Below are 51,593 nucleotides of genomic sequence, written 5' to 3'. Positions count from 1 at the left end.
TGATTTTCATTTTATAAAACAAACAATTAATCAATTAATCCTAAAAAATGTAAAAACAAAACCTTATATAAGTGTGTGCGCGCGTGCACGACATATTATACTCCAAGCCTCCAACTACTCTCGTACATTATCATTTATTAATATGCATAGTCTTGTAGGACACCTCCAAGTAAATAATCATGCAAATTTGAATTATCAATGAAAATTAGGTGTGGGTATAATTAGGACAAACTCAAAATCTAAACTAATATTCGAATTTTTTGGATTTTTGATGTGGATTTTCGGATTACGAATTAGATTTCGATTTAATTTTCAAACTTTTAGATTTCAGATTGGATGTTGGATTTCGTACTTTGGGTTTTTGGATATTCAAAAATCCGAAACTTTTATACTTTATATTTAGTGCTACCCATAAGACATTAGTTCATTATCCATATGCCAATAGTAAGAAGTCTAGTATCGTACCCATTAGATATTAACTCATATATTTAATGCTAATTACTGAGTCACTGTCTAAATACTTTTTATTTGGACATGGTTTTACAATAGCTAATTTTACTGGGCTTATAAATGTCTTTGTTGCACTTCTTGATAATGATTCATTACTTGAATACTTTATTTGGATGATTGCGGTGAAAATAAAATTTTTTAGGCAATTTAACATGAATACTTTATTTGCATGTTAATTTTTGTAATAAGAAGAAACAACTCAACTTATAGGCTCAAAGTCAAAATATCGAAACTGATTAATCCGAAATCGAACTTCAAAAATTCGATCAAACCGAAAATCAAAATTCAAACCGAGATTTTCATATCCAATTCAAATTATCCCGAACGCTCACCCTAATTTGAAAATTTGATACAACTTAAATGTCCTTATAACAAAGTCAGATAGTGTCAAATATCTCAAGACATTAAATATCATACAAAAAAGAGGTCTAAACTAAATGCTGATAGAAGAAGAACTATTTGCACTAGGATTTTGATTGAATTAGAAGAGAAAAAGGATTTTCTTGGTGGTTGAAAAATTCATACAATAATATATTATAAAAACAAAGTGCTAGAGTAAACAACAAGCGCCCATGGCCTAATGGATAAGGCGCTTGACTTCTAATCAAGCGATTGTGGGTTCGAGTCCCACTGGGCGTGTTTCTTCTTTTCACTTTTATTTTTTTAAACAAAAAAGGTTTAGAAAAAGGTCGCTAGACTATTCAGAGAAATCGTAATTATTCATTTAATCAATGTTCTACTTTTCTAATTAATTCCCTACTTCTTTCGTTTCGAAAAGAGCAAGAACTGTGACTTGGGAATATGAAGATCAAACCTTCTATTTGTTTTGTCTCAATTTGAGCATTATGTTCTTAATCTTCTGTCACGACCCAAAACTGTCATATTGTGATGTGCCTAACGTGGAATTAGGCAAGCCGACTCTTTTACCAAAATAATCCGTTATTTCAATTTAAAGATTACTTCAAGCTATTTAATTAATAAAACTAATCCGAATAACAAAGTGCGAAAAGAAAAGTCCGACATCAGGATGTCACTAATCATGAGCATCTACTAAAAACTGTCAATTAATACTAAGACTAAGACAATCTGAAAAACAACTAATAACATCTATAGGAAGATAGGAGGGAGAAGAGTAGAGCTGCGATCGCTATGCAGCTACCTTACTAACTCCAACAGAATCCGCGACAGATGAAATCAACACTCGCTAGCACGTCCAGCAACCCAATTCATAGAAATTTGATAACAACACGATAGGGATTCAAGAATTACTAAAGAAAAAGAAAAATAGAGAAACAAAAAAAAGGACAGAAAATTAAAGATAGATTGAATTCAAGAAAGAGTTATTGAATTCAAGAAGTTTATTCTTGAAGTTTAATCCTAACAACACAATTAGCTAACAAAGAACTAATCGCCTTTGGTAGAGAATTAAAAACAAGAGATAGATTGTGAAACCTGATGATGATAGGCTATAATTACGTATTTTAGTCGCTTATTACACTCAAATTTACTGCATTTTAATTGAGTTTGAGCTTTAATCGCTAGTGTCTTGCACTAATTGTGTGTTTTATGCCTTGTAGGAGTTATTCCGAGCTATGTAGATGCTATGGAATGAATTCAAGTGATTTGGAGCTTTGAAGTCTGAGTAAAAGCCCAAGGAATTAAGCCAGGATCGTATTCGGGGATCAACAGATGATAGAGCAACAAAACGAAGAATCGAGTAGGCATATTGCGCACTGTCTAGTAAAATACAGATAACATTTTTCTCAGAAGTCCATTTGGGCTCCACAATATATGGCTGGAAAGCTAACTCAAAGGGCTACAACTTTCATGTTTTACGTTTTTTCAAATTCCAAACGGACATGGTGAAAAACGCGGTTGAAACCGAGACCGCGGACCTGAGGCGGGCTGAGGCAGTACACTTGCCAAATACCGCATCTGTACCGCGACCACGGCCGTGCAGACCTGAAAAAATTGTCCTTTTTCGCGTAGGAGAAGGCATAATTGTTTGGGCCCGACCCTACTTGGTATATATACATGGAAAAATGATATTTTGAGGGAGGGGACACACTTTTGACATAATTTAGACCTAAGGAGGCTAAGGAGACCGGAGATTCGACCTAAGGAGTCAAGAACACACTGGGAGCAAGGCGGAGAATTCTTCAACAAGTTTTTCCTTCCTCTTCCTATTTTTCATTGTTGGTTATGATTTTTAGTATTGTAGTTTTACATACTATTATGAATAGCTAATTTTTTATCTAGGGTTTTGATGGAACCTTTTGTAGGATAAACTCTTGTTATGTTTTTATATAATTGAGCCATTGGATTTCTCTACTTGTTCAACTACGTGTTTATTGTTGTTGATTGAATCGCCATCGATTGACTGTGTCTATTTATTATGTGTTGCTTGAGAAAGGATACATATTTAGGTAGTTGTTGAACAACATCACTCCTAACTTATGTGAGAGATCAATACGGAGGGTTTAAAGGCGGGATTAGAGATAACGAAACCTTGGTGCGATCGTAGTGAGCAGTGAATTAATGTCAGCTAGTGTAGTTCGAGAGAATACATCTAGTAAATTATGGTAGTTGCTCGAGAAAGAATTACGACAACCAAAGTACTCACAATCGGTAGAGAAAACATTGGCGAAGTTATAGGGAACATAGATAGAAGGATTCCGACAATTGGGAAAATCATAACTCTAGACCTCCTTAATATTTTCTCCAACCTGTAGTATCTTTAGTGTTAATTATTATTTTAATTTGTTAGTTAGTTAGTTAAACACAAGAATCTTAATATCTATAAGTTAGGAATTGTTCAAGTTTGTATTCTTGGTGATAGTGAACAGCTATAGCTAAGCCTTAGTTCTCTGTGGGATTCGACTCCAGACCTTTAGACCGGATTATATTTGCAGTGACCGCTTATCCTTTTTAGGACTAGAGTTGGGCGTGATCACCCGACCCTTTAGAATAACAAGAACAACAATAAGCCTAAACTTATCACCTTTCTTGAATACCTAGAAGTGATCTAAGATTTCGAAAGAGTTTAATCTTACCACCTTAAGTTGAGTCTTGAAGGTTGAAGAATAAATCCAAGAGTAGCCACACACAAGAGTGCAAGAAAAACTTAGTCGAACCTTCGGAACACTCAAAACAATATCAAAACACCAAATCACCCTTGGATTCAAGCCTAAGAACTTCTAAACTTCCAAATTTCGCAAACGACGCCAAAACCTACTAAATCACCTCCGAATGACCTGAAATTCTGCACACACGTCATAAATGATGCCACAGACCTATTCCAACTTCCGAAATTCCATTCTGACCCCGATATCAAAATTTCCACTGCCGACTGAGAATCGCCAAATTTTTAATTTCGTCAATTCAAGCCTAATTCTACCACAGACCTCCAAATTACATTCCGGACGCACTCCCAAGTCAAAAATCACCTAACGGAGCTAACCGAACCATCAAAATTCACATCCGAGATTGTTTACACATAAGTCAACATCCAATTGACTTTTCCAACTTAAACTTCTAAATAGGAGACTAAGTATCTCATTCCACTCCGGATCCGAACCAACCAACACGATACGATGAAACACAGCTGCGGAACACATAAGGAAGCATAAATGGGGAAAAAAGGAGCTATAACTCATGAAACGACCTGTCGAGTCGTTACATATCTCACATGGAATCAAATAATCAGAAAATATATATAATCTATAGCTCTTATACAATAACTTTTAATACTTGAAAATATTAAAAGAATAAAAACAATTGTAGTTAAAGAATGTGTTATTTGACTCATCAAATAAATAATATCATATAAAATAAAACTGAATGAGTAGTATTTATCAATTCTAAGTAGGGGTGTTCACGGTTCTGTTTGGTCGGTTTTTGATTGAAACCAAAATCAAACCAATTTAATCGGTTTTTAAAATTTTAAACCAAAACCAAACCAAATTAAATACAAACTATCGGTTTGGTTGTTGTTGGTTTGGTTCGGTTTTTCGGTTCTTAGCAAGCTAATGATAAGTAGATAATTAAAACGACATTAGACAATAATCAAAAAATAATTTAACTAATTACCATCCTTTTATAATTAAAATTAAGATAACAGGGGATGTCAGGGCCTGCGGACGCCTGCAGGACTACCTTGGGTCTCCTGTATGCAGTAACAACAACCAACCTCTCGATTAGCCACTAGCTCCGAAATCTGCAAAGAAAGTGCAGAGTGCAGTATCAGTACAACCGACCCCATATACTGGTAAGTGCCGAGCCTAACCTTTATCCTTTTATAATTAAAATTAAACAAAACATTATCCTTTATCAACCGACCCCATGTACTGGTAAGTGCCAAGCCTAATCTTTTTTCTTTATCCTTGTATAATTAATATTAAACAACCGACCCCATGTACTGGTAAGTGCCGAGCCTAATCTTTTTCCTTTATCCTTTTATAATTAAAATTAAACAAAACTAAATCAGCGAAAATAAAAGCGGAAGTACATAATTTAACTAATTACCATTACTATTAACCAAAAGCCGAAATAGATACCACCAGAAACCGGTGTCACAACTCACGAACATTCTACGAATACTACAAGTAATGGTTTGCAGGAAAATACATTTGTCTCGAAGAAAGTAAAACAGAAAGGAAGTAAAGATAGCAGGGGACGCCAGAGCCTGCAGACGCCTGCAGGACTACCTTAGGTCTCCTGAATGCAGTAACAACAACCAACCTCTCGATCGGCCACTAGCTCCAAAATCTGCACAGAAAGTGCAGAGTGCAGTATCAGTACAACCGACCCCATCTACTGGTAAGTGCCGAGCCTAACCTCGACAAAGTAGTGACGAGGATACGCCGGGGCATATCTATATAGAACCTGCAACAGTTTATTCTAAGACAGAAAGGGAATGCGGAATGATATATAACAGTAACTTGCATTACATAAACACGGAACCTAGTCGTTCTACCAATACTTAGCTATAACCAATCCTCAAGGGAGTTTCACCATCACAATAATGAACCTCACCAGGAGAAGAATACATAAACAACAAATGATGCGGCGCGCATCCCGATCCCGCCATATAATCAATAACAGTATAAATACTCACCCTTATTACTCCTTGTTGCGGCGTGCAACCCGATCCCTCCAGTCCATCCTTATTACTCCTCAATAATCACCCTTATTCCTCCTGTTGCAGTGTGCAACTCGATCCCACATGTCCACCCTTGTTACTCCTTGTTGCGGCGTGCAACCCGATCCCAAGATCAAAATACGGGCTCGACACTAACAAGATCAAATCTTTTAAATTATTACATTTTTAGTCTTATCAATTTTCTTCAAAATTCATTTCTCGGGCTAGGGACCTCGCAATTCGATTCCGAGCATACACCCAGGTCCCATATTTTATTATGGACCCTCCGGGATCGTCGGAACACGGATCAGCGTCCGTTTACCCAAAATGTTGACCAAAGTCAACAAAAATCATCTTTTTAAGCCAAAAATCATCTTTTCTTAAATTTTTCACGTAAGGGCTTTCCAGATACACGCCCGAACTGTGCACGCAAATCGAGGAGAGATAAAAAGAAGTTTTCAAGGCCCCAAAACACGTGATCGGATTCTAAAACAATTTTACTTTGCTCTAGTTATCACAAAATTCACATTTTTACTTGAAAAGTCTATTATGCCCTTGGTATTGTATAAACCTTAATATTTATGTAATACCTTCTATATTATATACTAATATAATATATTTTTAACTATGTATTTTATTTATAAATAAAATAACTTAATATTATTTTATAATATATTCGTATATTTAACTTTTTTCTTAACATTAATTTTTAAATATATTAGTAGCGTTATTAAATTTGTCACTAACGTTAATATATATTAGTAGAAAAATAAATCAGCAAGTACATTTCCGTGAGAAAATTCGCAGGTAAACAAACAAAAAAAATGATGAAAAATCATATGTTAATCTGAAGGAAGGTAACTCTACATGTGAATTTAGCTGGAAATATTTTCTTGGGGATTTACCCGGGTAATTGATTATTTGGAAAATTATACTACCAGAAGTTCGGGAAATCGTCCAAAAAAACCGACCAAAGTTGGTCGGTAAGAGCCAATAACCGTCCAAAAAACCAACCAAAGTTGGTCGGTAAGGGCCAATAACCGTCCAAACGCGACCATTAACGTATGGTCGGTATTTTGAAGGTCGGAAGGGCATACCGACCAAAGTTGGTCGGAAATTACCGACCAACTCTGGTCGGTCAAATAAATTCAAAAAAGAATTGCTGAAAAAAGTTATTTTATAACGCTACTAATATATCTTGAAATAAAATTTAGAAAAAAATTAAATATACGAATATATTATAAAAATAATAAATAAAATAATATTAAGTAATTTTATTTATAAATAAAATACATAGGTAAAAATATATTATGTAGTATATAATATAGAAGGTATTACATAAATATGAGGGTTTATATAATATCAAGGGCATAATAGATTTTTCAAGTAAAAAAGTGACTGTTGTGATAACTAGAGCAAAGTAAAATGATTTTTGTGTAACAAAAGAAAGAGAAATGACTTTTGTGTAATGAACACAAAGTTGAATGTTTTTTACGTAACAAAAAAAGTGATCTTTGGACAACAAATACAAAAGTTCAATGACCATGAATAAAATTATCTCTAAGTTAGAGTTACGGTGATCAAGTTCAATCCATCATGTGATCCAAGCTCATAATAATTGAAACCATTTATGATCATTTGATGAAAATGAAGCTCCTGACTGCCACAACTTTGTCCTTTTACTTGTGTTGCAATATTCTTTTGAATAATGTGCAGTAATGAGTGATATTTATAAATTTATGAAAGCTGGTAACTGAATTCTACTTAAAAAAGCAAAGCTGGTAACTGAATTCTACTTTAAAAAGATGCATTTTTCCACAAAAAGAAACATTTCTGTTTCAGTAGAATCCAAACTCAAGGCCGCGTGGATCCCACAAAATGAAAAAAAAAAAATTAAGATAGAAAATTCTTTAATTGGATAATAGTAATATATATACAAGAAAAAAGAATCATTGCCACGTCGTCAGCTTCCTTCATCCTTCAGTCTCTTTCGTCACAACCATTTTATTACCTTTCTCTCTCTCTGAGATCTTTTTTAAGGGCCGACCTAACTCCTACACTTTTTATTTATCAATCTAACTGTAACTACTTCATATTTTTGCTGTATCAAATGTGTGTATAAAGTGTGCGAATTCAAGAGACTTAGACTAGAAATAGAAAAAGTAAAAAAAGGAAATGGAGAATGGAGAAGTAGAGAACAAAGGAGTTTCCTCGTTGGAAACCGTCAACGGCGGCGAAGATGTATTTAGTTCTAAAGAATCCGATGCTTCCACCGCCGACCATCTTGTTATGATGGTTCACGGTATTCTCGGAAGGTAATTAGCACAATTGTGGTTTTATATATATAATGCGTTAGTATCATCTTTTTTTCGCTTTTGATTCTCGAAATATAGTGAAATTAGAAGAAAATCGGAGAATTTTAATTCAGCTTTTTGAGAAATTAACTTCTTACGCCTTAGCTCCTGTTCGATGATGATTTCATGATTTTTAAACATTTGTTGTACTGTTTGTTTAATTTGCAGTATTCATGTACTTTTTTCTTCAAGACATCACGTAAAGCTGCAGTTTTTCTTCTTCTTTTTAATCTAATGTATCAGCATTTTAAGCCCCTTAATTTGGAGCTATTTCAGTTGCTTCATTCTTTCGGGAAATTTTTGGACCTATTTTATTCTCGTATCGTTGATATAGTCTCCTTCATAGATAGTATTGCGCTTTAGCCAGATCGCAAGAATTCCCCTTGCTTGGAGATGAGAAAATGTGAATTATAAATCTGATGTTACTAACACATAGAGAAAGCTGCTTCTGATCTACTCTCACTCGATTCTTCCATCCGTAATAAAATTAAGATCTTTGGTATGAAGGAAAATGTTATTGCCCAGAATATTTTCTTGGGAAATGTTTTCCGGTGTTTGATTGGTTAGTGAAAAATATTTCTTACAGATTAATCTATTGTCAACAACTTGGATAGTGTTCTGCATTGAAATTTTTGAGTGTTAAAGATTGAAGATATTTGCCACTTTTGATGGAAAACACCACAAAATCACTTCCTATATTTCCCGTCATACCAAACACACTCTGAATTGCTTAATTACTTACCAACTCTGACTGGGGCTATCAATTCAGTTTGACGTCAAACTTCCATCATGGGACAATTTTTTGTGGAGTAGTGATAAATTCTTATCAAATAAATTAGTGCTTTTGTGGTATTGGTTTAAATAAAATCTACTTATTGCTGGATTTATTGTTTTTTTGTAAATTGCTTATTAAATTATTATTTTGTATTACGGCAGTGCCTCGGACTGGAAGTTTGGTGCTGAGCAGTTTGTTCGGAATCTTCCTGACAAAGTTTTTGTTCATTGTAAGTACATACATTGAGTGGCACTGATACTTGTTTGTGTTTCAGCAGTTAGTTCTGCATGTTGTGTTTTTTCCACCCTCTAATCCTCCTCTCTTAGGATTAGGTTGCTATTGCTGTAAATAAAATATACTTCTATTCTTGCTTGCTATGTTGATAGACAAGGTAAGTAGGTTTGACTTACTTTATCTTCATTTTCTCTAGAGAGGCGCTTAATCTGTTTTTTTTCCTTCCACACTCAGCCTCTTATGCTATGTAATTTCCCTTTCCACAGCATTGTTTATGAATGACATAACAAGGATTAGACTAAAGGACTAAATTTCTAATTTATTCCAATATGTTCTGTTCCAGCAATTTTCGACCATGAGATTGTTGTTTTAGGAGACCAAGTGAATTTAATTGGCTGTTGCTTGAGCTCTTATCTAATAACATTCACTTCGCTTTGTTATTTGTCACAGTTAAAGATGTATATTGGTCTACTTGGTGTCACTTTTTGGTAATCATTTGTCCATCTACATTGGTGGAGTATTGTTGCTCAACTTAACTATTAGTTATGATCTGAATCTCCGAAAAAAGAAAAAGAGAACCTATGAGTTATGATCTGAAGTTGTTAATGGCTACATGTCTTGTTCAAGTCTAATTTTTACATTTTGTATCTTGTAACAATTGTTTGTTCATATATGTTTCTCATCTAGAAGCTCTCATTCTAGTTGAAATTAAGATAGTATACCAGTGAATCTTGCATATTAATATTATATCAAGAGACCTTAATATGTAGTAGCTGGTGAAGGAAAAGTTGGGTTCCGTTACTCTAGGGAAAAGCCCTTTTACTTCTTATATAGAAAAGAAATACATTTTCATAAGTGGTGAAACTTGTTTCTTATGTGAATGTTGAACTTTAAATTTCTTTTAGTTTACAACTCCCTCATCTCATCCTTTCTTCCAATGGGACCGTGAACTTTGAGTTTTTCTAGCAAAAATTCAAGCTTTTTCTCATTGATAAACTGCCAACTAAAGGTGCAAATCTGCTCTGATTGTGGTTCCCAACTTCATTGGTCCCTTTCTAATTTGCGCATACTTGTGTTAAATCGATAGCACAATTATTCAGTAACAAGAGATTTCCTTTTCGTGCTCATGTGGACCCTATTATATCTATGTCTCTGTTTTACCTTCTTCATAATGGCTGAGCACTTGGAAGTCTGCAGTGTCTTAATGAACATTATTTTGCATTTTCATGAATGATGAACATGATTTTCTTGGCAGGCAGTGAACGTAATATGGCTAAACTAACATTGGATGGTGTGGATGTAATGGGCGAGCGGTTGGCTGAGGAGGTTGTTTTTTTTAATAATGTGATTTGATTTTCTTTTGTTCCGCCCCGTTCCTTTTTCTAATATTTTCTTTAAAGCATGCTGTATGTACCCCATCTGATGGTAATGATATGGAAATGGATGTTAGGTTCTTGAAGTGATCAAAAGAAAGCCAGGTTTGAAGAAAATTTCTTTTGTTGCACATTCTGTTGGAGGAGTAGTGGCAAGATATGCAATTGGGAAATTATATAGACCTCCAAGAATGGAGAATGTGGAGAAGTTCTCAGCCGATGCCAGTGAAGAAGGGTCAAAGGGCACAATAGCTGGCCTGGAACCAATAAATTTTGTCACTGTTGCATCACCTCATCTGGGTTCAAGGGGTAACAAGCAGGTATAAATTTATTTTTTGAATAATAATCTTACAAATAATTTAAGGTTTGATAGAAAGTGGCTTCATCATGTGTCACTGATGAACAAAGATCAATCATTGCTTCGATGATGCCTTATGTCTCTTCTGGTGAAGCTTTCTCTTGGATGGGAGGGGTTCCATTTCTTGGTGTTTTGAGACTGTTGGCTGTGAAGTTTAGTTAGTGCTTAATGTGTCACTTAGCGAACCACTATCATGGCTTTAGAATCACTTTGTGATGGATTTTAACCTGGGGATTATGGGTGGTGATGTCCATGATTTCACGCTTAATGTTTTTGATTACCGGGGGTCTAGTGCTGGTGTAAAGATATAATAGTTTAATCATAAAGCACCCATTATACAAGTTTTTAGTTTATGTATTAATATCAGAACTATCAGGGGGAAAAACCCATCAAAACTCCTTAAATGACAGATTCCTCATCTAAGAGTATCATCTCCATCCTTTATTGATGTAGTAGCAAGTGCTGAGACAAATATCAGCAAAAAACCTGAAAAAATATTTAATAAATTCACATGTTTGACAAAGGAAAAAAACAGCACTACTACTATTAACATAAGATGGTAAAGTAAGATGGAGAAGCAAGGAATGCACTCCACCAAGGGAAAAAAAGAAGAAGGAAAGATACATCTTATTTGTCAGAAAAAATAATCCACATCAGGAAGGACCTGGAAAGACTTACTTCAAGATGCGAAGTTCTACAGCTGCATGAACCGAAATAATAACAGTAAGTATTCCTCCTTTGCAGACAGTGTTGTCTCCCTCCAACTTGATAAGTTATCCAAGGAATGCAACCACCGGGAGATGTTTTTTTTAACTTATGTTAACAAGCCTTATCTTTAGTAACCTCGAAGTTGCATCAGGGTCTTCCTGTGTTTGACTATGATTCCTTCTTTTGATATGAGAACCTCAAAGTTCCTGAAAATGGGAAGCAAACTTGCTGATTAACGTAGAAACTACTTGTAAACTACATTCTTCTACATGGCACAGCGGCTTTTAGAATGATGTAGTCAGTTACGGTTTTTAATCATACTTAATTATCTACTGGTCTAGCTTATAATCAGTATTCTGGAGATATCCTCTTGGTAGATATTGGTCCCTGCTTAATCTTTTGGCCTGTGAAAAGGAAAATATTCTGTTATCTGACAGAAGGATCAAGAGGCAAAAAAATTTCTGTGTTTCTTCTGTCATCAGATCTTTAGGTATGAGTAAGTATTCCTCTTTTCCTCAAGTCTGTTTTTGCATTATTAAGATTGTGAGTTTTCTCCCTACCTTACAAGATCTACTATACCACTGTTGGATTTTTTGCAATTTTTATTTTATTTGCTAATTGTCAGGTGCCATTTCTTTTTGGTGTAACTGCCTTTGAGAAAGCTGCCGGTCTTGTTGTTCATTGGATATTCAAGAGAACTGGTCGACACCTTTTTCTTAATGAAGATGAAGGAAAGACTCCATTACTGAGACGGATGGTGGAAGATGATGGTGAATTATACTTTATGTAAGTTCTAAGATTTATTTACTACGTTCATTAGACAGCGTAGTCCTATCATTTATGAGGGTCTGTGGTAAAGACTATAGTATACGATGCTAATTTGTTGCAAAACTCTTACATGCAGGTCTGCTTTGGCTTCATTCAAGCGAAGGGTCGCATATTCAAATGTTGGTTATGATCGTATCCTGTTTGTACTGTTGAACTTGAATCAGGCAACCGGCCTCTGATATCCAAACTTCATTAAAGACTATTTTTTCCTTAACAAACTTTATTATAGATATTGTAGGTTGGAGAACATCATCAATTAGACGTAATACTGAACTACCCAAGGTACAATAGCTAATATCTGATAGTAGTTACCTATTAAATCTCATGTGCTGTCATAACAATATGTGCTTACAGTGGGAGGACTCCTTAAATGAAAAGTATCCTCACATTGTGTATGAAGAACATTGCAAGGCGTGCGATAGTGAGCAGAGTGGATCTGTTGTAAAGGAAGATGATTGTTTTGACAAGCTAGAAGGTTAGTAACTCTCTGCTTATGGCAAGAAGTTGACTTTAGGTAAATTGTCTCCTGTTAGGTTCTTTCCTCTGATTCTTGCTTTCCCCTAGCTTATGGCAAGAAGTTGACTTTAGGTAAATTGTCTCCTTTTAATGCTTCTTCGCTGAGCTTTTGGTGATGCTATATGTTCTAAAATGTATGCATGATTAATTTTCACTCTTTCTGTTATCTAGTGCTTAGCACCAATATAAAGAATGACTCTGTTGATCCTAAAGTACTATGCAATCTTGTTTGTAAATCATTGTAGTCTTTGGCCATCCGATCTTTTTTAGATAGGAAGTCTTTAGTTGAAGTATTTGTTCTTTTCCAATTGTAATTGTTCTTAAATACAACTGAATTTTAGAGTTTCTGATTTGAGTTTAACGCCTTTTGAATTATATGTTGATAATACCATCTTGAAAAAGAAGGGGAGCCTTGGCGTAACTGGTAAAGTTGCTGCCCTGTGACCAAGAGGTCAAGAGTTCAAGTCGTGGAAACAGGCTCTTGTAAAAATGCAGGGTAAGACTGCGTACTATAGACCCTTATGGTCCGGCCCTTCCACGGAGGCATAGCGGGAGCTTAGTGCACCGGGCTGCCCCTTTTAATACAATCTTGAAGAAGGAAAAGGAAATGAAAAGGATGTTCTATATCTTGGCTTCTTAATATTATATTACTAATTCTTGCTTACTAACTTATCAAGAAAATTTTATAGTGCTAATGCTTTGACCAATTTTCCAGAGGAATTGGTGACTGGTTTGTCTCGGGTGTCTTGGGAGAAAGTAGATGTCAGCTTTCACAGCAGCAGGCTCAGATTTGCTGCACACAGTGTTATTCAGGTCTCACTCTTTCTGTACTCCCCATAGTCTATCTCTCTCTCTCTAGACTCTACATATATATAGATCACATATATATAACCTAGACGAAAGCGTTAATGCACAGAGCATTTTCTGATACTCCCTCCATCCCAATTTATGTGACACAGTTCATAATTTGAGAGTCAAATGAGTTTTCTTTGACTGCCGATTTTTCATAAGCTTTTAAATATTTTGAATTGTTAATTATTGTGACTCATAGTACTTTTTACGTAGTTTCCAAATATGTAAATTTTATTTCAAAAAGCTTAAAGATTTCATGTCCAAGCTCACAGTCAAAATTAAAAGGTTTGACTCTCGAAATCCGAATGGTGCCACATAAATTGAGACAATGAGTATTTTTTTGGTTCTCCAACAACCACAGTTAGTTACATTTTATTATATCGATGAATCAGAATTGTGTGTTTATATTGTCACTTACTATCACTTACACCTTTAAGATAAAAAGCTGTCAATAACTCCTGTTTTTGTCCTTGACGTGTTGCCTTTACCTGTTACCTTGAGTATTACTCCCTTCGTCTCACTTTATTTGATGCAGTTTGACTAGACATGGAGTTTAAGAAAGAAAAAAAAACTTTTGAAACTTGTGGGCTAAAACAAGCCGTAGATATTTGTGTGCCTATTAATCATCTCAATAACGGTAAAGTGTGAAGTCTCAAATTTTATCCTTACCAAATATAGAAAGGTATCTTCTATTTGGGAAGGACTATAATAGGAAAGTGCATCACATAAATTGGGCCGAAGGGAGTAATTAGAAAAAGCATTTACTAGTTATCCTACTTAAACGAGGCATATTCTTTAGGTTTATTTTGTGAGAAACTGCATGTTTACCCGCAAATTTACACTTGGAACAGGCATTATTCCTCCCTATTCCTTTTCCATCTTTTATTCTCTGGGATGCATATATAAAAAAAAAAAAAAAAGTAAATGAAAGAAAAAGAAAGAATAAAAGAAAGAAAAAGAATATAGGTTTGAGGAGAGGGCGTGTCTGTGGTGTTCAAAAATGAAAATTACTTGGACTAGATTGTCTATCATGTGCTTGACTAAAGCCTTTTTCTGCACTGTATTTGACATGGATACTGTGCTGTTTTACTTTCTCCCTATATGTGAAAAGCCAAATCAGGTAGATCCTTCCAGTGGTCACATATACTTAACACCCAAGGTGTCCTGCAATATAATGCCTAATTTGCTTAAACAGATTGAAAGCATCAGGTTTTTGCCAAAATGTTGCCACGTTTTTCACCCCATTTAGTAAAAGTTTAATTGTTCTTATCTTGGTAGGAAACACTTTTTGTCCACCATATAATGTCAATGAGAGCTGAGCTTTTGTAAATGTATTATTTGTCTTGTTGTTTACATGTAACATTGATCAGAGTTGAGTTGTAGAACCGGTAAAGGTGTACATCTTCCGAAATTGGCGACTTTTATGTTTAGTTGTGACTATATAGCTTCAAGAGCATTTCTGCGCTAAATTCTGAGTAAATATGTTTGTACTAGGGTATATTTTAGGCTTGGAGACTGATGGTTGTTAGAATAGTCATGTAATTAGGAGTAAATAACCCTAATCCAATATGTATTAGGAGTAGGATATGTTATGTGTGTATATAGGGCTCATTGTATCGTGTTAAACACAAGTCAATATTAATAAATAATATTTTCTCCCGTGCATTCTCACATGGTATCAGAGCTTTAGTGAGAAACATATCGCTGTGCATCATTCCAGCGACTTCCGGGAAGAAAGACCTCGTCGCCGTGCAATTTTCCGGCGACTTAGAAGGCTGCCCGTAATCACATCAATTTCTGTTGGTGTTTTCAGAAAACCAACACCACCACAAGACTCCTCAGGCTCCGGCGACCAAACCCCAGTAAACCCCACCGGAAAAATCAAGTTAACGCGCCCTCACGCGCCAGAAAATCACCGGCGAGATCTGACCCACGCGCCGGCGCGTGAACACTGTTCCGGCCATTTTTTGAGAAACTTCCAGTTGGACAGTCGGATCGCCTAGTGATTCCGAGTCTGTCCATACCTTTTTCGTTTGATTCCGACCACTTTGAGTTTTTCCGGCGACTACACTGACTTTTTCCGGCAGCTACAGTAATTTTCCGGCAAAACAGTGTTTCCTTCATCTGTTTCAGCGAGTTGTCAGTTGATTTTTTTTCTGTTATTTGGTGATAATCCAACGATGTCTTTGGGAGTCGATGCTTTCGGGTCTAAAAACCCGGGTTCTGGCAGTTCCGGTGTTATGATTACCTCATAACCTTTAATGGGAGGTTCAAACTACTTAGCTTGGGCTTCGTCTGTCGAGTTGTGGTGTAAAGGTCAAGGAGTTCAAGATCATTTAACAAAAAAAGCTAGCGAAGGTGATGAAAAGGCCAAAACACTGTGGGAGAAGGTCGATGCTCAGTTATGTAGTATCCTGTGGCGATCTATTGATTCCAAGTTGATGCCCTTGTTCCGTCCATTCCAGACATGTTATTTAGTTTGGGAAAAGGCTCGTAATTTATACACTAATGACATATCTCGTTTCTATGATGTAATATCGCGAATGACAAGCTTGAAGAAACAGGAATTGGATATGTCTACTTACTTGGGACAAGTACAGGCAGTCATGGAAGAATTTGAGACGTTGATGCCAGTTTCTGCTAGTATTGAAAAGCAACAAGAGCAACGACAGAAGATGTTTCTAGTTCTTACACTAGCTGGACTCCCTAATGACCTTGATTCAGTACGTGACCAGATTTTGGCTAGTCCGGCTGTCCCCACAGTTGATGAATTATTCTCTCGATTACTTCGCCTTGCTGCAGCACCAAGTCACCCAGTGAGCTCATCACAGACACTTGACTCATCTGTCCTCGTATCCCAGTCAGTGGACAATCGGGCATCTCATACTATGGAGAATAGACGAGGAGGAGGTCGTTTTGGAAGATCTAGACCCAAGTGCTCTTATTGTCATAAACTTGGACACACTCGTGACGTGTGCTATTCTTTACATGGCCGCCCACCCAAAAATGCTTATGTTGCTCAGACTGAGACTACAGGTAACCAGGGATTTTCTTTATCTGAAGGGGAGTATAATGAGTTCCTTCAGTATCGAGCAAGTAAGCAGACATCTCAACAAGTAGCTTCTGTCGCTCAGACTGATACTTCTGTTGCTGGTAATTCTTTTGCTTGTGTTTCCCAGTCTAGTACTCTTGGACAATGGGTTGTGGACTCGGCCGCTTCTGATCATATCTCTGGCAATAAATCACTTTTGTCAAATATTGCGTATTCACAGTCTCTTCCCACTGTTACTTTAGCCAATGGGTCTCAAACCAAAGCAAAAGGAGTTGGACAAGCGAATCCCCTACCCTCTGTCACTCTAGATTTTTCTTTATGTCCCTGGCTGTCCTTTTAATCTTGCATCTGTTAGTCGTTTGACTCGTGCCCTCCATTGTGGTATATATTTTATTGATGATTCCTTTATTATGCAGGACCGCAGTACGGGGCAGACGATTGGAACAGGACTTGAATCAGAAGGCCTTTACTACCTTAACTCACTAAATTCCTCCAAGGTATGTCTAGTTACAAATCCTCCGGACCTAATTCATAGACGTTTAGGACATCCAAGCTTATCCAAGCTTCAGAAGATGGTGCCTAGTTTGTCTAGTTTATCCACATTAGAGTGTGAGTCATGTCAGCTCGGGAAACATACCCGAGCCTCCTTTCCTCGTAGTATTGAGAGTCATGCAGAGTCTATTTTTTCTTTAGTTCATTCTGATATATGGGGTCCTAGTAGAGTCAGTTCAACCTTGGGATTTCGTTATTTTGTTAGTTTCATTGATGATCATTCAAGATGTACTTGGATTTTCTTAATGAAAGATCGTTCTGAGTTGTTTTCTATATTCCAGAATTTCTGTGCTGAAATTAAAAATCAATTTGGTGTTTCTATTCGCACTTTTCGCAGTGATAATGCCTTAGAATATTTATCCTCTCAATTTCAGCAGTTTATGACTTCTCAAGGAATTATTCATCAGACCTCTTGTCCTTATACCCCTCAGCAAAATGGGGTTGCAGAGAGAAAGAATAGGCACATCATTGAGACTGCTCGCACACTTCTCATTGAATCTCATGTTCCGCTGCGTTTTTGGGGCGATGCAGTTCTCACAGCTTGTTATTTAGTTAATCGGATGCCTTCCTCTCCCATCCAGAATCAGATACCGTATGCAGTATTGTTTCCCCAATCACCCTTATACTCTGTCCCCCCTCGTGTTTTTGGGAGCACTTGTTTCGTTCATAACTTAGCCCCTGGGAAAGATAAGTTAGCTCCTCGTGCTCTCAAGTGTGTCTTCCTTGGTTATTCTCGTGTTCAGAAGGGATATCGTTGTTACTTACCTGATCTTCGTAGGTACTTTATGTCCTCTGACGTCACATTTTTTGAGTCTAAACCTTTCTTTACCTCTTCTGATCATTCTGACCACCTTGATATATCTGAGGTCTTACCTATACCGACCTTTAAGGCGTCTACTATAGCTCCTCTTTCACCTTCCGCCACAGGAGTCTTACCCGAGTCTACTATAGCTCCTCATTCACCTTCCGCTACAGAAGTCTTACCCATTCCAACCGTTGAGGAGTCTAGTGTGGCTCCTCCTAGACTCCCTGCCACAGGAACACCACTTTTGACATACCCAGCATCAGGCCCAGCTGATTCACGTCCTGCACCTGACCCTGCTCCTACTGCGGACTTGTCTCTTCCTAGTACACCGATTGTACTTCGGAAAGGTATAGACCACCCTTAATCCTAATCCCCATTATGTCGGTTTGAGTTATCATCGTTTATCATCACCCTATTATGCTTTTCTATCTTCTTTGTCCTCTGTTTCCATCCCTAAGTCTACAGGTGAAGCATTGTCTCATCCAGGATGGCGACAGGCTATGATTGACGAGATGTCTGCTTTACATACGAGTGGTACTTGGGAGCTCGTCCCTCTTCCTTCAGGTAAATCTACTGTTGGTTGTCGTTGGGTGTATGCAGTCAAGGTTGGTCCGGATGGTAAGGTTGATCGTCTTAAGGCTCGTCTTGTTGCCAAGGGATATACTCAGATATTTGGGCTCGATTACAGTGATACCTTCTCTCCCGTGGCTAAGATAGCATCAGTCCGTCTATTTCTATCCATGGCTGCTGTTCGCCATTGGCCCCTCTATCAGCTGGACATTAAGAATGCTTTTTTACACGGTGACCTTGAGAATGAAGTTTATATGGAGCAACCACCTGGGTTTGTTGCTCAGGGGGAGTCTCGTGGCCTTGTATGTTGCTTGCGCCGGTCACTTTACGGTCTAAAGCAGTCTCCTCGAGCCTGGTTTGGTAAGTTCAGCACAGTTATCCAGGAATTTGGCATGATTCGGAGTGAAGCTGATCACTCTGTATTCTATCGGCATTCTGCTTCGAGTCTCTGTATTTATCTGGTGGTCTATGTTGACGACATTGTTATTACCGGCAATGACCAGGATGGTATTACTAAATTGAAGCAACATCTCTTTCAAAACTTTCAGACTAAGGATCTGGGCAAACTAAAGTATTTTCTGGGTATTGAGGTCGCTCAGTCTAGCTCAGGTATTGTGATCTCACAACGAAAGTATGCCTTAGATATTCTTAAGGAGACAGGAATGACAGGTTGACCTGTTGACACCCCGATGGATCCGAATTCTAAACTTCTGCCAGGACAGGGGGAGCCTCTTAGCGATCCTACACGATATAGACGGTTGGTTGGTAAATTAAATTACCTTACAGTGACAAGACCTGATATTTCCTTTTCTGTGAGTGTTGTGAGTCAGTTTATGGATTCTCCGTGTGATAGTCATTGGGATGCAGTTGTTCGCATTCTTCGGTATATAAAATCAGCTCCAGGCAAAGGTTTATTGTTTGAGGATCGAGGCCATGAGCAGATCGTTGGATACTCGGATGCTGATTGGGCAGGATCACCTTCTGGTAGACGTTCTACGTCTGGATATTGTGTCTTAGTAGGAGGAAATTTGGTGTCCTGGAAGAGCAAGAAACAGAATGTGGTTGCTCGGTCTAGTGCAGAAGCAGAATATCGAGCGATGGCTATGGCGACGTGTGAGCTAATTTGGATCAAACAATTGCTCAAGGAGTTGAAATTTGGTGAGATTAGTCAGATGGGACTTGTGTGTGATAATCAAGCTGCTCTTCATATTGCGTCAAATCCAGTGTTCCATGAGAGAACTAAACACATTGAGATTGACTGTCACTTTGTTAGAGAAAAGATACTCTCGGGAGATATTGCTACAAAGTTTGTGAAGTCGAATGATCAGCTTGCAGATATTTTCACCAAGTCCCTCACTGGTCCTCGTATTAACTACATATGTAACAAGCTCGGTACATATGATTTATATGCACCAGCTTGAGGGGGAGTGTTAGAATAGTCATGTAATTAGGAGTAAATAACCCTAATCCAATATGGATTAGGAGTAGGATATGTTATGTGTGTATATAGGGCTCATTGTATCGTGTTAAACACAAGTCAATATTAATCAATAATATTTTCTCCCGTGCATTCTCACAATGGTGATAGGAAAACTTAGTAATGAATTTTCATGCCCTTTTAAATCTTCAAAGTTGGCTACTTTTATGCCCAGTAGGCTATACAGCGTCAAGGCATTTGTGCACAGATTGCTGAGTTATTAGGTTTTTATGGGTAAATTATTGACGAAGAGTGGTCGTGGCGGGAAAAGCTTCTGTAAAATTTTGACATCCTTGGAGGAGTGTTTCTTCTGCAAGTTACGAGTGGTTCATATCTGCAGAAGTTTAAACCAGCTATGCTAAAGTCACTAACACAGTACTACTTATATATTTTTGGCAGTCTGATGCAGTTTGGGACAAAGAGGTGTTTGATTGATGACTGAATCTGATGTTCATAAGTAAGGCTGATATTAGGTCATCTATGTTGCTTATCATGGGGTTGGACGTGTCATTCACTTCATAAATCCTAACTAAATGGCAATAAAGGTTAAAAAAAGGCATTTGGAGCATGAATATAGGTGTTAGTGAACAAGGATCCTTGGATCAGTTGTATTGCTCAACATTTTAAATTTCCTAATACATTTTGGGAGCTTATATTCCATGCTTCTACTGTTCCAGATAGAGCTTCAGACTTAAAAACGTTTTTATGTCCCTCAGAGTTTATGTGCTGTCTCAAAATTAGGTCCTATTGTTTTGCCACTGAAATCACACACTAAAAGAGTATATTGTACAGTAATTAAGGCTTTTCAGATCTTCATGCTTATGAAGTTAATATATAATGCTCACTGTGTTGCTTGAAGGTGAAAGATCAATATTGTGTAATGCTCGCTGTATTGCTTATAGGTGAAAGATCAATACATGCATGCAGAAGGTGCTGATGTTATACAACATATGATAGATAATTTTCTTCTATAGAAGTCAATCGAAAAAGCATATTGGATTGCCGTGGACAATGCTAAATTTACAAGGTATATTAGCTGCTTCTACAGAGCCTTGTTTCCTTTTCTTTTGCTTTCAGAAGTACTAGATGTTCTTCACAGGGGCCCTGGCATAGTTTGTGTGATTTGTTTTGGTTTTACTTGGTTGCAGTTCGGAATTGTAGTAGTGTCTCACTATTACCGCATTCAGGAACTTTAACTGAGAAGCATAGTCAGAAGTTTTGTTAACTCAACTGTGTCCTAGTGTACCCTAAACCTGTTTCATTCTTAATGAAAAAGCATTAATTTTCCATGTTAAAATATTTTCCTACTTTTTTGCACTGGAGGTTGTAGGATATCAACCTCCAAACCATTTTTCCTCTCTCCCGCTACTTTATTGCACTAGGCAATTGGGAATACAAAGTTGCATTAGGATACAACTTTAGTTTTCTCTTGGATAATGAAGGAATGCTGGGGAATTTATGCATTCTTATCTTCATTTTGACCTTCATGTTACTGCTCGTTAACCTCATTGATAATAGTGTAATCGAGGAGGACAAAGGGAGGCATAGCCTTGGTGGAACTGATCCTTGTCCGTCAACCATGAGGTCAGAGGCCTGGTTGAAGTTGCCGTGGGAAGAGTAGGAGAATTTATAATATTAAAAGGAAGGTGTAATCACGAGAACACCACAACTATGCTTTAGTCGTGAACATGTTGGGCTGACGGCATGAATCTTTACTGCTATGTTCCTATTAAAATCCATTTCCTGCTATCGTGAATTGGCTAGTTTATGTTGGTTGTAAGCGTACTGTAACCTCCTCCTTTATTCTGGTTTAGTACTGGCAATTTGAGCAAGTGCACACTAGTATTATGTGACCACATGAATAATAAATAAAACTGTGTTTGATTTCGCAAAATAGGTACTATATTTGTTAAAAAGAGTACCCTATCCTTCATTTTTTAGTAGGCAATGCTAAGTTTTTCTCCTAATCTCCTAACGACGAGCGCAAAACCAGTGTATAAAACTTAGGCTCGCTAGTCAAAGATAGTATAGTTATTAGATCGTCTCCACATGGATTGGTTTAAATAATGTTCAACTAAGTCTTCAACTTACCACTATTCAAGAAAATAAGCCTTTGATTTTGAATTATCAACGAAATATATGAGTAAAACTAAGGTTATCAATTATGAATGAATATTGGAAATTGGGTAGCTAAGTAGCAACAAGTGAATATCAATGAGAGAAATAAGGGCATGACAAGATTGCGCTCAACTATTATTCGGAATATAACTCTATTCTAAGTTCCTCTTAAGCTCTATTGGCTCTTTCAATTTCGATAGATGATTAGATTATCTTAAGGATTCAAATTCTTCGTCCGAATGAATGAGAGTTCTGTTAAACAACCTAATGATAAGTGTTGTGAACATATGCAAGAATACGATGAATGAATGATCCTACAAAGAACGTCTCTCGACTATTCCTCTAAATTGGGTCAATTGATAACTTTACAAGCCCTTTCGATTACCCATGAGAGTCGTGAAATTAATCCAAACAAGATAACACAATGATAATTGCAACAACGCTTCTCTTCCGATTAAAGTAAAACAACAAATAACCTTGCAAACTTTCGTCTCTGATCGGTGTCTTCTTCAGGACCCGAGGACGGGGGGATCCTAGGGAGTTAATCAATTCGATGTAGCTAGGCATTAGTAGATGGGTACCCATGAATATAGTAGCCCTATACAATATTCAATTAGAAACTCTTCAACAAATTCAAGCAACTAACAGCAATCAAATCCTCGAATAATAATCAAGTCACAACATCTATCAATAACCCTAAGAAAGACTACTCCATGGTGGAGAAATTGTTTATCACACGAGTATTAAGTTGACAAGAAAATATTACAACCCACGAATTCAAACAAACTTTCGTATTGAATGATTCAGATGAAGTATTCAAAGTCTCCGTTGTTTTCTTGCCTTCTTCTCTCCAAAGGTTGCTCCCAAATCCCAAATGCCTAGTTTGGGACGAGCTTAGGCTTCATATAGGTCAAGGGTAATGCTCGAAAATTACAAAAATAGGCCTGACTAAAGTTTCCCGGATACGGACATGCGCTGCTGTGCACCAGGGTACTTAGGCGCGCATGTGGGCGCACATCACCTCTAGGCCGCCTGTGACCTGTGCGCGCTCAGGTGCGCGTTTAGCGCTTCAGGTGCGCGGCCGCACATCTTTTTCTTCCTTTCCTTAGCTTGTTTTTGTCCCACTTTGTGCATTATCTGTCTATTGATCATCTCATCAACACCTGCACCAAAAAGAAACATATTAGACCATAATTCGGGCCAAGTCCCTATCAAAACAACCTGATCAAGGACACAAAAAGGGTCTAAATGTCAAGTAATTTTACGCTCATCAAACACCCCCACACTTAGCTTTTGCTCGCCTCGAGCAAATTCAGGAATAACTGTCTCATACCACACTTAACAAGTGACCGACAAAAATCAACCAGACACTATCCTGTGGTCACGGTCAACCTTAATCTTGGTCAAGACCTCCCATTAGCGCCATAGTCAAACTGGCACCAAATTCCCTATACACCTAACCAGAAAGAAATAATGCCCGCTCACACACCAATTGCAGACAACAACATAGGGCAATAACGCAACAATCACTTACCCTAACAAAGAAGTAAATCATGCCTTCAAGAGTACCATAAGATTGGCAATCGTGTGACTCTCCACTAATGTAGGAACCGTTTCGTCTAGATCATGTAGGGATTTGCATTTGGTTGTAACGTAGGCTATAGGACGGGTGGGATAATGTTTGGATAAGAGTACTTCCACCACCCTAAGAACTTTAATACCTACAACTTCATGTACGTGACCTACTCCTTTTTAGACAATTGTTCAAACTTCCCATTCACAAGGACACCAATTCTCATTTTTTTAAGCACAGCATACAAAGATTTTACATCAGCAGGGGAATGTTCACTTTTGTTCCCTTTTTCTTTTTTTTTCTTTTTTTGTAATTCAGAATTCAATCCCCTGCTCGCGTACCTCACATACATTAATGATGGTGCACCTTTTTCCACTTCTCATTGGTTCCACTCAAAAGCAACCCCCACCCCCACACTTGGCTCTCTTTATCTTTTAGAATCACGCACGAGGAATTCTAGTGCTTAGGGACGGCTGTAGGTTCAGGTTATAATGTGGTTGCCAACGAACGATTAGGCTCAACTGGGCTAACTAGGGATAACTTCGTCAATTCTTTAGAGTGGTCAAAGCAGCAAAAAAGGGCTAAGAAAGAGCGCCTATGATCATCTCCAAACTCAACTATTACCTATGTTTTCGCCTTGAGTCACAACCAAGCCAAATTCTAGACCTTATCGGGCATGACTACTAAGAAAACATTTAGCTCACCCCATACAGTATTTTGGATAGGCACTCAAGTCAGAACACGGTCACTAATAGTCTCTCTGACTTACAAAGACAAGATCATGCATCCCACGAGTCAGGCACAGTCGATCTTGCCAACCACAAGAACTTTTCAAAAACCTATCTAAAAAATAAAAATCTACTCTAGAAAGTGTTTGGTTCAAATTATCACGACCATGGTAATGACCCAAACAAGAAACCCATGGAAGTACAAGTCAAGAAATTATCCTAGAAAGATCGAAAAAAATATTTGTGGTTTTTTTCCCAATTAGAAAGCAATTATACGGTTTCTATTTATACCCCCACCCCCACACTTAACTAGTAGCATGTCCCCATGTCACAAAATTAAATGCAAAGGTGAAGGTAACTCCTCTGACTGGGTCAATCTGTGTTGGAAACGGTACGAGGGTCCATGTGACAAGCCCGGCCGAGTGCACGCAGCCATGCCATGATCTTCTGCTCTGACTTTGCATTTTTCCCAGTAAGGGACTCCACTCGAGTGCCCAGATCATCAACAGAAGTGCGCGTCCCAGCTATCTCCTGTTCCAAAGCAACCATTTATGTTTCCTACAAACTGCTTGATAGTTCTCCGACCACCTATTCACGTGGAGCACTAGCACCAACATCTTCCATGTTCACCACCCTTTCCTCCATGGGTGCATTCGAATCCTCACTCTCACCTTTAGCAGCAACAGTAGGTTCCTTCCTAATGATAAACTTCTCGGCCCAAAATTTCTTCTCCCTCTTCACCTTTCCATCTATGGCCTTGTTTTCTGGTACACTTGCCTCACGGCATAATCGGGTGACTAATGAAAGGAAAAAGAATCCATACCTCTACACTGGACAACGAATAGCCATCTCATCATGAATAGCCTTAGCCACATCAAAGTCGTGTTCATTGACCAAGCACCATATAAGAGCTGCCCGAGGACCATTCACCTCAGTCTTGGCATCAATCGATGTTGATGATATGTAGCCAGCACTTCCCGTTAGTGGTTAGTGAGGCGGGTTGAAATTTGTGGTCCCTGATCAGTCATACCACCACCTTCCGGGCACACAGATAGTTTCAAAGAACATAGCCCACGAGTATGGTTCTCTGTTATGCATTGCCAAGTGGTTTTGTTGAAAAACTTGGTCCACATACTCTGGTAAGTTGTAGGCCTTTGGATAGCTTCCTTCGAAAAGTCAACATTTTTCTTCCTCACTGTAAACACATAATCCTCATGTTCTGGGCAATTCGCATAGAACTCCCTAACAATAACCAAATTGGCTTCATCAGGTTCTTCGAAGAACACTCCCGATCCCAGCCGGACCAATTCATCATATACCTTGGGGCAGTCGTCGAGGATAGCCCCTATGTCTATTCCCCCTTCAGGCATAGGTTTTTTGTTTGCCTTGGTATGAGACTGCTCTTGAGCATCCTAGGAGAAAAATTTGTTCTGATCATAGCGGCGAGAAGATGCGGAAGCACGTGATCTAGAAGTACCTACATCTTTTGATTTGGATGTGCCCGCCTTCTTACCCATAGACGTGCTCAGAGTCTCCTTTTCTTTGAAGTGGTCATTTACACCTACAACAATCCAAACAAACATAAGTGAGTGCACAAATACACGGTAGCAATGGGTTGCTTAGACTTTACCCAAATAGTGTCAACAAGTCCACACTACACATTGCCATGTTAAGGTGTCAATCCCATTGACATTGGAGTTTTCTCCTAGTACCCGTTCACCTTCGGAGTTAAGGTGGAATTTCGTCGGGTGCCTAAAAATTGCTAAAACATACCTCAAAACTCACCTAATCCCCATTGTGGCATTTAACCAAACACTTCACATGCAAAGTTGCTCTTATTCCTCAAACTTATGAAATTAGCCCTAGGTTGACTACACTAACAACCAAATCAAATGCAAAACAACCAAACCTTGCATCATTCTCAATTACAACAATTTACCTTGAACCCTAAAAGGAAAAGAAAACAACGAAAGAGGGAAAATAGTGTACATACTTGAGAATTCAATTGAGGAGAGAACAATATATGGGCTAGGGCGAGGAGAATAGGGGAAGAGAGTGAGCGAGGGAGATGAGGGATAGAGCTGAGGCGAGAAGGAGTGGGGGTGGGGGGAAGAGTTAGGGTTGAATCTCTCTTTCTTTTTCTTGTTTTTCATCGGGGCCGATAGGATTAGAGAGACGGAGAGAAAAGAATAAGAGGTGACCCAAAATTTTGGGTCAATAGAAAAAGAGAAAGAAAACTTACCTAGGTGCATGGTCGGGTGCACGGTCGGGTCAAGTCATGCGCCGCCACACACATGTGGCAGTGAAACTGTATTGTGTGTGCACCCAGATGCGTGCTCAAAGCCCCTCGTGCGTGGCCACACAGGTCTAGTGCACGAAGATGTCGTTTTGTGCCCATTCAAACGCGTATTTTACCCCTCCAGGTGCGCCGGCACATATACAAGCAAAACGTGCCCGTTTAAGACCTCAATTTGACCATTCCATCTGCAACTACAGAACTCACACTATACACTAAACCTACCTAGCCTACGCTACACAAAACTAAAGAAAAACCCAAACTTGTAGAAGGGTTAGAGATAGTTCTAAGTTATAGTTGTCAGCTTGACTTAGTCGGGCACACTCAACTGATTATGATGCTTGAGGATTGCTTAGCAAATCCTCCAACAAATTATGGTTTTAACCTATGCCCGTTCACCTTGAAACTCTCAGTTCCTTCAATGTTTTGGATCTCAATCGCTCCATATGGTGATACATGTTTCACCACATATGGCCCCATCCATCTTGACTTGAATTTTCTGGGAAACAATCTGAATCTACTATTGTATAGCAAGACATTTTCTCCTTCATGAAATACTTTTGGTTTAATCAGACGGTCATGCCATTTCTTCATCTTTTCCTTGAAAATTCACACATTCTCATACGTGTCCAATCTGAATTCCTCCAGCTCATTCATCTGTGAAATTTTGTTTTCACCTGCAAAACTAAGATCAAGATTAAGCAATTTAATTACCTAATAAGCCTTATGCTCTATCTCCACAGGTAAGTAACATGATTTTCCATAAATCAACTTGAAGGGTGAAGTCCCTATGGTTGTCTTGAACGTTGTTCTATACGCCCATAGAGCTTCATCTAACCTTATTGGCCAATCTTTTTGGGAAGCACTAGCCATTTTTTTCCAGAATTTGTTTAAGTTTACGGTTAGCTACTTCTACTTGCCCACTAGTCTAAGCATGGTACGAGGTTCCTATTTTATGAGTCACCCCATATTTAGATAATAGTGCTGCAAAATTTTTATTAACAAAATGTGACACATTGTCACTGATGATGACTCAGGGGGTCCCAAAGCGTGTAAAGATGTTCTTCCGCAGGAATTCACATATCACACGAGCATCATTAGTCTTGGTAAGGATTGCTTCGCCTCATTTAGAGACGTAGATGAATGAGACGGTGGAAGGGACCCATAAAGTCGATGCCCCAAATATCAAAGACTTCGCATACCAGAATGGAATTCAGCAACATCTCGTCCCTTACTAATGTTACCTGTCCGTTGGCACTTGTCACATGTCGCAATGTAAGCTCTTGTGTCCTTGTACAAGAAAGACTAGTAGAAACCGGCTTCCATGACTTTTGCTGCTATCCTATTAGATGCTCCTTCATGACAGTGGGATAGTATGTTTTCTATTTCCTCTTCCGGTACACATCTTCGAATCATGCCATCTGCACACAATTTAAACAAAAGGGGTCATTCCACAAAGTAGCTTTTTACCTCACTTTGCAGCTTCCTATTCTAGTCAGAGGACAAGTCATGCGGGAGCCACCCACTAGCCAAGAAGTTGTCTATATCCACATACCATGGCGATCTGTCGTATGCCGCTGCGATAAAAAAGATTTGCTCATCTGGAAACTCTTTCCTTATCGGTGGTTTCTCCAAATGCTACATGTGGTCAGCCATTTGGTTTTCTGCGCCCTTCCTATCCTTGATCTCAAGATCAAACTCATGTAGCAAAAATACCTACCGCATCAGACGCGGCATTGACTTTTTCTTGCTCAGCAGATACTTCAATGCTGAGTGGTCAGTATGTACTATCACTTTTCTCCCCACTAGGTAAGATCTGAACTTGTCGAAGGCAAAAACCACTGCAAAGAAACCCTTCTCCAAAGTAGCATAGTTCACTTGGGCATTATTCAAAGTCCGGCTTGCATAGTATATGGGTCTGGATATTTTGTTCCCTGCCCCAACACTACCACATCGCTGGCATCGCACATGATTTCAAAGGGTTCGCTCCAATCGGGACACACCATTATAGGGGCACTCACTAGCTTTTCTTGATCAACTCGAATGTCGGAGGCACTCTACATCAAACACAAATTTCACATCCTTGGTAAGTAGTACCGTTAAGGGCTTCGTGATGCTGGAGAAATTCTTGATGAACCTTCTATAAAATCCTGCATACCCCCAAAAAGTTCTAATGCTCTTCACTTAAGTTGGTGGTGGGAGCTTAGCAATCACATCAACTCTAGCTCTATTGACTTTGATGCCTTCAACTGTCACTTTATGGCCTAAAACTATCCCCTCCTTGACCATGAAGTGACACTATTCTAGTTGAGTACTAGGTGAGTGTCTTCATAACGTTTCAGCACAAGCTCCCGATTCCTCAAACAATCCTTGAAGTCATCCCCAAAAAGGGTAAAGTCATCCATGAACACCTCCAAACATTTCCCATTCAAATATGATAAAATTGACACCATGCACCTTTGAAATGTAGGTGGTGCATTGCACAGTCCCAAAGGCATTCTTCAGTATGCAAAAATTTATGAAGGGCGGGAGAACGTGGTTTTCTCGACGTCTTCAGGAGCAATGGGGGTATTTGATTGTACCCCAAATAACCGTCTAAGAAACAGTAGCATCCGCGCCTTGCCACCTTTTCCAGCATATGATCAATGAAAGGCAGAGGAAAGTGAACCTTCCTCGTTGCATCATTCAGCCTTCCATAATATGCACGCATCCTCCAACCAGTGACAATTCTAGTAGGGATTAATTCGCTGTCCTTATTCTTCACCACTGTCATGCCCTCTTTTTTTGGCACGACTTGTACTGGGCTGATCCATGGGCTGTCGGAGATGTAAAATATTATACCAGCATCCAGCAATTTGAAAATCTCTTTCTACACCACTTCTTCCAAATTTTTATTCAGTTTGCGTTGGGGCTGCAGTACATGTTTGCTACCTTCCTCCAACAAGATCTCGTGCATGCAAATTGTAGGGCTAGTTCCCTGAATATCAGCTATGCTCCAGCCGATTGATTTTTTATGCTTCTGCAATAATTTCACCAGCATGTGTTCCTTCACCTGTTAAATCAGCAGATACAATCACAAAAAAATTATTAGTCTCAAGAAAACTATATTTTAAATGGGTCGAGAGTAATTTCATCTCCATCTTTGGCTTAGCCATTTCTTTCTCTAATTCCTCTTCATCTACCACTTCGTCTTCAGTATCCAGGGCCTCAGCCTCTTTGTTGATCTCAGGGTGTTCATCATCTGCTATACTCGATTGAGTAATGCATCTTTCTAAAGAATCACCTACCAGCTTGTGTTTTTTAGCTAACTCCCCTACCGCATCCAGTTTGAAATATGCATAGGCAGAAGCCTCATCACATAGGTACTTCATCATTCTTTTAATTTGAAAGATCACCTTTTTGTTTTCCAATCTTAGCATAAGCTGACCCTCATATATGTCAAGGATTGCTCTGTCGGTGCAAAGGAATGGTCTCCCCAAAATTAGGGGTACCTCCTTATTCTCTTCCATATCTATTATGATGAAGTCCACAGGGAAAATAAATTTATCTATCCTCACCAGAATATTCTCGATTATTCCCTCTGGTATAATAGTGGTCTGATCAGCTAGTTGCAATGATACTAGCATAGATTTTATCACTCCTAGTTCTCCTTCTAATATCCTGAAAACAGACAATGGCATCAAGTTAATGGATGCACCTGAGTCGCACAGGGTATTGTCAAATTTCTCACTCCCCAAAAAGCAGGGTATAGTGAAGCTGCCGGGATCCCCACACTTTTGAGGAATTTTATTCTGTAGGATGGCACTACAATGCGCGTTGAGTTTGACCACTATCATTTCCTCTATCTTCCTTGTACTTAAAAGGATTTTCTTCAGAAATTTGGCATAGGCAGGCATTTGGGTGAGCACCTCTGTGAATGGGATGTTCACATACAACTGTTTTAGCATCTCTAAGAATTTCCCAAAGCATCTATCTAATTTCTCCCGCTTTATCTTTTGAGGAAAAAGGTAACACTATCATATGTTTGCTTTATTCAACTTCACAATTTGGATTTTGCTTATCAACTTCCTTCTCGTTGAAGTTTTCTGTGCCCAAAGATTCACCAATTTTTTGCTCCTCTATTGTTTTAGTTGAGTTATTCACCCTTTCAACTTTTGGTTTAAAAATAGGATCCGCTAACGTCCCACCACTCCTTAAAGACAAATCTTTAATCGTCTCTTTTGGGTTCTTCTTGGTATCTGATGGAAGAGTCCCAGGGGCCCCTTCTGACAACATATTTGCAATCTATCCCATCTGTCTTTCTAAATTTTGGGTGGCAGTGTCCTGTTCCTGAATGGTTGTACCGTGTTCCCTGATGGCAGAACCTTGAGTTTCAAATTTCTTGTCTGATTTGTTGTTGAATGCCTTTATCAGATCCTCTAGACTTGAATGGTTGGGTTGTCTAGGCTGGTATTGTTGCCTTGAAAGCCCGGAGGTCCCTACCCTGGTACTATAGGATTTTGCTGCTGCCACGAGTTTAGACTACCACTTGAAGAGCTCCATGAAAAACCCGGATGTCTCTGTCCCATAGAGTTGAAATTATTGCCTCCATGGTAATTGCCTCTCCTGAAATTCCCCACTACCTTCACTTCCTCCTTTGCAGTAGAGGTTTGACACTCATGAGTTAGGTGTCCTATCCCATAAATGTCACATCCTGACTGTGGTTGACTTTGCACCCGGGCCAGTGTCAATTGCTTGACGTCCTTAGCCATAGGTTCTATATGAGCCTGCATTGCTACAGATGATTCCACTTGGTACACCCATGCTGACTTTCTTCGATCACCTTGGTCAGTAGACCATTGATCTGCGTCTTCAGATAGTTCATCAGAGGGCCTGCCACTGCACTATTCAGTAACCTCCTTGATGAAGGAGTTAACCTATCTCAAAAATCCTGGAGTTGCATCTATTGCTCCATTCCATTATGAGGGTATCTCCGTAGTAGCTCCTTAAACCTTTCCCATGCCTCGAACACCGTCTACCCTTCTCTTTGGCTAAAATTGTGAATCTCCTTCCTCATCCTTCTAGTCTTAGCAGCAGAGAAGTACTTTTCTAGGAACTTGATAGTCATCTCCTCCCACGTACGGATAGACCCTATAGGTAGACTCCGCAGCCACTGCTTCACATCATTCTTTAGTGAGAAAAGGAATGGTTTGAGGTAGATAGCATCATGTGATGCTCCATTATAACGGAATGTGTTCATGATTTCATTGAAGTCCATTGGATGATTGTTAGGATCTTCATTGGGTTTGCCTCTGAAGATGCAATTGTTCTGAATGATCTGGATGACTCCCTACTTGAGTTCAAAATTGTTAGCATCAATGGGTGGAGACCTCATATTGGATTTTCGCTGGTTGTAGATCGGTTTAGCATAATCTCCTAGAGACCTACCAGGCCCGGGGGCCGCATTTTCAAACTTTTCTTCAACCAGGGGTCGGTTGAGATTGAATCTTCGACCCCCCTCCTCTTTGATAGTTTTCTCAACAGCTCTAAAGGCTGCTTCAGCTGCTACTGTGTGCAGCTTGTTCTCTATGTTGTACTGCCTCTCTTGCAGCTATGTCTACCACACCCTTTTCATTATTTACCATTGTATCTTGAGTCGAAGTTTGACCCAAGAACGATTCACTTGATTCTTTGTCCCTTCTCAACTGTCGCAAGTGCTAGTCTAATTGCAGATTGTATGGCACCAATTCCTTGGAGGAGGATCGAGTCATACACCACCAAACTTCACATGTTGCCTGCACACAGATGAGAAGAACATAAAAATATTAAATAAAATCTATTCCTGAATTAGCACAGAAAATAATGATGAACAATATTGATCGCCAATCCCCGGCAACGATGCCAAAATTTGACGAGCGCAAAATCAGTGTATAAAACTTAGGCTCGCTAGTCAAAGATAGTATAGTTATTAGATCGTCTCCACAAGGATTGATTAAATAATGTTCAACTAAATCTTCAGCTTACCACTATTCAAGAAAATAAACCTTTGATTTTGAATTATCAACAAACTAAGAGAAAAACTAAGATTATAAATTATGAACGAATATTGGAAATTGGGTAACTAAGTAGCAACAAGTGAATACCAATGAGAGAAATAAGGGCATTGACATGATATGTGCTAAACTTTATCCGGAATATAACTTTGTTTTAAGTTCAACTCTTAAGTTCTATTGACTTTTTCGACTTTAGTAGAAGATTAGATTATCTTAAGGATTCAAATTATTCTTCCAAATGAATGAGAGTTCTGTTAAACAACCCAATGATAAGTGTTGTGAACATATGCAAGAATACGTAGAATGAATGACCTTGCGAATAATGTCTTTCGGCTATTCTTCTAAATTGGGTCAATTGATAACTCTACAAGCTCTTTCGATTAACTATGAGAGTCGTGAAATTAACCCAAACAAGATAACATAATGATAATTCAAGCATCACTTCTCTTCCGATTAAAGTAAAAGCACAAACAACCTTGCAATTCAATTAGAAACTTGTTCAACAAATTCAAGCAACTAACATAAATCAAACCCTCGAGTAATAATCAAGTAACAACATCTGTCAATAACCCTAAGAAAGACTAATCCATAATGGAGAAATTGTTCATCACAAGAGTATTAAGAGGACAAGAAAATATTACAACCCACGAATTCAAACAAACTTTCATATTGAATGTTTCAGATGAAGTATTCTAAGTCTCTGTTGTTTTTCCTTGCCTTCTTTTCTCCAAAAGTTGCTCCAAAATCCAGATGACTAGTTTGGGACGAGTTTAGGCTTCATATAGGTCAAGGGGAATGCTTGAAAATTACAAAATAGGTCTGACTAAAGTTTCTCGAAGACGGACGTGCGCTGCCGTGCACCTGGGTACTTGGGCGCGTATCACCTCTAGGCCGCCTGTGACTTGTGCACGCTCATGTGGGCGTTTAGGGCTTCAGTTGCGCGGCCGCATCTTTTTTTCCTTTCCTTAGCTCGTTTTTCTCCCACTTTGTGCATTATTTGTCCATTGATCATCTCATAAACACTTGCACCGAAAAGCAACTTATTAGACCATATTTCAGGCCAAGTCCCTATCAAAACAACCCAATCAAGGACACAAAAATGGTCTAAATATCAAATAAATTTTACGCTCATCACCTACCACCCCCTCCCCCACAAAAAGAAAAAAAAAAAGAGGAATACTGCAATAAACAAGAATATTACATCTCTTATGTTGATTGAGAAACAATTAGTGTAACAACAATAATAGGATGAAAGGACTAAGGAGTAAACTTTTATGCTTTTTTAAATGTTAATTGTGAGCACGTGATTTTTGCCCTAAGTGAATTATTCCCAAAAATTCAAACAAAATGATTTCTTTATTATTTTTACAATTTTTGTGAATTTTTGTGTTATTTTCTGATAATTGTTGCATTTTATTTGTGCATTTAATTCATATGGAAATATAAAAATACACTTGACATTAGCATTTAGGATTTAATTTCATGTTTTAGGATTAATTAGTAGTTAAATTGCGTCTAAAACAAAATATAAACAAAATAACAATAGTCCATTTTTTGTTAAATGTTGAATTTGTCATGGGTTTGCTTTTAAATAGGATTTAATAAATTTTTAGGAATTAATTAGTTTAATTTTGGAAATAAATTAGGTCTTTAATTTGGCATTTTACTAAAGTCAGAAAACATAAAAATACAAAATGAAAACAAAATAAATAAAAGAAATAAAAAAGGGAAAAGAAAAGAAAACAATTAAAAAGTAAAAGGAAAATATAGGCTTTGTGATATGCCCACAATTGGGCCAAATTCTAATCTAATTCCCTAGCCCAAGCAATTCCCACCGGAACCCGTTCGCCCAAGCCCAATCTCCCATTACCCGGTCCAGTTCCCCCATGATAAAACGACGTCGTTTGGCGTCACACAATCCAAGCCGTCAATTCTCTCTAATCCAACGGCCACAATTGATTTTTGTATTTACATAAAACTGTCCGAAAAATCATACAAAACCTAAAACACATCCTTTCTTCCTCGTACTGTGTCTCCCTGTAACGCCGGCGTAACGCCACCGTCACCCCACCGTACGCCGCTGGCCAGAAATCGCCTCCGCCGGCGGCGATGCTCCAAAACACCCCAAAATTACACCATTGAATCCTCTCCTCCTCCTCTTTCTATATCTAGCCTTAACTTCCCTCAAATCCTCACCAAAAGCTTCAAATTTCAAATCAAAATCTCGGCCAAAACGCAAGTTTGTCCAAACGACCCCAAATTCACACCCTACATTCCCCTAATTTTCCTCATCTCCAATCCCCAACCAGATTTCTTCGAACATCACCACATCTCCTCGAATTTTAGATCGAAAAATGGCCAGAAACCCTAAAACCCTAATATTGGGGATTTTGTTGATTTTGGGCTATAATAGCCCTCAATCATGTGTTTTCTTATGAAAACACATGATTAAGGGCGGTTGTGATCCAAAATACCAAAGAAAACCATCAAGATCAAAGTCAGTCAGTAGAAGACCACAATCAGTGAGTTCGTTTTCCTTTTCATTTGTTTTTTTCTTCTGTAATAATAAACAATAACAAACATGTTTAATTAAATCCTGTTTGTTAATAAAATTAGGCCCTGTTTGTTATCTTTGATTAATTTTCTTTTTGTTCCTGTTTGTTTTGCTCTGTTTGATTTGTTTTAGCCAGTAGCATGAATTTGTTATTCTCTGATTAGTCAAAATAGTTTAGGCATATTTTTCTTTCGATCAGTAATAAGTTTGGTTGGGTTTGAAATTCTATTTTTAGCTTAGTTTCAGTTTGACGATTTGATTGATGATTCTGTATACTCTTGGATTTTTCTTGTTAGCTTTTGTTTGCTTTTAAGTTTTCTATTAGTTTTGGTGGTACATTTCAAATTAGTGATTGTTTCAGTAATTAGTTTATGCAGCAATTATTTCCAAATTAGTTGATCTAAGTTTCTTTTGATGTATGATTAATAGTTGTTCTTTAATCTAGTGTTTAGTTTCAAAGTTAATTAGGTTTAGGTGATTGGTTATAGCTGAAGGGGTTTGATTAGTGTTAGTAATTTTAGAACTCAAGTAAGGGCAGTATAGGCATTCCATAGGTAGGAAAACAAAGCTAGAATACCCTAGATCCTTCTAGAAGGGGGTCTTAGTGTAAGTTTCTGCATTTTTAATGCAGTAACTTGGGCAAACAAGCCATAAAATTAGGGATTAAGGTGTATATTTCTGAAAATAAAAAGGGGTGAAATCATCGCGAAAATAAAATCTCTTTATCCCAACGATGAATGGGAATTGACAAAAGTCATTCGAGAGAAATTCTTTTGTGGACGGCAAAAAGATCGGGAGTCTTCCTTGGAAGATCTCCAAAGGATGCTTGTTGCTTTAAACGAAAGTGAGTAAAAATTTCCAGAACCTTCTGCCCCCTTTTCTGCCTATAAAAGGCATGTCTAGTGCCTTAGATTACAAGTTTAGACCTCTGAAAATTCCCCAAAAATATTTCAGCCTTTAATTTCCCCTTCAAAAATCTTCTTCTTCCAATCTGAACTTCAGATTTGAATTTCAAAGTAAAAAGAAGTTCAAATCTGAACTCTAGTAGTAAAAACCCTCATTTTAGATCTCAAATCCTGCAGAAAAAAACCAAAAACAACAGAAAACTTTCAAAAATCCCAAAAATACTGTTCTATTAGATACCTTAGGCTAATTTTGATTTTTTTAGTAGTTGATTCACATCATCTAACTCACTACTTAGTTGCTGAAGTGTTCTGGACCTTCCTGGGAGTTTGTTGAATGCATTTGGGGTTATATCAAGTCAAACTTGAGTCATTTAAGCTTATTTTGGGCGCCTACTGTTTTGCCACTAAATATCAATTGCTGGGCTGGTTGACATTAGTTGCTGGATTCAAAATATATCAAATTGCTGCTGTATACTGTTGCTGCCTGGCTGACCTCGATTTCCTTTCATTTTGCCCAATTCCAGGTACACTATTGGCTCTAATGATGTGGAGTGTCATTCGATGTACATGAATAATTGTGAAATCAAATGATGAAGCCTTGCGCACATGAATCTGCCTCTGTTTTCATCGTTAGTCTAAGGAGTAGCTGTAGCTTAGCTTAAACAAATATATACTTGGTGTTAGATAGGATTATTTGTATTAATTAGGACTACCTAGACTTGTTTGTAATTAAACTATAAGGCTTTTGGATTGCTGACTCTAAACCATATTACTTAGGACTGTTGGACTCATTTTGTGAAGGACTACGAATTAACTTGATTTCAGTCATGAATTACCCGAATTCTGCATTTCGTAGTGTTAGGATCCAGTTAATTTTGTGGCTGAGCAATGTTAGGTATACTAGCCCGTTAAAATTGCTGTAGTTAACGTGTAATAGCCTTAAAATGCCCACTTAGGAATTAGTCCATAAGTATTGTTGGATGTTGCCGTATTGAAAGTCTAACTGTTGAATCATGATCAATGTGTGGCCTGGTTGTTAGTTTAATTGCTAATCATCAGCTTTTTGTCATAAGTCTTCTCGTACTCTATTCATACTTAAATCCCTGTTTAAGTGTTAACCAATGTAAATGAGTTTACAGGTCAATCATTATAAATTGTTTATCATATGCTGAGTAAAATTGATCCCCAAGTCTTCTCTCTCCATTTCCTTAATAATAACAGTGGTTTCGATTTTGGGCTTATGACCGCGTGGGCCCCGAATAGGCCCAGCGCCTGCCCAGACCCATTTGAACTGCCCGTATCGTTTGGATTGGGCTCATTTGAGCCCCAATTGGACGATTCCCTGAAATTAACTGCCAGCTTATGTGACTGAACCTTCATGTTTGGGCCAATTTTTAGGCCCAAAAAATCGTTATAAGTCAAAAGCTCTTTAGAAACAATTATATTAGGAATAGGGGATTAATTTGCAAATATGAATTTAGGTTTTGAGTTAGTTAGCGGGTTCAAATTAAGAGGGTCCTCCCTTTTATTTGAATTCGGACTTGAACTCGAGGCCCGAATTTATAAATGTAAATTATAGGCCCTTTTAGAGACAAAAATAAATAGAAAAATTGTAGTTGCTTTAGGTTGGTCTTTAAATAAAATGAGATAAGCCTCGCCAAACAAAACACATAAATTGCGGGGCCCTCATTAAATGCTTAGTTAAACTTAGAATTCGGAGCGGGCCGTTTAGCGAATTTCACGGCCCTCCGCAAAGTTAATAATACGTTAGTCGCTTTAGGCGCGCTTTTAATAATTTTACCTTCCTAAATACGGGTGTGCATTTCATGCGACCCAAATCCAAATCTCAAAACGTTGAATAAGAATGTGTCGAGGATCCGGGTACATTTCATGTGGCGTGATCCAAAAACATATTTTTAATCGACGTTCACCTTCTTAAACATTAATTAAAAAACGGTAAGTAATTATAAAATTGCGCTATATGTTTGAACATGTATTAAAATCAGATTTTAGCCAATTATAATAATTTAAGCGACCGTGCTAGAACCACGGGATCCGGGGGTGCCTAACACCTTCCCTCGGGTCAACAGAATTCCTTATTCAGAATTTCTAGTTCGCAGACTCCAAATGGGAAGTCGACAATTTTCCTCGATTTAGGATTTAAGTTAAACCGGTGACTTGGGACACCAAAAGCCAATCCTATCCCAAGTGGCGACTCTAAAAATAAATAAATAATCCCATTTCAAATAATGTCACTTTAAATGGAAAAATTCCCCTATACATTATCCTCCGGGGTGGTGTGAAAAAAGGAGGTGTGACAGCTCTGGCGACTCTGCTGGGGAAACGAACCCAGAATTTTGATTCAGGGTTCAAGAATTCGAGCTTAGTACAATTGTTATATTTGGCTTTATCTGATTTTTCTACAAGATCCATGCTATATGCGCTAAATATTTTACCGCTTTGATATTTGTTGAAACTGTATATATAAACTGTCGCGAATCCCTTCCTCTTTCTGAGTCTTCTACATCATGGAGAAGGGTGCACTTCGTGTAGCTTCTCTTCTGTTTAGAGTCTTTCCCAATTTAGAACGAGGTTTGGATAAGTTGCTAAGCCGGCGGAGCTTCTGTATCCCCGGTACGCTGCCTCCCCCTCGGCTCGAGTTGTCCGCTCGGGTAAGCCAGGTCTAGACCAATAAACCTAGGGTTTAAACCTAGAAGAACAAAACCTCATGCTGGATCCCTAGTAGGATGTTTGTTTGCATCATGTGCATTTGACTTAGGGGACTCAACACAGGGGTTGGGTCCGTCTAGGACAGGCCACCTGAAATGAATTGACCATCCTGATGCATCTTACGTGCTAATTGCGCATTTATTTGCTCGGTTTTGCATGTTGACCGGCTTGTCTAAATGAGTGAAAATTATGAAAATAAGCAGTGTTAGGACTAAGTAAGGGTGACCATTTGTTTTGAAAAAAACCCCAATGCCCAAATAGTACCGAAATACTGCCGGATTTTTGAAAAATGGAAAAAGGAAAATATTTGGAAAAATAGAAAGAGAATTGTTGTTCAAAATAGTTTTGATTATGGAAAGTCTGCCCGAACTACGCTGGTTTGATTCTCACCGGATGTTAGATATGTAGGCAACCCTCATCGGGTCCAACCACCCTTTTGCAAAAAGAGCCAAAAAATGTCAAACTTTTAATTTTTTGTCATAAATAAGTCGGGTGATGCCATTCTTGTCTAAAATAAGCCGAATGTCCCTAAAAGGACGCCGGAAGGCCGTTTTTGCCAGAACAGCCACCCTGAGTCATTTTTAAATGGTTTGCGGGCACAGCCTTAAAATCTCCCTCCCGGAAGTGCTGAAAGGCCGTATTTGCAAAACCGAGTCTTTGTTTTCTTAAATAAAATTCTGAAAAATAGCCACTTTTCCTTTTAAGTCAAAATAAGTCATTAAATCACTTTAAAATAAATGTGCAGGATGAGTCAAAATTCAAAAAATATTTTTTTTCGTGTTTAGAAAAAGAGAAATAAATGAAAATTCAAACAAAAATATTTCTTTTTACTTCTAAAATTCCCAAAGTTCCAATAAAAAGAAAAGAATTATTTAGAAGTCTGTCTTTCAAAAAATCAAAAGAAAAATCAGAATCAAAAAGCAAAAAAAAAATATTTCCCTTTTCTTTTAAAGCATTTCTTTCAAAATTCCAAAAAAAAGGAGTTAGCTTATTTACCTTATTTGCAAGAATTACGCTTGGTCTGATTCATGCGGGGTCATAATACGTAGGCAATCTCCATAGGATTTGACCGTAACCCTAAGAAAAAAAAGGAAAAAGGGAGGAAAGAAAATAAAAGGAAAAAAACAAGAGAAAAATAGGGGAAGGAAATAAAAGAAAAAAACAAGAGTGGAAAAGAAACACAAAAAGAGAAAAACCATGAAAGAAAAGAAGAATGAGAAAAATGAGAGAAAAACCAGAAAAGCAAGAAAAAGGCAGGAAAAAGAGGGTCGGAATAAAAAGAAAAGAATTTGGACAGAAAAAGACGGGATGACGCACGCAACCGTTGCAAACATGTAGACACACATTTAACTGTATAGGTGCATCATATCCCAATGTGCGGTTACCTATCTGTTACTTGTCTCAAACTAACCGTTTGTTGCTGTCACTTCCAGCGTAGGTTTTTAGAAACGGTGGTTGGTTTTTGGTAAACTGACATCGCATCGATATTTTACCAGATCAAAGGGAAGTACAGAAATATCGTCTGAAATGACTTTGCCACCAGTTCTCATCACCGAAGACAGCCCCATCTCAGGGATCCCGTCCTCTGAGTCTGCCACAGCTGAAGAAAATCGGATATTACATCTCCGAAAGATGGAGATAATGGGACGCATGGACTAATGGCAGGGAGCCTCCAAGTGCTATCCCTGGCTTTCCTGAATTGTTCCCGAGAATCGGGGGTACTTCTAACATCCCCATCAGTCACCCAAATACCCCGTCTGCTCACTTTATAGGAACACCTTCTGAGGTACGCCCCCAGGTGTTCACATCAGGAGCAGTCCCCAATATTTTCACCGCTCCACCATGCTCCGCCACCACACAGCCTTCACTCCCAAGGCCAGCTTTTGACCCCTCGGCCTTCACTTTTCAAAATCATATCTTTTAAGCAGATCCTCCTCAATATCCCACATACACTTACCCTCAGCCACCACCATTTGAGCTTACACCAGGGCAAGATAAAACTCCCAAAGCTCCTGAACAGGATGAGATAGCAAAAAGAATGAGGAGCCTTGAGCAGAGTCTGAAGAACATGCAAGATTTGAGCGGGCAGAAGAGTACTTCCTATATTGATCTGTGCATGTTCCTTCACGTGCACCTGCCCATGGGGTTTAAAACGCCGAAGTTCGAGAAGTATGACGGGCATGGCGATCCTATTGCTCACCTTAAAAAGTATTGCAACCAATTGCGCGGGGCTGGCGGAAAAGAGGAGTTGTTAATGGCTTACTTTGGAGAAAGCTTGGTAGGCATCGCCTCAGAATGGTATATGGATCAAGACGTCTCCCGATGGCACATTTGGGATGACCTTGCTAGAGATTTTGTGAGACAGTTTCAATACAACATCGACATTGCGCCAGACAGGAACTCCTTGGCGAATTTGAAGAAGAAGCCCTCAAAAAGTTTCAGGGAATATGCTATTAAGTGGCGTGAGCAAGCGTCGAGGGTGAAACCTCCAATGGATGAAGTGGAAATGGTCACCGTATTTCTTCAGGCCCAGGAAGCAGATTATTTCCAGAACATGATGTCAACCATGGGCAAACCTTTTGCAGAGGCTATTAAGATCGGTGAGATGGTGGAGAATGGTCTGAAGACAGGAAGAATCTTGAGTCAGTCAGCCATTAGGGCAACCTCCCAATCCATCCAAGGCGGGTCTGGAGGAATGGCCAAAGGCAAAAAGAAAGAAGAAACGGTTATGGCAGCATCAGGGGCAAGAAGACACCAGGCCCCTAGACCCATCTTCTCTGAAAGAACCCCTCAACATTACTACCCGCACCATGACAAGGCTTATGCTCCTCAACCGTATGCGGTCATGAATGCTCAACCCTTTGCTCGGCCACAGCCACATGCCAATAGAAACCAAGCTCCATTTCAAAGAAATCAGCCTCTTCACCAAAACCACTATAACCCCCATCCTCCACAAAATAACTTCCATCCTCGGGAACCACCCAGGAGACCAAACTTTACACCAATCGGTGAACCATACTCCAGTTTGTTCCCGAAGCTTGTTCAAATGAATTTGCTGCAGCAGGTCCCTCAGAACAGATAAAACCCGGCATTGCCTGCCTACAGAGCTGGTGTCAGGTGTGCATNCACCGGATGTGAGATACGTAGGCAACCCTCATCGGGTCCAACCACCCTTTTGCAAAAAATAGCCAAAAATGTCAAACTTTTAATTTTGTCATAAATAAAGTCGGGTGACGCCATTCTTTTCTAAAATAAGCCGAATGTCCCTAAAAGGACGCCGGAAGGCCGTTTTTGCAAGAACAACCACCCTGAGTCATTTTTAAATGGTTTGCGGGCACAGCCTTAAAATCTTCCCCCCAGAAGTGCTGAAAGACCGTATTTGCAAATCCAAGTCCTTGTTTTCTAAATAAAGAATTTTTGCACAAATAGCCATTTTTCAAAATAAATCATTCAATTCCCCTAAATAAATGTGCAGGATGAATTCAAGTAACATCGAAACCTTCTCAGTCCTGAGCGAGATCCCTTTGAAACTCCATATGTGGTGGCATGATTTGGGAAAAGGAAGCAGAGATACTGTGGTCAAAAGTTTGGGCGGCCTCGTAGATTTATTAAACATCAAACCGAGGAAGGATATCATTGAGGCACTAATACCATTTTGGGACCCGACCCGTAATGTATTCCGGTTTTTAGATTTTGAACTCACACCTACATTAGAAGAGTTGCGGGATACGCAGGTCTCAACGGGAACCTCCGAGGAAGATACCCATTGGCCCCACGACCGGTAACCCTTCATAGGTTCTTGGATTTGTTGAACATCAGCCGGGATATTCAANAACAGCTGTGAATGCAGATGCAGTAAAAGGTACTATGTCTAGGCTCTCTACGGTGTTGGTTTTTGTGCAATTGAGATGACGAAGGCTTTTCTTCTCGCTATCCAAACACTATTAACCCTTCGTAAACCCATTTGAGCCGGTTACCCTTCTTTGGCTACCCTCTTTGGAACCCGAAAGTATTATCGAAAAAAAAGAGAAAAGAAAAAAAAAGAAAAAAGAAAAAAAAGAAAAGAAAAAGAAAATATGATGGAAAAAAAAAAGAAAAAAAAAGAAAGAAAAGAAAAAGAAAATATGATGAAAAGAAAAAGAAAAAGAAAACAAAAACAAAAACAACCAAAAACAAATGTTTTCCAGAACTACGTCTGACTTGATTCCGAAATGATACGTAGGCAGCCTCTCTCTGGGGTTCAGTCACACCAAAACAAAATCCAATTCCCCAAAAAATGAAACTGGGGCAGATGATATAATGGCTCGGCAATGAGCCCACCAAAACGGTTCCAAAGTTGTAATTCCATCCAAGATTCTTTTTACCCAAAAACCTTGTCCAAGTCCTTCCGATCAATTGGCAAAGGCGTGGAAATTGAAAACATCATTGTTGGAATCTGATGCAATCAAATTGAGAGAAATAAAATGAGAGAGTCTTATCGGTGAAAACCTACGGGCACCATAAGGCGACGGTGAGTAGAGAAACAGAAAATGAGAGAGTCTGCTTAGTGAAACTCGTAAAGAGCACTATCGGGCGACGATGAGAAGAGAAATGAGAGAGGTCGATTGGCGAAAACCCGCAAAGGGAGCCGTCGGCCGAAGAGAAGACATCTCCCGCCACTGAAAGAGTCCTGGCAAGGTCCCTGGTTTTGAGACACAGTTCATTGAGTTTACGAGAAGTTGGGAAAGTTTGTGCGGGTCGGGCATCCAGTCCAAGAAGCATGTCATGTTTACTTGAAGCTTGCATGCACCCCTAGATAAGTCCTTCTCTTCCCCCCGAAAGGGACGCTTCTCTTTAAATTCGTCTTCTTGCTTACTTTTCCTTGAATCCCTTTCGGTCTAACGCTGATTCCAAAACTATTACAAAGAAAAGGTGGCAGGACTGGCTTTACTAGACTCCCACTAACAAAAGCTAAGAAAAAGTACCCAGCCTCAGCGGGTGCATCAGTCAATCCCGACTGGCCATGATGGCGGATGCTTTAAAATCAAAGCTATTGAAAGAGAAAAAAAAAAGTCAAGCACAAAGGTCTTAAAGGCAAAATAAAGTGAAAGGCCGGAGCCCCACGCGGGCAAGTTGTCATGAAATCCTGAAAGAAGAGCCATCCGGTTTGAAAGCGAGAAGAATCTTCAAAACCAGCAAGCAGCAGAGGTTCTCAACAGAAGATAGGCCGGGATCAAGCAATCAAGGCCACAAAACCAACCACCGTTTCAAACTAACAATTGTTCTTTGTTTGAAAATTGAAACAGGTGCAATCCAGGCAACCGCGCAAAAGCAGGAGCAGCCAAAAGAAAAGAAACGCGCAAGTGTTGAAACAACTTTGCAGCAAATAATCAATGCAAAAGGGAAGTTTCTCCAAGTTCTTTCCTGCATCTTATCAAGAATGAAAAAAAAAGAGAGAAAAAAGAGATAACAAAAGAATCCCAAAAAAAGATAGTTTAGAATTCCCGATATCAATCTGTTACTTGGTTTAGCCAATATTTGGGCTCCAACCCCTGAGTTGAGCGTATTCCTTTAGCCAACATTAGGGCTCCAACCTCTGAGTTGAGCGTTTTTTCTTTTTAGCCAACATTAGGGCTCCAACCCCTGATTTGAGCGTATTTCCTTTTAGCCAACATTAGGGCCCCAACCCCCGAGTTGAGCGTTTTTCCTTTAGCCAACATTAGGGCTCCAACCCCTGAGTTGAGCGTTTTTCCTTTTAGCCAACATTAGGGCTCCAACCCCCTGAGTTGAGCGTTTTCCCTTTAGCCAACATTAGGGCTCCAACCCCTGAGTTGAGCGTTTTCCTTTTAGCCAACATTAGGGCTCCAACCCCTGAGTTAAGCGTTTTTCCTTTTAGCCAACATTAGGGCTCAAACCCTGATTTGAGCATTTTTCCTTTAGCCAACATTAGGGCTCCAACCCCTGAGTTGAGCGTTTTTCCCTTTAGCCAACATTAGGGCTCCAACCCCTGAGTTGAGCATTTTTCCTCTTAGCCAACATTAGGGCTCCAACCTGTGAGTTGAGCGTTTTTTCCTTTTAGCCAACATTAGGGCTCCAACCCCTGAGTTGAGCGTTTTTCCCTTTATCCAACATTAGGGCTCCAACCCCTGGGTTGAGCGTTTTTTTCTTTTAGCCAACATTAGGGCTCCAACCCCTGGTTGAGCCTTTTTCCTCTTAGCCAACATTAGGGCTCCAACCTGTGAGTTGAGCGTTTTTTCCTTTTAGCCAACATTAGGGCTCCAACCCCTGAGTTGAGCGTTTTTCCCTTTATCCAACATTAGGGCTCCAACCCCTGGGTTGAGCGTTTTTTTCTTTTAGCCAACATTAGGGCTCCAACCCCTGGTTGAGCCTTTTTCCCTTTAGCCAACATTAGGGCTCCAACCCCTGAGTTGAGCGTTTTTCCCATTAGCCAACATTAGGGCTCCAACCCCCTNATTACTGGATAACCATGGAAAAGGACTGCTTCAGTTTTGTCCGAAAGTGCCATCAGTGTCAGGTGCACGGTGATTTGATTCATGCACCTCCAACATAACTGCATTTTATGTCAGCACCTTGGCCATTCGTTGCTTGGGGCATGGACATTATTGGGCCAACCGAGCCGAAAGCCTCAAATGGACATAGATTCATATTGGTTGCTATTGACTACTTCACGAAGTGGGTGGAAGCATTCACTCTCAAGTCAGTCACCAAAAAAACTGTGGTAGACTTCGTGCACTCTAATCTTATCTGCCGTTTTAGCATTCCTGCAACTATCATCACAGATAATGCTGCCAACTTGAATAGCCGTTTGATGGGAGAAGTATGTGAACAATTCAAGATAACGCATAGAAACTCCACTCCCTACCGGCCCAAAGCCAATGGCGTCGTTGAAGCAGCAAACAAGAACATCAAGAAGATTTTGAGAAAGATGATTCAAAGCTCCAGACAATGGCATGAAAAGCTGCCTTTTGCTTTACTAGGATATCGCACTACAGTGCGCACATCGGTGGGAGCAACCCCATACTTGTTGGTTTATGGAACTGAGGTTGTTATACCCGCAGAGGTAGAAATCCCTTCGCTCCGGATAATCGTTGAAGCAGAAATTGAGGACAGTGAGTGGGTCAAGACTCGGCTGGAACAGTTGTCATTAATTGATGAAAAGCGGATGGCCGCAGTTTGTCACGGGCAGTTGTACCAACAAAGAACGGCCCGCGCTTATAACAAGAAAGTGCGTCCCAGGAGTTTTGAAGTGGGACAACTCGTGTTGAGACGTATTCTTCCACATCATCAGGAAGCAAAAGGAAAATTTGCTCCTAATTGGAAGGGTCCTTACATCATCAGAAAAATATTGCCAAGAGGAGCATTGTATCTGGGAGACATCGAAGGCAATGATCCCGAAGCAACTATGAATGCGGATGCAGTAAAAAGGTACTATGTCTAGATTCTCTGCGGTGACGACTTTGTCCAATTGAGATGACGAAGGCTTTCATTCCCGCTATCCAAACACTATCAATCTTTCGCAAACCCTTTGAGCCAGTTACCCTTCCTTGGTTATCCTCTTTGGAACCCGAAAGTACTATTGCAAAGAAAACAAAAAAGAAAAAGAAAAAGAAAAAAAGAAAAAAAAAAGAAAAAAAAAGAGAAGACAAGAAAAGAAAAATGCAAAAAAAAGAAGAAAAACAAAACAAAACAAAAACCAAAAACAACCAAAAACAAAGTTTCCCTGAACTATGTCTGACTTGATTCCGAAAGGATACGTAGGCAACCTCTCTCTGGGGTTCAGTCACACCAAAACAAAAATTCCAATTCCCCTAAAAGTTGAAACTGGGGCAGATGATATAATGGTTCGACCGTGAGTCCACCAAAATGGTTCCAAAGTTGTACTTCCGTCCAAAATTCCTTTTACCCAAAACCTTGTCCAAGTCCCTCTGATCAATTGGCAAAGGCATGGGAATTGAAAACAACATTGTTGGAATCTGATATAGTTCGAATTGAGAGAAATAAAATGAGAGAGTCTTATCGATGAAAACCTTCAGGCACCATAAGGTGACAAGTGAGTAGAGAATTTGAAAATGAGAGAGTCCGTTTGGTGAAAACTCGTAAAGAGCACTATCGGTCGACGGTGAGAAGAGAAATGAGAGAGGTCGATTAGCGAAAACCCGCAAAGGGCGCTGTCGGCCGAAAAGAAGACATCTCACCACTAAAAGAGTCCTGACAAGGTTCCCCGGTTTTGAAATACGGATCAATGGGTGCACGAGAAGCTGGAAAGTTTGTGTGGGTCGGGCATCCAGTCCAAGAAGCATGTCATGTCCATTTAAAGCCAGCATGCACCCCCAGATAAGTCCTTCTTTTCCCCCGAAAGGGACGCTTCTCTTTAAACTCATATGCTTGCCTTTTGTATATTTCTTCTTCGAATCCCATTCGGTTTAACTCTGATTCCGAGACTATTACAAAGAAAAGGTGGCAGGACTAGTTTCATAGGGCTTCGCCTGGCAAAAGCCAAAGAAAATACCCAGCCTCAGCGGGTGCGTCAGGCCAATCCCGAATGACCATGAATATGGATGTTTTAAAGCAAAGACATTGGAAAGGAAAGAAAGTCAAAGACAAAGGTCCTAAGAGCAGAATAAAGTGAAAAGGCCAGAGCTCACACGGGCAAGTGATCATGAGATCTTAAAAGTTGAGTCCTTTCAGTTTGAAAAGAGATTCACCCTCAAAGCCAGTAAGCAGCAAAGTTCTCAACGGAAACTGGGCCGGGATCAAGCAATTGAGATGATCAAGGCCACAAAACCAACCACCATTTCAAACTAACAAATTGTTCTTTGTTAGAAAGTTAAAACAGGTGTAATTCAAAGCAACCACGCAAGAAGCAGGTACAACCCAAAAGAGAAAAGAAATGCGCAAGCACTGAAATAGCTTTGCAGCAGGGAACCGACCAAAAAGGGAAGTTTCCCCCCAAATTCTTTCATACGTTTTACTAAAAACAATTAAAAAAAAAAGAAGAAAGAAGAAAAGAAAAAGAAGAAGAAAGAAAGAAGAAGAAGAAGAAGTGAAAATGAAAAATCCCAAAAGAAAACAAATCATGGTAACATAGGGCCCCATTCCCTAGATATCCCGGCATAACCCGTGGACTTCCCCGGCATAACCCGAGGACCTTTTCCTTGCGCTCCCTGGCATAACCCAAGGACCTTTTTCTTTTATCCCGGCATAACCCGTGGACCTCCCTGGCATAACCCAAGGACTTTTTTCTTTTATCCCGGCATAACCCGTGGACCTCCCTTGCATAACCCAAGGAGCCTTTTTCTTTTAATCCCGGCATAACCCGTGGACCTCCCTGGCATAACCCAAGGAGCTTTTTTCTTTTAATCCCGGCATAGCCCGTGAACCTCCCTGGCATAACCCAAGGACCTTTTTCTTTTATCCCGGCATAACCCCCGGATCTCCCTGGCATAACCCAAGGACTTTTTTTTCTTTTATCCCGGCATAACCCGTGGACCTCCCTGGCATAACCCAAGGAGCCTTTTTTTCTTCTTATCCCGGCATAACCCGCGGATCTCCCTGGCATAACCTAAGGACCTTTTTCTTTTATCCCGGCATAACCCGTGGACCTCCCTGGCATAACCCAAGGACTTTTTTTTTTCTTTTATCCCGGCATAACCCGTGGACCTCCCTGGCATAACCCAAGGAGCCTTTTTTTCTTCTTATCCCGGCATAACCCGCGGATCTCCCTGGCATAACCCAAGGACCTTTTTCTTTCAATCCCGGCATAACCTGCGGATCTCCCTGGCATAACCCAAGGAACTTTTTTCTTTTATCCCAGCATAACCCGTGGACCTCCCTGGCATAACCCAAGGACCTTTTTTCTTTCTTATCCCGGCATAACCCGCGGACTTCCCTGGCATAACCCAAGGAGCCTTTTCTTTCAAATCCCGGCATAACCCGTGGACCTCCCTGGCATAACCCAAGGACCTCTTTCCTTCTTATCCCGGCATAACCCGCGGATCTCCCTGGCATAACCCAAGGACCTTTTTTCTTTTATCCCAGCATAACCCGTGGACTTTTCCTGGAATAACCCAAGGACGTTTTTTTTATTATCCCGACATAACCCGTGGACCTCCCTGGCATAACCCAAGGAACTTTTTTTTTTCTTTTATCCCGGCATAACCCGTGTACCTCCCTAGCATAACCCAAGGGCCTTTTTCTTTTATCCCGGCATAACCCGCGGACCTCTCCGGCATAACCCGAGGACCTTTTTCTTTTTCGGCATAACCCGGCCATTGCCTAGCATAACCTGGCTTCTTTCCCAAGGATACACAATCCTGATTTTATTGCTTAGACATGTGTCACAACTAACTCACGAAATTTTCCTAGTGAAAACTGGGGCAGAAAAATTTTGTTAGATGTTTGTTTTGGTGTCTTAAGCAGGTTTGACCTCGAGGCACAGGGTGCGAGACGACTAATGAAATGAGTCTCAATCCAGAATAAAGAAAAGAAGAAAAGAATAAAAGAAATGAGTTCAAAATATTGAAGCAAACAAAGGTGCGGATTGCTCAGAACGTGATTGAAGTCACAAGCTCCGCCTGTTCCGTTTTGACACAATGCTGAAGAAAGAAACAACACCTACAACTTGCGAGCATCAAGATTCAGATCGGAGTCCACAGCAAAATCAGCTAAGACTCAAGATCAAGCTTCAAGAGATTTATAGATAGGAATCTTGTAACTCATAGTTGATAGGCATAGCTAGCTTAGCTTTGATATTCCTTTTTGGTGTAATAAGGAGGTCAGCAAGCAGCAGCAGCAACAGCAGTGAAATCACAGCTCCTGGTAGTCCCAGCTACCAAACCTTCCAGAACTACACTGACCTGATTCCTTTTCAGCCAAGGATATGTAGGCAACCTTTGAACCAGGGTCCGGTCAGACACTTTTCAAAAATGCTTCTCATGGAATGCCAAGCAGGCAAAAATCTCTCATAATTGCTCATTTATCTTTGCCCGAAAACCCTTCGTGTCTCCGAGCAAAGAGGGGCAGCTGTGAGCACGTGATTTTTGCCTCGCTTGAATTATTCCTATAGGATTCTTAGAATTATGATTTTTCTTTTATTATTTGAATTTTAGGGAATTAATTGCATGATTTTTTGTTTGTTTGCATTTTGTGTGCATTTTTTTTAGTTGGCACAATTTATAAAAAATACAAAAATAGCACATTTGCATTTAGAATTCAATTTTATATTTTTAGTTTTATTAGTTAATATTACCAAAAACAAAAGAAAATAACAAAAATAGTCATTTCTACATTTTGATTTAGTTTTCTTTTGAGATTTAGTTAATTTTTGAAATTAATTAGTGTAGTTATAGCATTAAATCAGGTCTTTATTTTTATTAATTTTACATTTAACAAAAAAAACAGAAATAAAAATGAGTGATTAAAAAAAAAGCAAAAAGAAGAGAAAATTAAAAGAAAAACAAATTATCTTCATAAACTACCCAAATTTTGGGCCAATTTCGCCCTAAACCCGTTCAAGCCCGCTTCAAATCCAGCCCAAATCCCTAGCCAACCCGGTCCAGACCCCTCCCCAATAGAACAACGTCGTTTAGGATGAGTTTAATCTTGGCCGTCTATATTTCTTGATCAGACGGTCAAGAAGCCCAGATCAAAACATATATAAATGTCCTAACGCTACCCTACCCCCTCAGACCCCCTACCCTATTGTCTCTCTCCCTCTAACCTTAGAGACTGTATGCCACCGCCTTCCGCCGTCCGCCCCCGGCCGGAAATCGCCTCCACCGGCGGCGATTCTCCANNCCGTTCAAAACATTCCTTGCTTGCCTAGTATCACTTCTTGAGTCTGAAGTTTAACGTCTGGGCTGCCGTTTAATCCCTGTTTACTTGCTGTTTGATCTTTTCTCTCCCACTTATTTTCTTACATTTCCAGGTACATATTTCCCAAAAACTCCCTATGTACTGTTGAAATGCTGAATTGAGGAAGGAAATAAGAAGACTCGAAGCAGTATTACAATTTTCATGCAGTTATATTTGCCTGTTTCTGCATTTGAAATGTTATTCTGTTGATGACTCTCCAAATTTGTATGATGAGTTATTACTTGCCTCCTGAAGTACTGTCATTAAGTAGGACATTTTTATCATCTCCTTATCAACATAACTGTGTAAATCTGATAGTCTGTTACTAGGAATTTATCGTTTGGTTAAGTCCAGGACTCTCATAATTTCGTTTGAATTATCTATTATATGCATTTACTTTCATTTAAATCAGTAGATTCATGAATTTGTGGTTTGTTTGTGGAATCAAAGGTCCAATTCAAAACATGACCTATTGGCTTGTTAGATCCTCATGATATAATACAATAATTCTATCTTAATGTATGTAAGTGAGTTGACCAAAGTAAAAGTATCCTGTTTCTTTGTATTTTAATTCTAGACCTGCTGCTAACCTGGGTTGTCAATTGCTCGTAATTGGAGGACAAGACAAAGGAATTAGACTATAAATTAGATCACTACTATTAGATGTTTAAATTTGGTTAAGTAAATGAATCAAATCTCT

At 39.2% G+C, this 51,593-nt stretch overlaps 2 protein-coding genes and 1 non-coding gene across 6 annotated transcripts; 2 read left to right on the top strand and 1 right to left on the bottom strand.

The window, feature by feature from the left end:
- Positions 1-1,076: 1,076 nt before the first annotated feature.
- Positions 1,077-1,149, top strand: TRNAR-UCU. The gene has a single exon. It is a non-coding gene; the product is annotated as a tRNA-Arg (tRNA).
- A 6,466-nt stretch (positions 1,150-7,615) lies between these two features.
- LOC109206896 (putative lipase ROG1) lies at positions 7,616-22,004 on the top strand. 4 transcript variants are annotated; one of them, XR_002064918.1, is made up of 11 exons: positions 7,616-7,965; positions 8,941-9,008; positions 10,269-10,339; positions 10,464-10,706; positions 12,078-12,238; positions 12,357-12,412; positions 12,510-12,562; positions 12,635-12,755; positions 13,512-13,609; positions 21,007-21,131; positions 21,623-22,004. XR_002064918.1 is itself a non-coding variant. In XM_019369763.1 (10 exons), exons 1-10 carry the CDS (start codon positions 7,826-7,828, stop codon positions 21,076-21,078), a joined length of 1,083 nt encoding a protein of 360 aa, XP_019225308.1. In that variant the 5' UTR covers positions 7,616-7,825; the 3' UTR covers positions 21,079-22,004. The 4 variants fall into 4 exon arrangements, 2 of the variants coding, with proteins under 2 accessions (XP_019225308.1, XP_019225307.1); XR_002064917.1 differs by having other exon boundaries at positions 21,253-22,004; XM_019369763.1 differs by having other exon boundaries at positions 21,007-22,004.
- A 7,826-nt stretch (positions 22,005-29,830) lies between these two features.
- On the bottom strand, positions 29,831-30,766 carry LOC109206891. The gene has a single exon (XM_019369757.1). It carries the CDS (start codon positions 30,764-30,766, stop codon positions 29,831-29,833), a length of 936 nt encoding a protein of 311 aa, XP_019225302.1.
- Positions 30,767-51,593: the final 20,827 nt, after the last annotated feature.

This window comes from Nicotiana attenuata, unplaced genomic scaffold (assembly GCF_001879085.1).
Source record: "Nicotiana attenuata strain UT unplaced genomic scaffold, NIATTr2, whole genome shotgun sequence".
Taxonomy (NCBI): domain Eukaryota; kingdom Viridiplantae; phylum Streptophyta; class Magnoliopsida; order Solanales; family Solanaceae; genus Nicotiana; species Nicotiana attenuata.
Note: the sequence above shows the minus strand (reverse complement) of the source record. Positions and strands in the feature narration are given on the sequence as shown.

Bases quoted from the DNA above. Each gene is read 5' to 3' on its own strand.
- LOC109206896 (XM_019369762.1), top strand. From the start codon at position 7,826: ATGGAGAATGGAGAAGTAGAGAACAAAGGAGTTTCCTCGTTGGAAACC. The intron at 12,413-12,509 runs GTATCCTGTTTG...ACTTTATTATAG, and splicing joins TTCAAATGTTGGTTATGATC to ATATTGTAGGTTGGAGAACA. The intron at 12,756-13,511 runs GTTAGTAACTCT...CCAATTTTCCAG, and splicing joins TTGTTTTGACAAGCTAGAAG to AGGAATTGGTGACTGGTTTG.
- LOC109206891 (XM_019369757.1), bottom strand. From the start codon at position 30,766: ATGCTAAAACAGTTGTATGTGAACATCCCATTCACAGAGGTGCTCACC.